A 72089-nucleotide genomic window follows, 5' to 3' on the forward strand; every position below is an offset into this window, starting at 1 on the left:
AATAGATGCAGAGAAAGCCTTTGACAAAATACAACACCCCTTTATGATCAAAACACTACAAAAAATGGGAATAGATGGAAAATTCCTGAAGATAGTGGAGTCTATATATAGCAAACCTACAGCCAACATCATACTCAATGATGAAAAACTGGAAGCATTTCCACTCAGATCAGACTGGGCAGGGCTGCCCACTATCACCATTACTATTCAACATAGTGTTGGAAGTTCTTGCCATAGCAATCAGGCAGGAGCAAGGAATTAAAGGGATACAGACTGGAAGAGAAGAAGTCAAACTCTCCTTATTTGCAAATGACATGATAGTATACATGGAAAAACCTAATGAATCCAGCAAGAAGCTTTTGGAAATCATCAGGCAATATAGTAAGATATCAGGCTATAAAATTAACATTCAAAAGTCAGTGGCATTCCTCTATGCAAACACTACGTTAGAAGAAATTGAAATACAGAAATCAATTCCTTTTACTATAGCAACAAAAACAATAAAATATCTAGGAGTAAATCTAACCAATGAAGTGAAAGACTTGTATACTGAAAATTATGAGTCACTACTCAAAGAAATTGAAAAAGACACAAAGAAGTGGAAAGATATTCCATGTTCATGGGTTGGAAGAATTAACATCATCAAAATGAATATACTACCCAGAGTCATTTACAGATTTTATGCTATCCCCATCAAGATCCCAAGCACATTTTTTAGGAGAATAGAAAAAAATGCTACAAATGTTTATCTGGAACAAGAAAAGACCTAGAATTGCCAAAACAATATTGAGAAGAAAGAACAGAACCGGAGGCATCACACTCCCAGATCTCAAACTGTATTATAGGGCCATTGTCATCAAAACTGCTTGGTACTGGAACATGAATAGACACACTGACCAGTGGAATAGAATTGAGAGCCCAGAAGTGATGCCCCACACCTATGGACATCTAATCTTTGACAAAGGTGCCCAGACTATTCAATGGGAAAAGCAGAGTCTCTTCAACAAATGGTGTTGGAAACAATAGGTTGAAACATGCAGAAGAATGAAACTGAACCACTGTATTTCACCAAATACAAAAGTAAATTGCAAGTGGATCAAGGACTTGGATGTTAGACCACAGAAAATCAGATACTTAGAGGAAAATATTGGCAGAATTCTTTTCTGCATAAATTTTAAAGACATCTTCAATGAAATGAATCCAATTACAAAGAAGACTAAGGCAAGTATAAACCTATGGGACTACATCAAATTAAAAAGCTTCTGTACAGCAAAAGAAACCACTACCCAAACCAAGAGACCCCTCACAGAATGGGAGAAGATCTTTACATGCCAAATATCAGATAAGAGTTTAATAACCAACATTAAGAGCTTGCCAGACTCAACAACAAGAGAACAAATAACCCCATCCAAAAATGGGGGGAGGACTTAGACAGAAATTCACCACAGAAGAAATCCAAGAGGCTGAGAAACACATGAAAAAATGCTCCAAGTCTCTGATTGTCAGAGAAATGCAAATAAAGACAACAATGAGATACCACTTCACTCCTGTGAGAATGTCATACATCAGAAAAGGTAACAGCAACAAATGCTGGAGAGGTTGTGAGGTCAAAGGAACCCTCCTGCACTGCTGGTGGGAATGTCAATTGGTCCAACCTCTGTGGAGAACAGTCTGGAGAACTCTCAGAAGGCTAGAAATGGACCTACCCTGTGGTCCTGCAATTCCTCTCCTGGGGATATATCCTAAGGAACCCAACACATCCATCAAAAAAGATCTGTGTACACATATGTTCTTGGCAGCACAATTTGTAATAGTCAAAACCTGGAAGCAACCCAGGTGTCCAACAACAGATGAGTGGCTGAGCAAGTTGTGGTCTATATACACAGTGGAATACTACTCAGCTGTAAAAAATGGTGACTTCACCGTTTTCAGCCGATCTTGGACGGACCTTGAAAAAATCATGTTGTGTGAAATAAGTCAGAAACAGAAGGATGAATATGGGATGATCTCACTCTCAGGCCGAAGTTGAAAAACAAGATCAGAAAAGAAAACAGAAGTAGAACCTGAAATGGATTTGACATATCGCACCAAAGTAAAAGACTCTGGGGTGGGTGGATGGGGAGAATACAGGTCCATGAAGGATGATAGAGGACCTAGTGGGGGTTGTATTGTTATATGAGAAACTGGAGAATGTTATGCATGTGCAAACTATTGTATTTACTGTTGAATGTAAAACATTAATTCCCCAATAAAGAAATAAAAAAAACCCAAATTCATAATTAGTCAAAAATCTGTTCTGCTTTCTATCTTAATGATTTTTCAGCCCCCAGGTTCCAGATGCTAGCAGGATGTTGACCAGACTTCCCTGGGCAGGCGACCCCACCAATATGTCCTGGAACCCCACCTCTCCAGAGACTTGCCCCACTAGGGAAAGAGAGAGGCAGGCTGGGAGTATGGATCGACCTGCCAATGCCCGTGTTCAATGGGGAAGCAATTATAGAAGCCAGACCTTTCACCTTCTGCATCCCATAATGACCCTAGTTCCATACTCCCAGAGGGGTAAAGAATAGGAAAGCTAATCAGGGGAGGGGATGGGATATGGAGTTCTGGTGGTGGGAATTGTGTGGCATTGTATCCCTCTTATCCTATGGTCTTATCAATATTTCCACTTTATAAAATAAAAATTAAAAAAAAATAATGGTCGAGCTGAGGATATTGTGAGGCACTGCTTGAATCCTTAATAATTTTAAGCTACTGAATTGTGTGGCCAGAAGCTGAAATACAAGTACAAATCTGAAAAGTCATTATAGAACTGACTCCTTCAGAACACAAGTTGAACTGTATGAACGAATAGATTTTTTTACTATACATATAAAATGTAGAGTTTTTTTTTAACATAAAGTTCATATGCACATTTTTTCACAGGTTTTTACTTCTGATCAGAAGGTTAAGACTGGCCAGGAAGTCCAGTCAAAATGAACAAGTGCACTGGTCGAGTGCAGAATGAGAACAAGTGCTTGCTGTTCAGAAACACCTGAATGTGTTCTCAAAGGCACTGATGCTAACTCTCAGATGCTGTTTCCCCCTCTTTCTGAATCGAGAATCCCTTTGACCTGGTTAAGCAAATACTCAGAGGAAGGACAGCTATATTTCACAGTGAAATATGGAGGGGGAATAATATGCACCTTGTCTCCCTATGACTAATGCGAAAGTTGAATCATTCACTCCATCCCATGACCCACACTGGGTTTAAACAGCTCAAGCCTGTCTGGCAGGTAAAGAGACTTAATGTCCCTCTTGAGGAGAAATTAACTGCTAAAACAGACCGAGGTGAAACAGAGTTCTGTCTTCTGTCCTCAATGCAGTCATTTTTCTCTTTTGCTCATGCTCTTCCGTTCAAGCAGGAAGAAAAGTTGGATCTTTGCCCTGAGCAAATTTCACTTCCAAGGCTGGAATTCTGAGAACCTGTTTAATTGTGGAGGCGAACTGCCCCTGAAGCAACTAACATGAGTCAAGAGCTGGGGAGGGCTAAGTGGTATTTGACTGCGAGTTGCACTTTGTTCCTGCGGGAACCCTCTGACTGTGTTCCTTATTGAATAATACAACCAGAGTGCTCGAAAGTGGCAAAATCAAAACACCCACAGTGTGACTCTGGCTTTCCCAGACATCGCAGATAGGGCGTCTTATTCTGGGGTACCGTGAAGAGAAAGTTGTTTTGTTGTAGGCCTCGGTCAAGCAAACAGAAAGAACGTTCTTCTGTTGAGATAATTGGGTTCTACTGACGTTTACAAAAGAGGAAAGCAATAGCCTATATGTTATTTCCCACATGCAACTGTTTTTAGTATTATGATTCACAAATGCCAATGTCAATAAACAATACAGATTATATAACACTATGGGAAATATATATGATGACTTAAAACATTGAAAGTCTGAGTAAATCTTTGAGAGCTTACTTACCAACCTGTCTAAAAGTCAGCAGGTGAGAGAGACTCTACTCTGTCTTACTTTTGCTTGGCCTCTAGAGAAAACATTCAGATTCTTTTCCACCTACTGGATAATCCCTCTATCAAAGTCCCTTTTGGAAAGTCTGAATTCAATCCCTTTTGTGGCTGTTTAATTCCATTTCTTTCATTATTTTTGTTACTGGCCGTTTCCAGGCTAGCAATCACATGTGCGTAGCCGGGAATTGCGTTAGGTAGACGTTCTCTCTGGGTTAAGTGGGCCTGGTCCCTTTAATCTGTATGATTCAAAGCCAGTCCTTTTGCCTTCTGTAGATACTCGTTATCTGCATACTCTTCTAATTTTGCTCCGGCCTTGCTTTTACTTCCACACACCAAAGAATGAAACTCAAGACAAAATACCTGGAAGCCCCCATGTGATCGTGGAAGAAAAGCAACTGTAAAAAGAAAAGGTTACCTAGTTTCATCACCCAGAGTAATTTGTGTCAAAAGCCTTTCCAATTAGAACTTCAATCTTCCTTTTGTGCATTTAAAGAAAAATTTTATTTATTCCCTTTTGTTGCCCTTGTTGTTTTATTGTTGTAGTTATTACTGATGCCATCGTTGCTGGATAGGACGGACAGAAATGGAGAGAGGAGGGGAAGACAGAGACAGGGAGAGAAAGACAGACACCTGCAGACCTGCTTCACCGCCTGTGAAGTGCCTCCCCTGCAGGTGGGCAGTCCGGGGCTGGAACTGGGATCCTTACGCAGGTCCTGCTTGCCATCCCTGGCAGCTCTTACATCAGGCAGCAAGGTTTCCTGAACTGTGAAAAGGCTTTCCTACTGCTCGTGGTTTCTGCAGACACACTGCTTTTGGAGTAAATTGTACAACTTGTCAAACAGGCTAGAGAGACACACCACCTTCTCTGGGCTCTGCAGGAGACCCTCTCCCATATGAAGGTCATTTGGGCCAAGATCAATAAAACTCACTGATTTTCTAAATGCAGTGTCTACTTGTGTGAGCATAAAAGAAAATGCATATGCAGCAATTAGCCCAGATCCTGAATCGCCTAAGGACTCATTTAAAAAAAAAGAAGAAGAAAAGAGAAGAAAAAAGAAAAGAAAAAGAAGAAGGAGGAGGAGGAAGAGGAGGAAGAGGAGGAGGAAGGAGAAGGAGGAGGAGGAGGAGGAGGAGGAGAAGGAGGAGAAGGAGAAGGAGAAGGAGAAGGAGAAGGAGAAGGAGGAGAAGGAGAAGGAGAAGGAGGAGAAGGAGAAGGAGAAGGAGAAGGAGAAGGAGAAGGAGAAGGAGAAGGAGAAGGAGAAGAAGAATTTGCAGACTACCAACTTGCATAAAAACCTGGTCAATATTTGTTTCCATTTGTAAATGAAAATTTCTTTTCTGATCATCACTGTTTTCTTAGTTGTATGGGACTTGGTTCAGTGCCTTTAGGGCTCATATTCTCCAAGGTTTACCAGGGGACAACTCTGTCAGCTTCAATCTCAGCTCCAAGCAGCTACTGTACCAGTCAGGATGCAGGGCATTTTGACCATAATATTAAGTGTTCACTGACTGATCTCTACCTCTTATATTAAGCCTCAATTCTTGGTTATACCTCCTCTGAGCTCCTTGCCAAAGGCCACAGCCTTTTTCTTCCCACTCGGACTCTAGTCCCTCCTCTTTGTTCATAAGTCATAGAACGAAGTCTCTCCTTGGATCACATACAAACACACAAAATGAGGATGTTGAGCTTCTTCCTTGTGGGTGCCGTTAAAATGCCTTTGAAAAATGATCCACACCTTCTGAGAATTCTGAATCCTCATTTAATATGTTGCTGCCTCATCTCCAAAGAGGAGAAACAGGGAGGGAGGAAGGGAGGGAAAGAGAAAGAGGAGTCAGAAGAAGAGAGACAGAGAGAGGGCAGGAAAGAGGGAGGGAGGAAATAAAGAGGAGTCATACAGAAGTAGGCAGGGAATATCAGTTTTGAAGAATAAAAAATCCACCTTGACTGAAGCATGACCCATGTTCAAATCCTGTCACCCAGCATATGGTAGGGAGTGTCATGACACCAAAGGCAGCTCCTATGGTATACTAAATCCCGATCTCTATCTGTCTCTATCTTAATTAAAAGGCAGCCCAAACATGGCAAAATCACACATGAACAAGACCCTAGTTACAAGAAAGAAAGAAAGAAAGAAAGAAAGAAAGAAAGAAAGAAAGAAAGAAAGAAAGAAAGAAAGAAAGGAAAAAAGAAAGAAAGAAAGAAAGAAAGAAATAGAGGGAGGGAGAGAGAGAGAGAGGGAGGGAGAGAGAGAGAGAGGGAGGGAGGAAGGAAGGAAGGAAAGGGGGGGAACAATACATCAAGGAACCAGGAGCCAGGAACCAGGGACTTGAACTTCAGCTCCCCAACTGCAGGGGGGGATCTCCAGGAGCAGTGAAGCAGGTCTGCAGGTGTTTATCTTTCTCTCTCCCTCTCTATCTCTCCCCTTACCTCTCAATTTCTTTCTGCCCTGTCGAATTTTTAAAAAGTACAGATGTCATGTCTTGCCTCTCAATATTTAAGTTAATGATTCCAGCCCTGCAAGTTAGACCTTCTGGATAACTTTTCTGAGTAGCAGAGGTAAAATTGACGTGTGACAAATAAAAATTTTAGTTAAGGACTCACCGAAGAATTTCCTTTTCAAGAATGCACTGCTTTTCTGTTTAATCTTCCCCAACTCCTGTCTCCGGTCTCGGCGTGTCCAGTGCTAGAGGTACAAGTCCACACCTGTTGCCAAGGAACAATTTTGTTTTGAGAACACTTTTTAAAACTAATATATTCATACTTTTTTTTTGCCTCCAGGGTTATTGCTGGGGCTCTGTGCCTGTACTACGAATCCACTGCTCCTGGAGGCTATTTTTCCCATTTTGTTGCCCTTGTTGTTGTACTTCTTGTAGTTGCTATTGTTGTCATAGCTGTTGTTGTTGCTGGATAGGACAGAGAGAAATGGAGAGAGGAAGGGAAGACAGAGAGGAGAAGAGAAAGACAGACACCTGCAGACCTGCTTCACTGCTTGCGAAGCAATTCCTCTGCAGGTGGGGAGCCGGGGGCTCGAACTGGGATCCTTACGCCGGGCCTTGCACTTTGTGCCACGTGTGCTTAACCCGCTATTTATACTTTTAATAACTATATGCTCATAGTTTATTTTTTGGTATCCAGTAGATGTGAATCTTCTTGATGGAAGGGACATATCACATGGCATGACTTATTTTTGATATTCTGAGTAAGACAACCCAGTATTCAGGAGGGTGTGTGTGTGTGTGTGTGTGTGTACCCTGCTACAACAGCTTTAACCTCAAAAGTCCAAATATCTACCTCAGGCTGAGGCTGTACCCTTGCTCCTGTACTTTGAAAAGTGTCTTTGGCGGAATGGAAGCCAGTGTGACAAATGAGTCACATCCAGTCTATTGGAAGCCATTCTCATAGCTGTGGTGAGCGTGGCATGAATCCTGCCCTCAGACTGACACCTGAAACATACAAGCACACACACAGTGGTCCACACAGAGCAGAAGCAGCCCCAGTCTAGCTTACATCCTTCCACAGAGAAACTGACCCTTTTAAACAGTTCCAGAGGACACCCACGCCACTGGCCCCTTCCTCCAAGCTTCCTGTTTCAGAGGGTCATTTGTTTCAAGAAGGGAAACACACCCATTTTATGAGGACACAGGGCATCACACATATAGTCTGCCTACAGGACAACATTAATGAGATAAATATAACGTCCACAGTTTGGTGAAGTGTCAGCAAATATGTGTGTTCCTCACTGTCAATCTGAGTCCATCAGACAGTGTTCCAGAGTTCAGGGCCTATATTTTCAGGAAAGGAATGGGATGAGTTTCCCCTACTCTTTATAAAAGAAAGTCTGAAAATGACCTGGAGGGAAGCCTCCTTATTTGTGTGCTACGTTAGTTACAGGCTCCACTGTCACCCTCTAGTCAACAACTGCTGTCTCCGGAAATACTTCTCTATGCCCAAAATACAGCGGTAATGTCTGGAGCTGGGGTGCCTGCGTTCAAATCTTGGATACTCCAATGACTCTAGGAGCAAATCACTTAACTTCCCTGTACATCATAAATTAAATAACAACGACAACAACAATAATAACAGACAAGATATTCATAATGACTGCAGGGATTTGGGAATAGAGATAAAGGAATTTGCTGTTTATATTTGTTAAATATTTTATGTATTTATGTATTTATGAGAATGATAGGAGTATAGAGAGAAAGAGCCAGACTTCACTCTGGTACATGTGCTGCTAGGGATCAAACTCAGGATCTCACCTTTGAGAGTCCAAGGCTTTATCCACTTTGTCGCTCTGGGACCACAGGAATTTGATTTTTTATTTGTTTTAATTGGATAGAGACAGAGAAATCAAGAGGGGGAGGAGAGAGAGTCACCTGCAGTACTGACTCCTGTAGCTTTCTCCCTGCAAGTGGGGCCAGGGGACAGGAATTCCCAAAGCCTCCAGGACAGACGGACCATTTACGCTACTACTTACCTTCTCGCCTCAGGTCAGCATGAGGCTCTGTGCTGAAGGCATATTTGAACTCATCCACCACAGTGCCTGAGCCAGTTTCCTCTCTCTCATTCTCTATGAAACCAAGGGGTCTTGTCCTCTGCAAAGAAGCCTCCCTAATAAATCCCACAAGTCTCTGCAAACATTTCCATTTGGAACAATACTCTTCCAACCAATCACTGATGACTCCTCCCTACAGCAAAATTGACTAATATCTGATTTTTTAAAAAAATAATAATTTGGGGAATTAAAGGTTTACAGTAGACACAGTTGTTGACTCATATGTAAAATTTCTCAGTTTTCTGCAAAACACTCTCATCCCCAGCCTAGGTCCTCCTCCGCCATCACACACCAGGATCTGAAAGTTCCCCACCCCAGATTCCTATTTTTTGGTCAAATACACCAAACCCAGTCCAAATTCTGCTTTCTGTTTCCCCTCCTGTTCTTATTTCTCCACTTCTGTCCATGAGTGATTTCATCCCATCTTCATCCTTCTCTTTCTGGCTGATCTCACTTCACAGAATTCCTTCAAGCTCCATCCAAGAGGAGGTGAAGAAGGTGCAACAGTCAATCCCCAGTGCTGAGGAGACAGCCTCATCAACCATGGCAAATATTCAGTGAATGCATGGGCAGGCAGGGTTGCACCTGGTTAAATGCACCCATTACAGTGCACAAGGACCCAAGTTCAAGCCCTTGGCCCCCACCTGCAGGGGAAAAGCTACATGAGTGGTGAAGCAGGGCTGCAGGTGTTTCTCTGTTTCCCTCTCTACTTCCTCCTCCCTTCGCAATTTCTCTCTGTCTCTATCCAATAATAACTAAATACATAATATAAATTTTTAAAAAAGAGAATGATTGGGGGGGGGAAGAAAAACACAGCTCTTTCCAAAACTGTGCTGGTGAAATATGTGGTTTAGAATAAATGCAGTAATCTTTCCATAAATGTATAATATTTTTTATTTGAGGACAGAGTGGTTTCTTGACTAGTAGATTCAACATGCATGTCTTGTAATAGTCTCTAATGATCAGTGTTATTGCTTGCTGAATTAAGTCAGGACAGCAGGACTGGGTGTTCTCACTCCTAGGTGTCTGAACATGTGCATTCCCTGATAGCTAAGGGAACTTTGGGAACAGGAGAGACTTCTGCTATCAGGATTCTCTGAGGATCTTTTCCCGGGGGTATTAAAACTGTAAGGAAAAGTCCCACACAACTCAGGAAATAGAATACTTCTCACTGGTCCTATAAATAATTCTCTCTTTGGGGGGATATGGTTTTATTTTTAGTTTAGAGTGAATTGAGCAGCATTGTAGAGACCAGTCTGCTCTTAAAGGAGTCAGAGTAGGTTACACTTGTCAATTAGACTAGATTTTTAAAATTATGTTCATCTTAGTCTTCAGCATGACAAGGTGAGTGTGACAATCCCCACCAATTGATTCTAAAAGTCAGTGAAGGCCTTTGACCACTGTGGGTTTTGACTGGGTTGACGTTTAAGGTGGTAATGGCGGGAAATGGCAGAACCTCTGGCTCTCCCAGGTGTCCTCTGTTCTTTTCTGCAGACTTGTGCTACATCTGCTTTTAAAATTCACTTGATCGAACTCTGGTGGTTATATTTGGGAGGCTTCTGGGCGGGAATATAGAATGTTGGTCGTGGTTGTGGAGTGAACTACACATTGTAATCTTTTAAAAAAATATTTATTTATTCCCTTTTGTTGCCCTTGTTTGTTGTAGTAATTATTGTTGTCGTTGTTGTTGGATAGGACAGAGAGAAATTGGGAGAGGAGGGGAAGACAGAGAGGGGGAGAGAAAGACAGACACCTGCAGACCTGCTTCACCGCCTGTGAAGTGATTCCCCTGCAGGTGGGGAGCCGGGGGTTCGAACTGGGATTCTTATGCCAGTCCTTGTGCTTTGCACCACATGCGCTTAACCCACTGCGCTACCACCTGACTCCCTATACATTGTAATTTTATAGTCTTGTAACAAACTATTAGTAACACATCAAAAATTATTTAAAATAAAATAAAAAGGAAGAAAAATTCCATGATCAACAATATTTTCTTTTAATATTTTATTGTCTTTATTTATTGAACAGAGACTGTTAGAAATTGAGAGGGAAGGGAGTGATTAGAAGAGAGACAAAGTAACACCTGCAGTACTGCTTCACCACTGGGCAGACGACTCCACCAATGTGTCCTAGAGCCCCACCTCTCCAGAGCCCTGCCCCACTAGGGAAAGAAGGAGACAGGCTGGGAGGATGGATCGACCTGCCAACACCCATGTTCAGCAGGGAAGCAACTACAGAAGCCAGACCGTCCACCTTCTGCACCTCATAATGATCCATACTCCCAGAGAGAGAAAGAATAGGAAAGCTAGAAGGGAGGGGATGGGATGCAGAACTCTAATGGAGGGAATTGTGTGGAATTATATCCCTCTTATCCTATGGTCTTGTCAATATTCCCATTTTTATAAATAAATTTAAAAAGTGCTAGGTGGGTTTACCCAGCATAATATATAAGAAAAATGGATGTTATATAATAAACAATTACAGATTGTTTATGGTAAATAATATAAGAGAAAATGTATGTTTTCTTCTTAAAAATTCTTAGACTTAAAATGTGTCAGAGTTAACTGCTTATTATGTGCTGTCATCTTAAGCAAATCCTATGTGAAATAAGGAAAACTATATCCATAAATATAAAATGAACACATAAATATCTGGCTGAAATATCTGTAAAGATGTCAGAGGTATGACTTAAGTCTTATATGCCACTGTTTTCCTGTTCCTCTGGAAAAAAAATTAAGTTTGACCCTTTAGGCAACTGATATTATTAACTTTGAACAGGAGTAACAGTGATGATTACTGAAAATAAACACCCTTCTTCCTTGTCCTACAAAATCATTGCCCCCAACACCGAGACTCTTTTGTGAATTGTTTGACTTTGAAAATAATTTCAGTTTGAAGCTGATGGAAACAAGGAAAATCATTAATTCAAACCCAGTAAGTAATAATTAATTTTCATCCTTCCTATGCCTCGTGAAATATTTCTACAACAGCTAATATGCTATCTGGACTAATATTTGCTTGGTAGTCGGTGGATGCTAACACAACTAAGAATCAGAGCCTCTTAATGAGCAAAACTCATCTTGTCGAGGGCCAGTTAGGCTTTTATCAATTTTTTTTAAAACAAATCCTTCTTTTTGAATAATAGTAAGAATTTAGTCTTGTGATTAAATGTCCCCAAAGAGGTGACAGTGGGGGGTGGGTGATACCACTAAATCTAGAAGAGAAGAAATAGAGACCATTGTTTATGTCCCTTCAAAAATTTCAACTAGTTAGTCTTCCACAAAGAATTCTGATGGATTCCTCAGGGTGGGAATTGGGGCAGGGGGGCGATGAAATTTTTAAAACTAAGGACAGACAAAAGTATGGGAGCTTAAATTAGCCTAAAATTCGAAGGCATTTGTGACAAATTAAATGAGCATATTAAAATTTATTTTTGTCTTATTTAAAAGGTAAACATGTCACATGTTCTAGGATCAATGTAAAGAGCCATTACTTCAGGCCATTCCCATATTTCCCCTAATAAAACTCAAGAAATTAAGAAAAGGGTGAATTTTTCAGTTCTAAATGTGCTTTATGTCTGCCAATATATGTCACACTGAAAGTATCCAACTGAAATAATTTAAGGGCCAAGAATGACACACTGAACAAGAACAGGCATCTTGCCTGGCCTCCCAGCTCATATAGGAAATAAATGTCGGGGGTCGGGTGGTAGCACAGCGGGTTAAGCGCACGTGGTGCAAAGCACAAGGACCGGCGTAAGAATCCAGGTTCGAGCCCCCCCCCCCCCCCCCCCCGGCTCCTCACCTACAAGGGAGTCGCTTCACAGGCGGTGAAGCAGGTCTGTGGGTGTCTCTCTTTCTCTTCCCCTCTCTGTTTTCCCCTCCTCTCTCCATTTCTCTCTGTCTTATCCAATAGCAAATGACATCAACAACAATAATAATAACCACAACAAGGATACAACAACAAGGGCAACAAAAGGGGGGATAATGGCCTCCAGGAGTGGTGGATTCATGGTGCAGGCACTGAGTCCCAGCAATAACCCTGGAGGCAAAAAAAAAAAAAAGAAAGAAAGAAATATCAGTTCTTGTAGAGAATATCAAGACTGAGGTCAGAAGGCCAGGGGGGGGGGGGAAGAAAGTGTGCAGTAAGAAATTTTGACTTAGAAATAAATAAAATAGAGAAATCACAGTTTTTCAATGCCAAATGTACTAAATACTTAATGTTCTCCCTATTACAAATAACAAAAGTAATGAATTTTTAAAGTGACGGCCAGTCCTTCAAGTTTCTTTCTTTTCCTCCTTCTTACTGTTCCTAAGCATGTTGGCCCTATCAGATGCTTCAAAGAGTCTGTTAGGACAAAGAGGGTCCTATTAGTTGAATGCTCACACACTGGAATCAACAGTCCCTACCACTCTGGAGACTCACATTAGGCCAGGGTTTAATAGAAACCTTTTATGGGCCAGGTGATGGGACATCTGGTTGAGTGCACACATTACAGTGCACAGGGTCCCAGGTTCAAACCCTTGTGTTGGGTAGTATGCCACCTCCCCCTGGCTTCTGCTTAACCATATGCCTATATAGGGATTTACTGATCCAAAGCTTTGGTCTATTTACATAAATCACTTTTACATAAAGCACTCCAGGGCATTGGTGGTTCAGTGATAGGATTCTCGCCTGTTCCACCCCCTCCTTGTCACACTCTGATTTTCACCAGTCACTTTTCTCTCCACCCTCTCTATATGACATCCTGTTTCCACCCTACTTGGAGAGTATAAAAACAGCTGCTCTTCTGATTAAAGACACCTGGAAATTGCTTTCCGGCTCCGAGAGTTCCAGAGTGTATCTCCTGTGGAAGTTAGTGCGGCAGGAGTTCCTGATCCCTCTCCCACGCAGCAGCCTAGATCGGCTCCAGTTGAGTTCTCTCCAAGCCAGAGAGCACTAGCTCGGGAAGAAGTACCCTCAGGCTATCCCGGCATCTGGCGCCCGGAACAGGGACCCGTAAGCAGCAGATTTACAAGAAGACATCTTAGATAAGTACACACCTTTTGGGTATCTGCAATATTGTGTTAAGGCACTGTGATTTTTTTTCTTTTTTTTTTTCTTACTGTTTTCCTGAGATCTCTCCACCATGGAAAATCTTTTCTAAATTCTGCATTCTTTTTCCAGTATACAATTTTTGTATATCTGGGACATTTTTCTCGGGGCTTCACCTTATATCCTATTGATCATCATAGCAGCTTTTAAGGGATATATAGGGCAACCTCTCAAAAGGCTTAAGGACCTAGAGGCTGAGGTCCAAGAGATAAAGGAAGTAATCATAGAACTTAACCAGCACCTTAAAAACAAGAAGAAGCAAAGGCCTGTCGTGATCTTGACCCACCCTAATTCCTCTGCATCTTGCCCTGAGGCCCCTATTTTGGCATCTTGCCCTGAGGCCCCTATTTTGGCAGACACGTGTCCGAATTCTCCTTTGGACTCCACAGCCACTTCTTCAGCCACCCCCATTTTGGCAGACACATGTCCGGAACCTCCTGCTGCCTCCACGGCTGCTTCTTCGCCCACCCCTGTTTTGATAGACACATGTCCGAATTCTCCTGTAGCCTCCAAAACCACTTCTTTGGCCACTTGTCCAGAAGCTTCCACTTCGGTGACTCCTCCTACCGCTACACACTTATTAGAGCAAGTCCACACATTTCCGGTCAATGTTGCCCCCAATAGACAAAAACCTCAGGCCTGGTATCCATATTCCGCCACAGACCTGAAGGAACTACGCCAGGCTATCAAAGATGACGGTGTTCATGCCCCATGGACCAGGTCCATTTTACAAGGCCTGCTTCAGAACCTTAATACCCCCCAAGATTGGAGAGATGTGACTCGTGCTACACTCCCAGGCCCCCTCTTCCTGCAATGGGAGGCATTCTTTCGCGATGAATGTTTACAACAATCGCGGAAAAATATTTAAAATCAGCCAGAGGGTAACTTTGATGCATTGTTTGGAACAGGCCAATTAGAAACAGGGATTCAACAGGCGGAAGCCAAGTTTCCACCGGGGTATTTTGATCAAGTACGCCTGTGTGCATTAAAAGCATGGGAGCGATTAACACCACCCATGGGAGCAGCCTCAGCCCCCATTCTCTCCCTGCAACAAGAACCTGATGAATCCCTCGCTAAATTCATTGCCAGGGTCCAGTCGAGTTTGGAAAGGAAGATTTATAATCCTGACGCTCGTTTTCTCCTCCTGCGATCCATAGTCTGGGATGGAATGCTTCTGCATTTTCGACAGGCCTGTATCACTCTTAAAAACGAACACCCAGATACTTGGATTCTAGCTACACAGGATCTCAGATCAAGCTCTTTTTAAGGACCTATGTTACAGGCCTATGCAGCTACCTTACATAAGCAAAAAGGGGCTTGCTTTCAGTTCGGTCGCCAAGAGCATTGGCGTAAACAATGTCCAGAAAATAGACCGCGACCCCACCTCCAGTCAGGGCAACCCCGCCTCCAGACAGGGAATCAGAGACCACGAATGCCTTGTCCCAGATGCCAAAAAGGATTTCACTGGAGGAGAGATTGTTGGTCAAGGTTCCATAGTAATGGCACGCCTCTGCCAAATGTAAACAGGGATTTAAACTAGGTATGGGGCTTCCCTTAGCCCCGCCCCCAAGAGGGAAGGAAGCAGGTCGCCCGCTTGGTGCTGTGCCCTTCTTCCACAAACAGAAGCCCAGCTTGGGACCCAATCCGTCGCTATACCCACCACGCCAAGTAACAATAACAGAGGGTGAGCAGAAGGAGGAACCCGCGGTATGTGGGAACTTCCAGCATAGAAATAACCGGCTGGAGCAAGAGAACAGCTCGAATTCGGAGCCTGAGATTTTATGGACCACCCCTGTTTTAGAAAGGGGTCACCCAACTATGACAGTAAAGATTGGTAATATTCCTTTTCAGTGTTTGATTGACACGGGAGCAGATAAGACAATATTAAGACAAGCAGAGGTTCCCCAGAGTTGGGAACTCCTCCCAGGACCACGCTTACATGGTGTTGGAGGATTGACTCAGGCATTCCGCACACGAGATTCCCTTGTGTGGGAAGATCCAGAAGGGACTACCAGACGCTTTCAGCCTTTAATAGCTGATATAAGCACCAATTTATTGGGAAGAGACTTGCTGGAATCTTTAGATATAGTGATATCCTCAGACACCTCTGCAGGACACCACACTCACTCCTGTGAGACTGCTAGACCCAACCAGCACCCCCAATACTAACTGCCACTGTTCGTAACAGAACTCCCCACTTAGATTGGCTTTCTAATGAGCCTGTCTGGGTGGAACAGTGGCCTTTGCCTAGGGAGAAGCTAGAAATTTTTAAAAAACTCGTCCAAGAGCAGTTATCTTTGGGACACATTCGTCATTCTCGGAGCCCATGGAATACTCCAGTCTTTGTGATTAAAAAGCGCTCAGGAAAATGGCGCCTCCTCCAAGATCTTCGTGCAGTTAATAAAACCATGCAGGTTTAGGGCTCCCCCCAAAGGGGTTTGCCTCTTGCTTCTGCAATTCCCACAGGAATTCCAATCATAGCTATTGATATACAGGATTGTTTTTTCTCTATTCCCTTACACCCACAAGATTGTAAACGTTTTGCTTTCTCTGTTCCTTCTATTAATAATGCCAGCCCTGCCGATAGATTTGAATGGGTGGTACTGCCCCAGGGCATGGCTAATAGTCCTACTATTTGTCAAGAGGTTGTTAAATCTGCCCTTTTTCCATATATTCATAAGGGCCTTAAGGTTTTTCATTATATGGATGACGTGTTAATATGGGGAGAATTAGATACAGATCTCTCCGCCCTACGTGATTTTCTAATCCCTGCCTTAAAGAGAAGTGGACTTAATGTAGCTCCTGAGAAGATACAGCTAATCCCTCCAATATCTTTCTTAGGCTCAGAGATTTCCCTAACGCAGATTCGTCCTTTAAAACCTTGTGTTACTTTTCCTTCTAATCTCACTCTTGCTTCTTTACAAAGTTTTCTTGGAAATTTGAATTGGCTTAGGCAGTATCTTTATCTGCCTACGAGCTGCCTGCAACCACTTTTCGATCTGTTAAAAGGAAACAAACAGCCCTCCTCAAAGCGTATGTTAACCCCCGAAGCATCCTTGGCTCTGGAAAAAGTTAACCAGGCTCTCCAGGACATGCACCTCGTTCGGTTCTCCCCCTCCTCTCCAGTAAATCTTCTAATTTTTAACTCCACCCCCACGGTAGTGGGGCCATTGTGGCAGAAACATAGCATTCTCGAATGGCTTCATACGCCAGTAGGTGGAGCTCCAAGACTCCTTACCGAGATTGATGCCTTAGCATTTATGGTTCGCCAAGGAAGAAACAGATCGGTTCAGGTCTTAGGAAGGGAACCAGATTCAATCATTCTTCCCTTTTCTCTCACTGATACAGAATGGCTCATACGCCACCATTCTCGTTTTGCCATAAGTTTAATGGGTTTTCCAGGACAATTAGATAATATTTTTCCCTCTAATAATTTGATAGCTTCTTTACCTCTGTTGCCTCTACTAGTACCTAAACTTTTCTCTTGAGATCCCATCCCCTCTGCTCCTACAGTGTTCACTGATGGTGGAAAAAAGGGAGCTGCTGCCCTTATATATTATCCAGACCAGCAATACCCCAAACCTCTCTTTACTGAACTTCCTGATAATTCCCCTCAGTACAAAGAACTTTATGCTGTTTTCCTTGCATTAAAAGCTGTACCAGAATCTTTCAACCTTTTTTCTGACAGTGTGTATACTGTTAACTTACTTCCGTGGCTTGCTCGATCTTATGTAAGAATTGATGACAACCCACTTTCTCCTCTTTTAATTCAAATTGCCTCTATGCTCTGTTCTTGAACCCATCCACTGTATGTTCAGCACCTACGTACCCACAGCCCTCTTCCTGGTCCCATGTCCGAAGGGAATGCTGCAGCTGACTGCCTTGCCTCCACAGGAATTCTCCTAGCCTCTGTCTCTAATCCTGCTGACTTTCATTCCCTAACCCATGTTAATCTTAAAGGTCTTCGAGCTCGATTTCCTGATATTCCTCTGCCACAGTTAAAACATATTCTTGCTACATGTTCCTCCTGTGCAGGTCTAATCAAAACACCTGCTATTCAGACTCTGGGGGTTAATCCTCGAGGTTTAAAAGCCAACGCTCTTTGGCAAATTGATGTTACCCACATACCTAACTTTGGCAAACAAAAATATGTGTTCGTCTCAATTGATACCTTCTCTAAGTTTATGTGGGCTACAGCTCAGACTGGAGAAAACTCAAAAAAGCTTATAAGCCATATGCTCTCCTGTTTTGTTGTAATGGGCTTACCTCTTCAACTTAAAACGGATAATGGACCTGCTTTTACCAGCAAACAATTTAAAGATTTTTGTTCCCTCTGGAACATTACTCATACTACAGGCATTCCGTATAATCCACAGGGACAAGGTATTGTTGAGAGGGCCCATCAAACTCTTAAGGCTCAATTAAATAAAGAAAAAGGGGAAATGTACCCCCCTAATATCCAGCTGGCAAAAGCCTTAACTACATTAAATCTCTTTAATATTTACAAAAACTCAGACCAACCTCCTATAATTCTTCATTGGCAAACACCACCCACCCTCCCAGCTGTTAAAGTCAAATGGAAAGACCCACTTGATAAAATTTGGAAAGGACCTGACCCCCTGTTGACTATGGGGAGGGGTTTTGCATGTATTTTTCCACAAAATTACTCCAAGCCTGTTTGGGTTCCTGCCCGCCATGTTCGGCAATACCCACATGATGGCGCTGATATCCCTGAAGAACAAGAAACACTGCAAGAAGACTGGCTGCAAGAGGACTGGCTACAGGATGCACCCCAGGATCCATAATACAGCATGGCAGAATAAAAAAAAAAAATCTGATTCACAGAACTCTTCCCCCCCCCCGAATGTCTTATGCTATGACTAGCCAGTTGTGTTTTGTGAGTGAGTGAAAAAAAAAAATTGAGTGAGTTGAGTGACCAAAATTTTTGTATGACCCATTGTGCTCAGAGTACTCTGAAAGTTAACTGACTTTATATAAAACGGCTGGACGCAGCCATGGTTTCTGGAGACGTCCAAAAACAGTCCAAAAATTGTTCATTCCCCCTTTTGATTTCTTTTTTAAGTCTTGATATCAATATGAAATGTTTAGTCTTAAACTGTGAGTAAAGATGGTTCAACTATGACAGTAGATCTAAATTCACATTTGAAATGATATATCTTATTTACAAGTTTTTCTCCTCCTGTGTGTTATAAACTATATGTTTAATATGCGTGTTTCAAGTTTGGTAAACATTAACTTAACAGTTAAATTATATCTTCGAAGCTACATTTTTACGAGAAGAGGTAAAATCAATTCATTTAAGTAACTGAGTGTTTAAGGTAAAACTCTAAATATTCAATGTGACAATTCATCATCGCCTAAGTTAAAATACAAATTCTCTATACAGGACATTTTTGGAGGGCTCCAAAAAATGTCCTGTAAGCTATCTTGTGGAAATTAATCCACAACAAATTTGGCATCAATCCGATATTGTAAATGTACCAAAAAAAAAAATTGTCACTAAAATGTGTTAACTCTAGTAACCTGAGTTTGCTTAAAAACCCAATGTAAAAATAGTTAAGAATCAATATATGTGACTTAAATTCGGTATGAAAACTTTGCTATATAAAGACTGCTACATGAGGTCACGTAAGATGACCTTTACACGAAATTATAAAGATACCTAAACCAATTATAATCATTGAGTTATCAATTGTAGTAAACTTCTAATTTGTTACAAAGTTTTTTCATAAGTAATTGACTACAGCTATGACAAGCCTTCGCATAAAGAAGCATCTGCTTATATAGAATCCCCAGAAATCCATCTTGGACCCCTGACCTCTGACATCACCCACAATTACAGCCATCCCCCAAAACCCATGATGTGACCTGACACAATCTGGAGAACCTGATTCACAGACTCCAAAGGACAAGACTTTCCTACTGCCTTTCTCTCAACCATCGGTGTCTGCTCTTCCTGCTTCTGTTTCGCCCACCATGTTTTGGCGGTTCCAGGTCACTCTCTACAGAGAAGAAAAGTTCCAGTGGCCGTCCTCCTCCATCAAGATAGACGTGTGGCATTTATTTCCTGGCCTTTGACATTGGACTGATGCTTCTATAGAACTTGCTGGACACTCCTTTTATACTGCTGGACTTCTTGAAGAATGACTGTAGCAGTTCATAGAACTTACCGCCAGCTGACTCGGGATTTTGCAATGCCAGATCACCCCTCTAGCCCCTCGGCTTATCAGGCCCCCACTCCTCCACCCATCAGGCTCACTCTGTCTCTTGCTACTCTTACTTATCCCTCCCTGTCTTGTGCTAGTTCTTTTTGAAGACACTTACACACTATCATTCTGCTTTCTTCCCAACAGGTTTCCGTTCACCCCTACACTGCTATTCCCCTGACAGAGATGAAGCCTTTTACAGACATTGACCCAGTTATATATGGCCATTAAGTAAGAGGAAGATGTTGGGGAATTGTGAGGATATGGTTGAGCTTGGAAGGGCTTGAGCCTGAGGGGTGTGTCAATCCTGTTAGTCTCTCTCTCCACGGAGAGGTTGAGCAAGGAGGGACAGTAGAACCCCAAAAAAAGGTGTGCCTCTTATCAGTCTCCCTGCCTCACAAAGTGCCCCGCACTCCTGATACTATGGCAAATAGTTAAAAAGAAAGGGGGAGATGTTGGGTAGTATGCCACCTCCCCCTGGCTTCTGCTTAACCATATGCCTATATAGGGATTTACTGATCCAAAGCTTTGGTCTATTTACATAAATCACTTTTACATAAAGCACTCCAGGGCATTGGTGGTTCAGTGATAGGATTCTCGCCTGTTCCACCCCCTCCTTGTCACACTCTGATTTTCACCAGTCACTTTTCTCTCCACCCTCTCTATATGACATCCTGTTTCCACCCTACTTGGAGAGTATAAAAACAGCTGCTCTTCTGATTAAAGACACCTGGAAATTGCTTTCCGGCTCCGAGAGTTCCAGAGTGTATCTCCTGTGGAAGTTAGTGCGGCAGGAGTTCCTGATCCCTCTCCCACGCAGCAGCCTAGATCGGCTCCAGTTGAGTTCTCTCCAAGCCAGAGAGCACTAGCTCGGGAAGAAGTACCCTCAGGCTATCCCGGCACCCTTGGTCCCCATCTACAGGGGGATGCTTCATGAGTGGCGAAACAGGACTGCAGGTACCTCTCTGTCTCTATTTCCTCCTGCCCTCTCAATTTCTCTTAATATCTTTATCTAAGAATAAAAAAATAAATAAATACAATTTAGGAAAAGAAAAAAGAAACTTTAAAAGTATAATCAAGGGCCAGGAAAATAGCTTACCTGGATAATGTTTCTACTTTGTCACATGTGCAACCCCATTTTTAAGTCCAGCCCCGACCTCACTGGAGGAAACTTAGATGTTGTGGTGTCTTTCCCCCGCTGTCTCTCACTCCCTCATTCTAGCTGAAAAAGTCAGCCTTGAGCAGTGATGGAAAGAAAAAGGTCCTGGAAGCTGACATTACAGTTTGAGCTGGCTCTAGTTGGAAGTCACTGTGGGGGCCAAGGCTCTAAGGAAAGGAGCCGTGCTCTCAGCTGTGTTATCTCTCACACACTGCGAAGAGTGCCAGAAAGGAAGCTATGAGCACCGACTCCGTGTGTGTGTGTGTGTGTGTGTGTGTGTGTGTGTGTGTGTATGTGTGTATATGTGTGTGTATGTGTGTATGTGTGTGTGTGTGTGAGTGTGTGAGTGTGGGTGTATATGTGTGTGTATGTGTGTGTGTATGTGAGTATGTGTGTGTGAGTGTGTATGTGTGTATGTGTGTGAGTGTGTGTATATATATGTGTGTGTATATATGTGTGTGTACATATGTGTGTGAGTGTTTGTGTGAGTGTGTGTGTACATATGTGTGTGAGTGTGTGTGTGTATATATGTGTGTGTATATGTATGTGTGTATATATGTGTGTGTGTATATATGTGTGTATATATATGTGTGTGTATGTATGTGTGTATATATGTGTGTGAGTGTGTATATATATGTGTGTGTGTATATGTATGTGTGTGTATGTGTGTGTATATATGTGTGTGAGTGTGTGTGTATATGTGTGTATATGCATGTGTGTATATATGTGTGTGTGAGTGTGTGTATATATGTGTGTGTGAGTGTGTGTGTATATATGTGTGTATATGTGTGTGTATATATATGTGTGTATATGTATGCGTGTATATATGTGTGTATGTGTGTATATGTATGTGTGTATATATGTGTGTATATGTATGCGTGTATATGTATGTGTCTGTGTGTGGGTGTGTGTATATGTGTGTGTATGTATGTGTGTATATATGTATGTGTGTATATATGTGTGTGTGAGTGTATGTATATATGTGTGTGTGTATGTATGTGTGTGTATATGTGTGTGTGTGTGTATGTATGTGTGTGTGTTTTGTTTTACTTGTAGTTTTGCCACCAGGGCTTCACTGGGGACTCCTGTCTGCACATTTCCACTGCTCCTAACAGTTTCTCTTCTTCTTCCCCTCAGGTAGCAGGTAGCAAATAAGAGAGAGAGAAAGAGAGAGAGAGAGAGAGCGTGAGAGAGGGAGACCACAGCATCACTCCACTACTTAAGTCCCCCCTTTGCACAGTTCTCCCCAGTGGTCCTCAGGCATTACAAGTGCGCCGTCTGCAGGGATCACCCCTTCAGTCCAGATTCCTAATCCAATTCTAGACACTGGGATGCTCAGAGATGAGAAACCAGGCTCAGTTTCCCAGTTACAGCATTTCTGAGTCTATTCTCCTCACCAATTAGCTACGGTCCTTCATGGTCTCAGCTGTTAAGATTATTCTGCAATGAGTCCTCACAACTTGCATCACAAGGCCAAATACCGACAATTCAATGTCTTAAGATGGGGCAACCAGGAAACAAACTATTATTTGCACATACCCTTTTAATAAAACTATGTGCACTGTCCGTGGAATGTAAACAAGTCCATTCTCTATGGAAATCAGCATGCCAGTTTCATCAAAATATTAAGAATTGGTAAGTCATAGATAATATAGTCTAATAGTTCTAGTCCTTGGTATCTTGTTGGTATGCATGAGACCCCTTCTGTTTCATTTGGTTTAAATCCCCCCTGCTTAACACTATTCTATTTACATAACCACTGCATTCTATTTACATAACCGCTGTTAACAAGCACCACCCTCCCTCCAGGGCATTGGTTCAATCCCCACTGTTTCATGATATGTTTTTGCTCCACTCCCTCTCCTTGTCACACCCTGATTCTCTCCTTGTCACACTCTGATTGTCACCAGTCACTTTTCTCTCCACCCTCTCTATGTCACATCCTGTTTCCACCCTACTTGGCAAGTATATATAAAGACAGCATTGTGAGTTTTACAGTACCTTGAGTTTAGCTTAGCTCAGCTTAGATTGTGCTGCGTCCTGCATGAATAAAAAGATACTGCCTACAGCTCAACCATGAGTCCCTGGTCGTCTGTTACCCGCCCGTGAAGCTAGCCCGGCGAAAACAACAGTATCTAGTCAAAGAGTATAAGAACACTGATTTGAAAAGGTGTACATGTGCCTATAGTCATTACAACACATGTAGAATATAAAATAAATAAATAAAAGGGGCCGGGTGGTGGTGTACCTGGTTAAGTGCACATGTCACAATGCACAAGGACCCAGGTTCAATTCCCCGGTCCCCACCTGCAGGGGGAAAGCTTTGCGTGTGGTGAAGCAGTACTGCAGGTGTCTCTCTGTCTCTCTTCCTCTCTATCTCCCCCTTCCCTCTCAATTTCTGGCTGTCTCTATGCAATTAATAAATAATGAAATTAAAAACTAAATAACAAAACCAAAGAGAAGTAAGACTTCAACAATCTAGCTGCAGAACAGAGAGAGGATGGATTCGGAGTTTCAGTGGTGCAAAGGACTGTGGTGGAGGGTTAGTGACATTTTCCCAGTGGGTGTGATGTGAGCCTGAAGAGCTAAAACATAGGAATTGCTGTGGACCAAGATGACCTCAATTAGTAAGTTAACCACTTTGGCAGTGTTCTCAAGTTTGACACATCCTGGGGCTCAGAGAATATTCATTCTATTGCAGTGTGGACATCACATTTACAAAGTACCCATGAAATAGGGGCTGAGGATCAGTCCTATAAAACAAGGCAGCAGATGCTATGAGAGACATGTGTCTCTCAACATCTCCTCCAAGCAAGGATAGGGATCTGAGACAAGCACCCCTCAATAGGTCAGATATGCTCTTACTTTCTTTTTTTATTTTATTTAATTAATTTATTTTTTTCCTCCAGGGTTATTGCTGGGCTCGGTGCCTGCACCGTGAATCCACCGCTCCTGGAAGCCATTTTTTACCCCTTTTGTTGCCCTTGTTGTTGTAGCCTCGTTGTGGTTATTATTATTACCATTATTGATGTTGTTCGTTGTTGGATAGGACAGAGAGAAATGGAGAGAGGAGGGGACGACAGAGAGGGGTAGAGAAAGACAGACACCTGCAGACCTGCTTCACCGCCTGTGAAGCGACTCCCCTGCAGGTGGGGAGCTGGGGACGCGAACCGGGATCCTTATGCCGGTCCTTGCGCTTTTGCACCACATGCGCTTAACCAACTGTGCCACTGCCTGACCCCCACGCTCTTACTTTCTACTGGCTCCCATTTTTGTAGTGTTCTGATCATGTTGGATCTTGGCAAAGGACTTCTCTAATTTACTGAAATAATCATGTGGCTTTTGGTTTCCCTTTAGTTGATATGGTGAATCACGTTTGCTGATTTAGGTATACTGAGCCAGTCTTGCATCCCTGGGATAAGTCCCACCTGGGCATGCTATGCGATCTTTACAGTGTGCGGCTACATTCAGTTGAGTAGGATTCTGTTCAATATCTTAGCGTTTATGTTCACCAGAGACACTGGGCTGTAGTTTTCTTATTTTGTTGTGTCTCTGTCTGCTTTGGGCATTATGGTGATGTCAGCTCTGTAGAAGGTGGTGAGGAGTACTCCTGTGTCCTCAGTAGTTTGAAACAGCTTGAGAAGTATAGGGATTAGCTCTTCCTTGAAGGTTTTGTAGAGTTCTTTGGTGAATCGTCTATCTGGACCTGGACTTTCATTGTTGTGATGGCTCTTGATGACTGCTTCAATAACTGTATTTGGTCTATTCATGTTTGTTGGTTTAGTTTTTGTTTGTTTTTTTTACTGGAGTACTGCTCAGCTGTGGCTTATGGTGGTACAGGGGATTGAACCTAGGACTTGGGAGCACCAGGCATGAAAGTCTTTTGCACAGTCATTATGCTATCTCCCTCCATCCTGATCTATTCATGTTTTCTAGTTCCTCCTAGTTCAGTTTTGGAAGGTTACCTAGGTGCCCAGCAACAGATGAGTGGCTGAGAAAGTTGTAGTGTATGTACACAATGGAATTCAGCTGTTAAGAATGATGAAGTCACCTTCTTCATCTCAACTTGGATGGAGTTTGAAGAAATTATGTCAAGTGCAAGAAGCCAGAAAGAGGAGGATGAATACAGGATTATCTCATTCATAGGCAGAACTTAAGCAACAAAAATAGAAAGGGGGAATAAAAAGTAAAACTTGGAATGGTGCAGTACTACACCAAAGCAAAAGGAATCTGGTAAAAAAAAAAAAAAAGGAGAGAATGGGGGGTTGGGAAGAGTGGGGCCTTCCAGGTGCTAACATGACGGGCCTAACATGGGCCAAGAGTGTTTTGCAGACACCTGTCTTGGTGAGGTGAGAAATAGTAGCCCTGTGTCAACAACTGAACTGTAAACTATTAACTTCTCAATTTAAAAAAAAAGAAAAAGAAAAAAATGTTCTTACACAATTAAGAGACAAAACAAAAGAGGAAATGTCCAACCATTTGCAAAACACATCAACAGCTGGCAGGAATGAGGCCATAGTCTCTCTGTGAAGTTGCCACAATTAGACATGAAAACTACACAAGAAACAGTGACCTTGGCCTGCAAATTGAGTTTCCAGGCCTGTCTGAGAGGGTTCTCATTTCTAGCCAGCTGCGGATCCCGTCTGCACTCTTCCTGATGGGAATGCTAAAGCTGTCTGTGCCTCTGAGCATTTTCTAGGTGGATGGATCTCAGTGGTTAGTGCCTGAGCAGGACTTATGGGTACTGGCCTGAATTACAAAACTTTTTTTTTGCATTAAAATCAACGGAAAGGTTATTGGGGAGACAACTTGAAACTGAAAACTCACAGTTGTGCGTACAAAAGGGAAGCTTTATGAAACCAGGTCATAGATTTAGGACAAGACATTATCCACAGCAACCGAGTCAAAAGGCTTCCCTCTGGTCACTGAGGTCTGCTTCCACAGAGATGCCCTGCTTCCTGACAGACTCTGCACCAATTAAAGTCACTTTCTGAGCCCTTTGGAATATAACTAAAATAGGCCTACTAAGTATCTACAAAACGGAGACAACCCCCCCCCCCTTTATCTGAACTATTCCAGCCTTTAGGTTCATGATTACTCAATTTGTTCTGCTTTATATGTTAACTCTTTTCTTTCAGCCACCAGGTTCCAGATGCTAACATGATGCCAACCAGATTTCCCTGGTCAGAGGACCACACCAATGTGTCCTGGAGTCCTGCTTACCCAGTGCCCTGCCCCACTAGGTAAAGAGAGAGGCAGGCTGGGAGTATGGATCCACCTGTCAACGCCCATGTTTATTGGGGAAGCAATTACAGAAGCCAGACCTTCCACCTTCTGCATCTCACAATGACCTGGGTCCATACTCCCAGAGGGATAAAGAATAGGAAACCTATCAGGGGAGAGGATGGGATACGAATTTCTGGTGGTAGGAATTGTGTGGAGTTGTATCCCTCTTATCCTATGTTTTATTTTTTTATCAGTGTTTCCTTTTTATAAGTAAAAAATTAAAAAACAAATCACTTCTTGAATGAGTCACCTGGTCTCCTCAACCTACAGGAGCAGGTAAGCTCTGTAGGGATCTGTGTAAATGGAGGAAGAGTATTTCTTTACTACTGTTCTAGTTTGGGCTGTGTCTGGCCAGACTTTCCTCTTTAAACCCTCCGTTGACTTCAAGTGTCCAGACAGGAGGACCCTGGGATGTTGAGATGGAGAAAGCAAGGGGGCAGGTGGGAGCTTGAGATTTAAACTTGTAGACACTGGACAACCCCTGAGCTGTGTCCAGAAGGAGGAGGAGGAGGAATGTGCTGGGGACTGACACCATGTGTTTCCACATCGTTGCTCAGAATTTAGAATGAAGGTCACAGCAAGGCAGGGTACAGCGGGCCCAGCAGTTGGAGCAAGATGGGATATTGTCAGGAACTTGACCGATGACAATGAACACAAGGACACATTTCAGAGTCAACAGAACCTGCATGAGAGCCTGAGTGTTTACCAGTAACTCCATGCAGCTCCTGACAGATATCTAGAAGGTCTGGGCTTTTTTGAAGTGTCCCCTCTCTGTGAAAGGAGGCTGCCGCTCTAAAGGGATCAATCTCATTTCTGCATCTCCTGGTGCCCAGAAATAACAATTATATCTTAAGCACCTAAATCCAAACTGAATACAAGATTAAGGTTTTCTTTTATTTAAATAACAGTAATAATAAACCCACTTAAAATTCATGACAATAAGCCTTTTGTCTTCCTCTACTGCCATCCTGTCTGTTTCTCAGTAGGACTGGAAACTAAAATGCCAAAATATCCTGAGAAATAAGATGCCTCTTGTGTTTCTGACCACATGGAAGCAAAAATAATAAGACTGGCTGAGAGAGAGTCATCATGTTTACAGACTGATTCTTAAAATAAGAAAGAAAGAAAGAAAAATCAGATTAAACATTTGATGTTCTGAATCCCCTTTCTAACTGAGCCACATTACTTCCATTTTCAAAATCATAAACTTGTGAGGATTTCCCAGTTATTGTTGGCATTATTCAAATGTGCATTTTGCAATCAGCTCTCTTTGAGGGCTCTATGCCTGTCTGTTTACATGGTGCTTGGCTACAATTCAAATAGGTTGGATTTTTAGAACACACAACAGTTCAGCTTATTGGATTTAAGAAAGAGTGCATTGTTATCATTGGTTTATGCAGATTAATCTTCTTCCACCAACTTTTACATCTAAAAATAGGGACTTCCAGCAAGAATATAGACAATGTTAATGACTCTGAGTTTTTTGTGGATGAGTTCTGGGAGATAGCTAAATCTTCTCAGCATAGGTCCCCTGAAACTAATAAGGCACAATCAATGTAAATTCTGAAATACAAAAGAATTATCCACCTAATATAATGTCAAGTGGAAACTGCAAAAATGGTTACTAAGTCCAATTTTCCTAGTAGAAATCAAAGGAGATCATTTCTCACAGACTGTTTTTATGAAAAAGATTTAAAATAATTTCAGAGAGAGAAGAAAAATACAAGACAAGATTATACTGAAGTCACCTGTTTCACCTCATAGTAGATGGAACTTGAAGGAATCATGTTAAGTGAGATAAGCCAGAACGAGAAAGATAAATAGAGATCTCACTCATGGGCAGAACTTAAGAAAAAGGAGCTGAACGAGGAAACATCAAGTCAAACCTGGACTGGCTTGGTGTACCAGTAACCTCCCAATATATATATAAAACAAAAGGTACAGCAGGGGCCGGTTGGTGGCACACCTGGTTGAGCATACGTATTACAATGCACAAGGACCCAGGTTCAAACCCCGGGTCTCCTCCTGCAAGGGGAAAGCTTTACGAGTGGTGAAGCAGTGCTTCAGGTATCTCTCTGCCTCTCTATCTCTCACTTCCTCCTTGATTTCTGACTGCCTCTATCCAATGAATAAATAAAGAGTGATAAGACATTTTAAAAAATGAAAAAAAAAAAGTAAGATTAGGAAGATTATCAGTAAATCCCAGAAGGAGCCCCAGGAAGCAGCTGCAGAAGACCCCATCTGCAAGCCTGTCCCTTGGGGCAGGGGAAGGTGCTCATCTGAGCTCCCTGTGCAGCGGGAGCTAAGGAAATGAGGGGACAGTGACAATTGTCTCTTCCTGCACGTGGCTGTCCCTGTCCACTCTTCCTTGCTACTGCACCTCCCAGAAAGAAGGGGTGGAGGCCACCTCCTCTTGACCTGCTGACAGAATGTCTGAATGCAGCCATGCCCCTGCCAAACTTCTCAGGGCGTTCCTTTATTCAGCTAAGTCATGAAAAACTCACTGTTATTACGATTATTACTGACCATATGGCCAAGCCTGTCCTGGAGAGGACTGTTAGTAGTCAATGTTGAAAAAATAAACACACAGATAAAAAACACCTGTGTTCTCCAGAATGCACGGAAGGAGACAGCAGTGATGATATGGAGCCTAGATTAAGTAAGCATCGGCTAAATGTTAGTGAGATTCTGTCATGGGCTTTCGAGTCGTTGTTCCTATTAATGGTCTCTAACACAGTATCTCATTCAATCCAGGTAGGGTGCCAAGAGATTAAAGAATCTACATGATTTCTGAGAAAATGGAACAGGACTTGGGCTGAGTGGGTCTGGCTCTGGAACTGCTCTTGGGAGAGTGGTCCCAAAGGAGGCAGCTTGCACAAGGTGACACCTGGCAAGATCGCCACGACTGGAACTTGGCACATAACCTTGCAGGAAGCAACAGGCCATTGGCCTGGTGAAAAGATCATGTGCTGTGGAGCTGGGCAGACCTGGGCTGGACTTGTGAGTGACTTCTCTGACTAAGGGGACTCTCTGGGGGAGAGGAAATGTTCCCATGATCCAGGTAGAAAGGCTGCAACACTCATGCTCAGAACTAAAGAAACAACAACACACAGAGAAAACATAAAGTCAAGCTTGGACTGATTCAGTGCAGTACATGCTCTAAATTTCTTTTATTTTCTTTTTTAATTTTTGCTTATAGAAAGGAGACACTGACAAAACAACAACAACAACAACATAGGATAAGAGGGGTACAACTCCACACAATTCCCACCACCAGAACTCCATATCCCATCCCCTCCCCTCATAGCTTTCCTATGCTTTATCCCTCTGGGAGTATGGACCCAGGGTCATTATGGGGTACAAAAAGGTGATGGTCTGTCTTCTATAATTGCTTCCCCGCTGAACATGGGTGTTGACAGGTGGGTCTATACTTCCAGCCTGCCTCTCTCTTTCCCTAGTGGGGTGGTAATAGGGATTTATGAAGGTGAGTTTGCACATGGGCCATCTCAGAAAACTTTTTTTTTTCCCTTCTGCAGGGTTTCAGGTTTTGTTTTGTTGTGGTTTTGTGTTGTCAGGTATTTTATGTATGTCAAAGGAAGAGTAAGAGTTTTAAAATATCAATAGTTGAGGAACCAATAACATTAAGAATTGGTCAGATTTATCTTAAAGATCAAACAGAGGCAGTATAGGTCATTCATTTCTGGTCACGGTCTCCCGTAAGCACAGCTCTAATTTAAAAAAAAACCCATCAGGCCGGGTCGTGGCACTCCTGGTTGAGTGCATATGTTACAACGTACAAGGAACCTGGTTTAAGCCCCCAGTCCCCACCCTCAGGCGGAAAGCTGAGTGGTGAAGCACTGTTTCGGGTCTCTCTCTCTCTCCCCCTTTATCACTCCCTTCCCTCTCGATTTCTGGCTGTCTATATTTGATAAATGAACAAAGATAATACAAATTTAAATAAATAAATAAATAAATAAATAGATAAATAAAAAGACTGCATCAAATGAGAATAATTTGTATATTGGAGTCCATGAATACAATTCTCATCAAAGATGTATGAGTAACTCATGGCAACGATGGTCTACACGCTGAGGGAGAAGTTCCACGGTGCTTATTAAACTTGTAAAATAACCACAGCTGAGTTGGAAAGGACTTCACTGATGTGGTATGGGTGTTCACAGAGCTCCTGGCCACCCTGCCACTGCTCTAGCTGGTCTATTTTTGTTTTACTGACAGCGGATCGCTCATAACTGCCAGGTTCTTTATCTCTCCCTGATTCTCGGGGGTTTGTGTTCTTCACTTTCAAGTGGTCTTTGCCTGATGACAAAATTCTGAAAGCTAATCCCTCCTCCAGAATCTTCTATGCTCTTTTGGGTCTGGCCACATTTATATCAGAAGGGAAATTCCACTCTGCCACAACAAGATCCTTGTTTTATGAGTTGTTAAAAATGGTTGTGATTTGTTTTCGAATTTCTAAACACACACATACATTAAAGATAAAATCAATATACATAGTGAGGCAGGGCTCTGGAGAGGTGAGGTTCCAGGACACATTGGTGAGGTCTCCTTCCCAAGGAAGTCAGAATGGAATCACAGGAGCATCTGAAACTTGGTGGCTGAAAGGTGGTGAGATATAAAGCAGGAGAACGTATTTAATAAACAGGAACCAAAATGTAGGAATAGAGCAGATAAGATTAAGGAGCTTGGGGTGGAAAGAAGCTAGGACGTTCATTTCAGGTACCTTAAAGTGGCCCATGTCTTTAGTATTTTTTGCCTAAGCTTGATAGCTGATATGAAGGTGGACTAAAAATATTGTCTTGGAGGATGGTGTCAGAGTTGAAAATAGAACTAGAAAGCTGGGTTAGGGCAAAGAGTAGTTCACAAACTTCAAGTAACTTCAAGAACTTGCCCACCGACCTGCACTGTTCAGAGAGGGCGGTGATAACTAGACAGCCAATGAGCTTTGATTCTTTTTTTTTTCTCCCCCCTCCAGGGTTATTGCTGGGGCTTAGTGCCTGCACTACGAATCCACTGCTCCTGGAGGCTATTTTTTCCCAAATAAATACAACTAACTATCTACCCCATCAAAAGATAGAAACAGACTGGGGCAATGGATTGAACTTTCAATGCCCATGTCCAGAAGAGAAGCAATTACAGAAACCAGAACTCTCACCTCCTGCACCCCATAAAGAATTTTGAACCATAGTCCCAGAGGGGAAATATTTTAGGGGAAGATGACCAGAGGGCTCTTAACTCCAATTCCATCAAGACCCAGAGAGAAAAGAGGAAAGAAGGAAGGACGTTTGGAAGTAGCAGTGGATATAGGTTTAACTTGGAGGGGAGGAGAGGGAAGACTGTGGAAGAAATAGTCAAGTATATATAAATCTAGACAGAAAGTTATAGAAACAATAGTCAACCCACTTCTGTGACCTTGGGAAAACTACTGCAGCTTCCAATGGAGGGAATGGGGACACAGAACTCTGGTGGTGGAACAGTGTGGAATTATGTCCCTGTTGTCTCATAATCTTGTAAATCAATATCAAATTACTAATTATATATATATATTTCAAAAAGAAATTTACACTAAAACTAAAAAACAAATAGCCAACATACATTCTGTTGTTTAGCTGGGTTATTTTAAAGTGAGTGAGCTATTTCATTGTTTCCATAATTGAGTAGTCATACATATACCCATTCCTCAAGTAACAAAGACATTGTCTTTTTTAAAATAATATGATCTGCACAGCAAAGGGCAGTGAAAATTACTTGGTTCTTCTTAATTCCTCTGCAATGACTAATGTTTAAGTTAAAAGCCAAGCTACGGAGAAGTGAGAATTCAAAAATTCAACCAGGAGAAATGATGATATTTTTTTCCACAGAAGAGCAGGAGTCAAGTAATGTAATTAAACCATTTTATTAAGGAAAAGGCACTTATAGCTGCAGGCCTGGGCCCAGTAACATTTGACTGGCTCAGTAATGGTGTTTGCTGGGGGCACAATACAAAATTCTTAATTTAACTTTTTCACTCTTTCCAGGGTCAGATATCCCCAGCAGGCATAAGAGAACTTGCCCACAGACCTGCACTGTTCAGAGAGGGCGGGGATAACTAGACATCCACTGAGCTTTGATTCTTTTTTTTCTCCCCCCTTCAGGGTTATTGCTGGGGCTCAGTGCCTGCACTATGAATCCACTGCTCCTGGAGGCTATTTTTTCCCATTTTCTTGCCCCTGTTATTGTTCTTATTGTAGTTGTTATTGTTGTCATAGCTGTTGGATAGGACAGAGAAATGGAGAGAGGAGGGGAAGACAGAGAGGAGGAGAGAAAGATAGACACCTGCATACCTGCTTCACCACTTGTGAAGCAACCTCCTGCAGGTGGGGAGCCTGGGGCTTGAACCGGGATCCTTATGCCGGATCTTGCACCTTCCGCTATGCGCGCTTAACCCGCTGTGCTACCGCCTGACTCCCTGAGCTTTGATTCTGAAATCAAAAATCCCTGTTCCCCCTGGCAGTGCGTTTGAGTCCCAGCCAGAAGAAAACTAAACCTCTGCTAGTGGACTGACATCATGAGACTTAGTCCAGCGTGGAGAAAACCCTTCATCAATCCCAGTGCAGGATGGAAGACAGAGCTAGAACTTCCCGCATGATTCTCTCAGCACAGGGATGGCGTGTGCCCATAATTTGGGCTTATCAAGTGGTTTTCCATCGACGGTTTCCTCTGAGACTCCCAGACACTGTGACATCAACAGTCACATTTTTGTTTTGTACGCATGTAACTGGGAGGATAATCGCTTCCAGTTCAGTTGTTGACATTTGGCATCTCCTCATCTCCTCATGACAGCTCTCTCTCTCCCACAACTGGGGTCCTTTTGTGCCACCACTCACCAGGATACTTTGTAGCCTTTCTGACAGTTGGCGCAATTATTTTGTTTCCTTTAATTTAATCAGTAATAGCAGAAGGAACAGCAAGGCTTGTGCGATTATATTTTATCCCTATAGAGCACTGGGTCAAAGTCCCTAAACAATAGCTCTCATGACATTTCTACATCTGCCAGAAACTGCTAGCGTGGGCAGCTGAGCTATGCTATGGAGGTACCTTCTGATGGCTGTGAGCAGGCAGATGGTAAAGGTCCCCTCTGCCCTCCTCACCTCTGCTTCTTTCTAGAGCTTCCCCTCTGGAGAGGAACCTGTTTTCTATTTCACTGCACACTTCACCGCTATCATTCCATGTCTGTTCTCGCAGTTGCTCCCGAGGCAAAGGAAAAGAGAACAAGGGCAATCGCAGAGCCTGTTCATGTTTACTTTGCTGGGGGTCTGGTTTCCCGGCATTTACAATGACGGACTAGGGTAAAATCAAGCTCCGAGACCCGTGCCAATTCAAACATAAACGCCTCCCAGTTTGGTAGAAAATATTTGTAAGTCAATCATTCTTACGAAACTGACTTCCAAGACCACTGTCCGTCGAGTCTTCAGAGTTTCTGTTGATTTGTATTTTCACTGAACTTTCGATGAGCATTCTGATGCAACCCACCTCTGAGCGATCCCATAGGTGTTCTCACAGCATTCTAAAAGGCACCTGAAACACTCACAGAGACAACCTCTACCTATAAATGACTCAGGGGTTGAACGGTGTGGGCAAATGCCCTGCCTTCAGTCTCCTCTCCTCCAGGACCCCTGGTGTTACTGCCCAAAAAAGCCATTCTGAGCAGGTAGAAAGCTTTAGAGGAACTGGACATTCAGAAGTGAAGAAAAGAGAGGCACTGTCCAAAGGCAGGTGCAGCGTGGAGCTTGACCAGGGACAGGTGCGCAGAAGGAGCTGACCTTCACTGACCCAAAAATATCTTTCTCCCACTGTGCCTGGAGTTCTGACTTCACTCTGGCGAGCGGGCTGAAACTGAATCAGTAACATACATTGTGTGGGTAATAGGTGGTTTAGAAAAAACGAAAGAAGGAAATAAGGAAGAAACATAGAGGGGAGGGGGAGGGGGAGGGGAGGGGGAGGGGGAGGGGGGAGGGGGGAGGGGGAGGGGGAGGGGGAGGGTGAGGGGGAGAGGGAGAGGGAGAGGGAGAGGGAGAGGGAGAGGGAGAGGGAGAGGGAGAGGGAGAGGGAGAGGGAAGGATGCACCCAACTCCGAAAGACGTGTTCCAAGACCATCAAGCCCTCCTTGCATTTTGTGGATTGGTTCAATCCCATTGCCTTCCCCAGCTGAGATCAACAACCCCGAGTTAATCAGTCTTGAATCATTGCAAAACGAAGCGTGAACAATTTTTGGTAAGACCATTTTAGATTAAGACCATTTTAGGTAGTGGGTCAATTTTGACCAATGTAGATGGGAAGAAATGAAGGGATCTGTAGATACAGAAGCTAGAAGATGTCGTTTTTTTGTTTTTTTTTCTTTTCCCCTGCTCAAGAAAAGAGGTTCTGAATGCTTTGCCAGATAATACATGCTTCCAGGGTAATATTACCTCTTTTACGGAGAGGGAAACTAAGCATAGCAATAAAGGAACTTACCCAAAGTGGGAATCAACCATGTACCCTGGCCACCACTTCCTATTACCTCCACTCTACTTGGTCTGATGATTATCTTTCTTGACTTCTTCCCATCCTCCTCTTCATCACCTCCAGGATGTGAATGTAGAGTCCAGAGCAGAAGGATGTGTCACCCAGCTGTCATTTCTGTGATCAACCCCGGGGAAGAATAGGTCTTAGGTTTCTTTTTTTTTTTTGCCTCCAGGGTTATTGCTGGGGCTCAGTGCCTGCACCACAAATCCACTGCTCCTGGAGGCCACTTTTCCCATTTTGTTGCCCTTGTTGTTGTGCTTGTTGTAGTTGTTATTGTTGTCATAGCTGTTATTGTTGTTGGATAGGACAGAGAGAAATGGAGAGAGGAGGGGAAAACAGAGAGGAGGAGAGAAAGACAGACACCTGCAGACCTGCTTCACAGCTTGTGAAGCGACCTCCTGCAAGTGGGGAGCCAGGGGCTCGAACCGGGATCCTTATACCAGCTGGCCCTTGTGCCTTGCGCCATGCACGCTCAACCCGCTGTACTACTGCCCGACTCCCCAAGTCTTAGGTTTCTTGTAGATGAACTATTGGGATTGAAATTTTTTTTTTTTTTTTTTTTTTTTTTTTAGTTCAGTAGCCCATGTGCTTTGATGGTCTGTCCCAGCTACAATAAATAAATTGGTAAAAATCAGCGGCATGATTCCCTATTATATTGTCTCCTGTGGGTATTAAGAGGCTACTGCTAGATTTCAGACTCTTCTCACAGGGATGCTCCCGCAGTCATACCAAGAATTCAGAAGGACTGAGTGAGCAGCTGAATAGACCAGATGTCCGTCCAGGAAACCTTGTGCTAGTTCTTGTCACCAGCTGCCAGGTGAAGGTCAGTAGAACGCAGCTGTAGGTGCAGGCAGGATTTGCAAGGCTTAGGCTGAACTGAACGGTGAGCAGTGAGACCTTCAGTACCTTCTCTCTGCTTCTCATTTATCTCGAAGAGTTTCTCTTGACCATCAAGTTGAAAAGAATGTACTGGGACTAGATGTGGGGTGGAATGTAACTTTCAGAGCAGAAGTCCTGGGACAGGCCTGCAACCTGAAACAGGTGAGTTGCTGATTTGTTTATTTATTTTTGAATTTTTTTTTTAATGCAGCACGGAAGAATGGTGTGGCCCTCATGTAGCCTCCCAGCCTGCATGACCTTTCGTTCTTTACTTTCTTGAGAAGGAAAAAAGAGAGGGAAAGGGAAGCAGAGACAAAGAGAGAGGGGAGGGCTACTCACTGCCCCAGCATCAATGCAACTCAGGCGCTGTTACCTAGTACCCCAGCTGGAATCCAGGGTCTCCTCCTGGTGAAGACAGGCACTCCACTGAGTGTGAGCTATCTCCTAGTCCCAGGAGAGGAAGTTACTTAACTTTATTTCATTTCAAAGTGGGGGCTGAAAATAGTATGCACGGTGCAGAGGAACCCTGAGACTTAAATTGGGGAATAGGATCTGAAAGTACTAGAAAGGCCCTCAACCAACCCCAACTTCACACTCCTGCCTCAGTCTGCATGAGGCCTTAGCGAAATCCCCACCTGACTGTATTTCATTCCTCCCAGCAAGAGGATGAGTGAGTCCCCAGACAGAATCAGTGACCCCTGGGGCCATCTTTATACACCTCACAACCAAAGGATGGGATAAAAACCAGGAAGAATATGAAAGGTCACTGAAAGCATTTCTTTCTTTCTTTCTTTCTTTCTCTTTCTTTCTTCTCCTTCTTTGCCTTCTTCTTCTTCTTCTTTTTCCTTTCCTTTTTTTCCCTTTTTAGCATTTCTTTCTTTCCTTCTCCTTATTCTCCTTCTCCTTCTCCTTCTTCTTCTTCTAATTCTTCTTCTTTTTCCTTTCCTTTCCTTTTTTCCCTCTTTTTAGCATTTCTTTCTTTCTTTCTCCTTCTTCTTCCATTTTTCTCTTTTTAGCATTTCTTTCCTTTCTTCTCCTTCTCCTTCTCCTTCTCCTTTCCTTTCTTCTCTTTTTTGCCTCTAGGGTTATCGCTGGAGCTTGGTACCTGTACTATGGAGTCCACACTCCTGGAAACCATTTTTTCCCCACTTTATTAGATAAGACAGAGAGAAGTTGAGAGGGGAGGGGAAGATAGAGGGAAAGAGAAAGACAGACACCTGCAGGCCTGCTTACCACTTGTGAAGCAACCCCCCTGCAGGTGGAAACCAGTGGTTCGAACCAGTTTGCATTTCATACTATGTGTGCTTAGCCTGGTTAAGCCACCGCCCAGCCCTCAGCATTTTTTTTTATTATTATTAAAGAGGGAGATGTCTGATCTTCGGCCTCGGTTTAATTACAAGAGCTCTACTACTAACTAGTGGTTAGGCTGCTCCATCGGTTTAGAACTGTGAAATTCTAAAGCCAAGATTGCCCGCAGAATTGGAAGTGTGAGCGTTTGCTCCTAAAAAGTCTCTAAATGCTACCATTCAAATCAGCATCAGAGCCAGTCCACTGGGGTGACTGACGTGCCATTCTATTTTTTTAATTCATTGATTCAATGTACCCGCTACAAATTATTCTAATCCTGAGATGGTCTGTGCCCTGAAAATTCCAAATTTAGCTCTCCCTTTTTGGCTCAGTAAGCCCTCTGCTGAAATAATGCCTTTACATACCTATGGATCTCACCTCCAGTCACAATCTGTTGCCCTTACAGTCACTCTTGAGGCTGATTCTGTCATAACCTTTCTCCGTATAACTCTCCCATCATCATTACAACCCAGAAAATTCCAGTCACAATTGCCTTCTGGGGATCTACATCAGGTTATGGTAATGTGACAGCTCATTCAACATTCTGTAACTCCCCGGCCTCTTGCCATCAACTCCCATTCACAAATTCATATTTTACAGAAAAACTTCAAGTGAAAGCTTTGCATTAGTTTGGTCCAGATAGCTTCTGGGATCTGCATTTGCCGTGGAGGAACCCAAGTTAACTCTAAACTACAATTAGATGTGCTCAATATTGCTCTGTAGTTTGGGCTTCTGAGGGAAGGCTGCCGGACTGAACTCAAGGAGAATGTCTGGGATTTGAGAGAGGCAGCCAGAGACTTCTAGGTCTGAGCTTCTAACGGACACTCCTTTGGTCTAGCCATGTTTACAGGGAGACATGCTCAAGGGGATTACACTGTTGAGAATATTGGACTGTCTGACCAGAGCAGAGAGCACAGTACTTGGGCACGCAGTGGAGAAGACAATCAAGGGGCTGGTACGGGTGTACATGTTACAGTGTGCAAGCACTCAGGTTCAAGCCCCCAGTCCCACCTGCAGGAGGGAAGCTTTGCAAAGGGCTAAAGCAGTGCTGCAGATGTCTACCTTCCTCCCCGCTCCTCTCTTGGTTTCTATCTCTGTCTAATAAATTTGTAAAAAATAAATATTTAAAAAAGGATAGTAAAAGCTTTGCTACCAACACTTTCAAATGTCTGTGTGATTTGGGCCAGGTGACAACTATTGTAGCATTCCGTGTTCTCACTGATGACGTGAAGCTCAGGGGAAGAACCCTGCTAAGTCTCATCCCATGATCCCAAATTCACAGGCTCTTTCGTATACATTTCATAACCCAGCCCAACTGGCCAGTCCCAATGGGCCAGAAAATAAAGTGAATTGAAACTAGTTCACTCTGGGGGTTCTATATTTCTCTATTCTTTTGGAAATGCATTTACAAGATGCTATTATTATCTCCTTTAAAACCAAATTGGGCCAGACGGATGCAGGTTTGAGCCTTCACTCCCCACCTGTAGTGGGGCACTTCACAAGCTGCGAGGCAGGTCTGCAGGAAGAATGGTTGTGTTTAGCTGATGTGTAACAGGAATGTCTGTGTGACCTTGGGTAAGTTGCTTAGCTTCTTAGTTATAAAATTGTTTCCTACTGAAATAGGAAACACAGCTCGGTTGCCTAGTTCAAAAATCATAAACCTAACTCAGGTATCCTTTCCAGTCCTGCAATTCTGCACTTTTGAATCTAAGAATGAATGCTTCTTTGGTAATGATGTTTCATGCACATATAGGCCAGCCAGTTATTATGATACAAGACAGTTTAACTATAGCCCAAGTGAAATCTCTCTCCCCTCCACCACGCACACACGCACACACACACGCACGCACACACACCAATGCAAAAGCAATGTCAAGTGCAAAGGCAGTTCTCATGGGAATGAGATGAAGCCTCAGATGTCAGCACTACTATGGGTTCCCACCATCATGCCTGGGTTACCCTCCGCCCTGCTCAACTGTGCAGTACATCTGCAAGATGTGAGGTCAGTGCTTGCTGGGATAAATAAATGAATCAACATGAAGCAAATGCAGTAAATCATCAGCTTCCCTCTCCTTGGTCTCCCACTCCTGCCAAATTCTTATGGAAACGAACAAACAAAAAGTCTGCAGAGAAAGGAAAGCAAAAAATAAAAACTACTGTCAGCCCAGCCCACTCCATAATTCGTTTGGCCAAGAGCGCCCTACGTTTGATCAGCACGGCCTCTACCTGCCCTCCCACCTCACAGAACTATTTTCAGCATACAGGCCAATGCTTATTTTTGTAGATGTATTTAGGCATATCCTAGTAGGTGGTTTCTTTCTTTCTTTCTTTCTTTCTTTCTTCCTTCCTTCCTTCCTTCCTTCCTTTCTGTCCTTTCTTTCTTTCATTAGGGAAGTTACTCCTTAAGTCCACCCAGCTGTTTTCTCAAATATACCTTTAGGAATAAGAGGGTCAGGAAGCCTGAGAAGACAGAGCTAGTCAGCACTACTCATATCATAACCCGGGTAAAAGACCCCCAAGGAATGTAGCTTGCTAACGGCAGGGCAGCAGCACCTCTTGTACAGAGGACAGTCACTGCATTTCTTTTCTTGACCCTTGCAAGTCCTGGATAATTACATTTCTCATTCTAATTTAATTTGCATTAAGCCTAGTATGTTTAGTTTTTGAGACCTAACACTCGAATCTGGCAGACACTGGCCTGTGGTCAGGAATGCAAGACTCCTGGGAAAACATCTGGTCTCATTCTGAATTCTTGCCAGAATTCACTTTCTTCCCATCTAAAAACCTCTCTGAATCTTTCCTAATGAAGTATATATGCAGCACTTACATTGGCTCAACGTAAAAATAGATTGAAATGACCATTAAGAGATCCATGAGTAGGAAAATGATTTTTGCTACCTTACCATGAATTAATTCATCATTAGTTAATGAACCTTGCGATTTTCTTTTGTGTTTGAGAAGAACCACACACGAGCCAACTCAAAGCATTCCTACTTTACAGATTAATTCTGTGATACTGCAGCCATTTGCATCTATCCCTCAGTCTTACCTTGCCATCCTTTAATTATTTTTAAAATATATTTGTGTGAGTGTATGGTGTGTGTGTGTATGTGTGTGTGTGTGTGTGTGTGTGTAAGGGAGAGAGGGAGAGAGAGAGAGAGAGAGACAGAAGAGAAGAGAGGAGAGGAGAGGAGAGGAGAGGAGAGGAGAGGAGAGGAGAAGAAAAAGGAGAGGAGAAGAAAAAGGAGAGGAGAGGAGAGGAGAGGAGAGGAGAGGAGAGGAGAGGAGAGGAGAGGAGAGGAGAGGAGAAAAGGGGAGGGGAAAAGAAGGGAAGGGAAGGGAAGGGAAGGGGAGAGGAAGGGAAGAGGAGGGGAGGAGAGAGGAGAGGAGAGGAGAGAAAGAGAGAGAGAGAAAGAAGAGAGGAGAGGAGAGGAGAGGAGAGGAGAGGAGAGGAGAGGAGAAAAGAGGGGAGGGGAAAAGAAGGGAAGGGAAGGGGAGGAAGAGGAGGGGAAAGGAAGGGGAGGGAAGGGAAAAGGGGAGGGGAGGGAAGAGAAAGAGAAAGAGAAAGAGAAAGAGAAAGAGAAAGAGAAAGAGAAAGAGAAAGAGAAAGAGAAAGAGGAGTTATTGAGAACCAAGGTGTCATTCTGTTATATGCAGTGCTGGGGACTGGACTTGGATCTCATGCTGGCAACGCCAACACCTCAGGCACAACAGCACCTGCAGACCGTGCTGCACGTCATTTAGTCATATTATTGTAAGTACAGACTGTTCAGCCATCAGGTACATAGTACCTCTCTGTGCTTCCTAAGGGATACAAAAATGGCAAAAAAAAAAAAAAAAAAAGGATTATGGGAACATTTTAACTATAATTTAACAAGCAGTTACCTAAAAGTTAATATGTATAGTTGGCCTATCCCCATCACACAAGTATGCACATACCGGTACATGTGAATGTCACACATGATCATGTGTCCCAATATATGTAAATGGGGAGTATTGATTTCCATCTTAACGCACAGACCCTATGTTTGAGAGCTGAGTCCTCCAAAGAGGTATCAGGGCGCCTCTATCTTTCGCTGTAAGAATAGCATGGATTCAGACAGCAGAGTCGCAGGGCAGAAGTATCAGGGCACCTCTATCTTTCGCTGTAAGAATAGCATGGATTCAGATAGCAGAGCTGCACGGCAGAAGTGTGCTGGGCCCATAAGAATAGCATAGATTTGACTTCTTTCGTTTTCAATCAAAGGTTCTCTGAAGACACTGATCTAGTTCTTTGTATTTATCTGTCACTACTTCTAGGAAGCTGAGGGACAGTGCTCATCAAATGTTGACGCATCCAATGTAAGTAAACATGGAGTTCTCTTGAATTTAACGAGGGAAGGAATATGATCCCAGTAATCCCTAATTAGTTCCTTCAGAAGACCTGTCCCCTACATGGCACTGAGTTGGTGCTGTGAGAAAAATGAAGTGGCTAGGGACAGGCGGTGTCACACCTGGCTAAGCACACGTAGTACTAAGTGCAAGGACCCATGCAAGGATCCGGGTTCCAATGGCCCCTCCCCACCTGTAGGGAGGATGCTTCACAAGCAGTGAAGCAGGTTTGCAGGCGTCTGTCTTTCTCTCTCTCTCTCTCCTCTTCCCCTCTCAATTTCTCTCTGTCTGATAAAGTAAAATGAAAAGTAGTAAGGGAGCGGAGGAGGGAGAAAACAAGGAAAGAAAGAGAAAAAGAGAAAATGCAAGAGGCTCAAAGAAATGTGTGGGTCAAACGAAGGATCTTAGACCTCTGGAAGGATTCAGCAATAGTCAAGACATGCATCAGCTATTTCCTTATTTAACACAGACAACTGCCTGGTATTTCATCTTTTTTTTTTGCATTGAATAAATATAGTAATATCGTTGCACTGCATTCTGCTTTCTAGTCATTCTTCACAGTAAGTTCCATGACATAACCTCAAGTGTATAGTATATCCTCCTCCCCTGCCTTCCAAAGATGATTGAAAATTTATTTTTAAATGCTTAATAAAACGTCTTGATAAGGGAGTCAGGTGGTAGTGCAGCAGGTTAAGCGCAGGTGGCACAAACCACAAGGTCCGGAGTAAGGATCCAGGTTCGAGCCCCCGGCTCTCCCCTGCAGGGGAGTCACTTCACAAGCAGAGAAGCAGGTCTGCAGGTGTCTGTCTTTCTCTCCCCCCCTGTCTTCCCCTCCTCTCTCCATTTCTCTCTGTCCTATCCAACAACAACAACCGTAATAATAACTACAACAATAAAACAACAAGGGCAACAAAAGGGAATAAATAAAAATTAAAAAATAAAAAGTCATGATAAGATCCAAGTCTTGTAATATGTAATGCAGATCCCTCTGCCGGGCTAGCTTCTTGAGCAGAAGACAGATGACCAGGGACTCATGGCTGAGCTGGGAACGCAGTTCAATCTTTATTGAGTGTGAATGCAGTGCAATCTATCTAATCTCTCTTCATTAGAAAATCCTGTCCTTTATATCTCCTGAGACAGAAGTGTCAGGTCGGAAGAGGAAGTACGTAGGATAGAGGGTGGGGAGAAGGAAAAAAGTGCGTGCGCTCGGAAGTATCAAGCTTGCATCTAACCAGTGGGGATTAAACCAGTGCCCTGTAGGCAGGGCGGGTCTCAGGTAAAGCGGTGATTATGTAAATAGACCACAGTGTTAAGCAATGAAAGCGAACCTAACGTGATGATCAAAACAGAAGGGGTCTTAGAAGCAGACCAACACCCCTCCAACCAAAAAAAAAAAATATATATTCCTGAGAATTTTCAGATAACATCAATGAACATAACAAAAGTCATCCCACCTCAGCACCTGTGAGTTCTGAGTTTTATGATGCCAGTTCCCCAGGTTTCAGTCTCTTGGTTTTCCCAGATGCCCCTGAACTCCCTGAAAGGGATCCTCTTCACGAGATGCACGGAACGTTGTGTTAGCACACAGCCCTCAGTCTTTCCCTTCTGTCATCCAAGCTACCGAAACCCAGGGGCTTCCAGAAATAGCTGCTGTACTGTTTCTGACCTTCTGGTTCCACTGCAGTCACTCAAGTACCAAGGGCAGGGGGGCCACTTGGTTGAGTGCACATGTCACAATGCACAAGGATCGGGGGTTGAAGCCCCCAGTCCCCACCTGTAGGGGGAAAGCTTTGCTAGTGGAGAAGCATGGCTGCAGATGTCTCTCTGTCTCTCTCCCACTCTACCTCCTGCCCCTCCTCTCAATTCCTGGCTGTCCCAATCCAATAAATAAATACAGATAATAATAAAATTAAAACAGTTTTGGTAGTTATCTGCTTTTCCCACATTTGGGAGCTCTTCTCTGCCATGACCCAGCTCTCTAGTCCTAGTCTCAACTTTGACACCATCTTCCCAGACAAGACTCCTAGCCCACCTGCATGTTATCTGTGGGGCTTGTCATGGGCCCTTTAGAATATACCTAAAATAGACTTCCTAGCATCTTCGATCATATCTCATCTGATATATTCTTACCTTTAGCTTCCTGATTACTAAACAATTTGTTCTGCTTTATATCTTAATGCTTTCTCAGCCAATAAATTGAAGACTCTACCATGTTGCCAACCTGAGTTCCCTGGGCAGACGACCTCACCCATGTGTCCCAGAACCTCCCCTCCCCAGACCCCTGCCCCACCAGGAAAAGACAGAAACAGGCTGGGGGTGTGGATCCACCTGGCAACACCCATGTCCAGTGGAGAAGCAATGACAGAAGCCAGAACTCCCACCTTCTGCTCCCCATAAAGGGGCATACTCCTGTCCATACTCCCAGAGGAAAAGGGACCCTTCCAATGGAGGGGAGGGGATATGGCACTCTGGTTGTGGGAATTGTATAGAATTGTACCCTTCTTGGGGGAGTCAGGCGGTAGCGCAGCGGGTTAAGCGCACGTGACACAAAGCGCAAGGACTGGCTTAAGAATCCCAGTTCAAGGCCCCGGCTCCCCACCTGCAGGGGAGTTGCTTCACAAGCGGTAAAGCAGGTCTGCAAGTATCTGTCTTTCTCTCCCCATCTCTGTCTTCCCCTTCTCTCTCCATTTCTCTCTGTCCTATCCAACAACGATGATATCAAGAACAACAATAATAACTACAACAATAAAACAATAAGGGCAACAAAAAGGAAAATAAATATTTTTAAAAACTTTAAAAAAAAGAATTGTACCCCTCTTATTCCACAATCTTGTTGATTATTATTAAATCACTAATAAAAATAAAATAAATGCCAAGGGCACCGTGACACTGTTGGGGGGCTACTTTGATCCTCAATGTTTTGACACGTCCAAAAAAGGTAAAATAGAGCATGATAGGGCACGCTTAACTATTCTACATGTGGACAGCATGCTATCCTTGAGCCTGGCCCTTTGCAGGGCTCCTCCTGGGGCCAAGGCATCAGCAAAAACAATCTGGGTCAAGGTTACTGAGTAAGAGATGGTCCAGAGGTTGGCAGTTAAAGCAAAGGTCTTACAAGCCTTGTTCAATCACACCTCCTCAGCCTCCCAAAAGACTCCCAGATGTGCTGGCAACAGAGTGCACCTGGTTGTCTGCCCGATCTGCTGTGTGCATGCTGCAGGCTGAAGTCCACCCCCCACTGCTATATACCTAGCTACCTACCAGAAGTCAGATCAGAGCAGTGACGTGCTTGTGAAGATTTAAAGAAAAATGCAAGATGGAGATAAACAAAAATGCAAAATGTAGGAGAACCCGGGGGCTGCAACTGAAGGAGTGTTGAGGAGGAACTCCACCACAGTCCAAAGCTTCTGTTTTTAAATATGATTCAGAATCTACAGCCGGGCATCGTACTGTAAGACACCAGAAAAGGAACCAGTGAACCTCAGGCAAGCATACGGGTGGAACCAGTAAAGACTCAGAGCGGAAGTTCATCAAACAGAGAACAAAAAGACGATAGAAAACAGTAGTGAGTTGAAAATCTGATTCTCTGAGATGACTAATGCTGACAAGGCTTTAGCTACATTAGTGAGGGGGTAGAAAGTGAGAATAGTCCAATTTATGAAATAAAAATAAAGAAGAAATGTTACTGCTACCATTAAGAAATAAAAATATTATAAATATAGTTTAATGATAGTAGATTGGTATGTGTACCACAAACAGTACAATGAAGATACAATGAAAAAAATTCCTGTCAAGACAAAAGCTGACTCGGTCAGAATATACCAATAACAAGAGATTAAATCAACAAGTTTAAAAAGAAATTTAAAAAAAGCACAAAGAAATGTCTATATCCACAGACTTTTTTTGGTGAATTCTAGCCAACATTTAAAAACGGATTAGAAATAATTCTTCACAAATACTTCCAAAAAACAGAAGAGGTGGAGACACCCCTCAGATTAATTCTAGGAGACCAATATGACCTTGATAACAAAATTAAATAAAGACGCTGCAAACAGGCAAGCCAAAGATGAAAATCTTTCATAAGTACAGAAGCAAAATACCCAGGATGAAATACTGTGATGAATTTGGTTCACAGTATTTTATCATGGGTATTTTGCTTCTGTACTTATAAAAGATTTCTTTTATAAGTAAACAGATAAAGGGAATTATACACAAGTAGCATTTATTCCAGGCATTCACCAGTGGTTGAACATCTGAAAATTAGCTAATGGGTACCCCGTATCAATGGACTCAGGAACCAAAAGGACTTAAAATATCAGGAAGTGCGAGAAATACCTGACAAGGTACAACATGCTTTCCTGATAACACCATTAGACAAACTAGAAATGCAAATGTGACTCCTGTGATAAGGGGCACCTATGAAAAGCCAACTGAATTAATAATCAAAGGCTTCTTCACCCTTAGGGTCAAGAGTAAGACAAGGCGGCGAGTCTGCTCTCACCACTGCTATTCTACATTATCCTGGGAGTTCTTGGCTGAGCAGTTAGAAATGGAAAATAAGGGGGTCGGCAGTGCAGCAGGTTAAGCGCATGTGGCGCAAAGCGCAGGGACCGGCGTAAGGATCCCGGTTCGAGCCCCCGGCTCCCCATCTGCAGGGGAGTCGCTTTACTGGTGGTAGAAGCAGGTCTGCAGGTGTCTGTCTTTCTCTCCCCCCTCTCTGTCTTCCCCTCCTCTCTCCATTTCTCTGTCCTATCAAACAACGAATGACACCAACAACAATAACCACAACAAGGCTACAACAACAAGGGCAACAAAAGGGGTAAAAAAAAAAATGGCCTCCAGGAGCAGTGGATTCATGGTGCAGGCACCGAGCCCCGGCAATAACCCTGGAGGCAAAAAAAAAAAAAAAAAAAAAAGAAATTAAAAATAAATAAAACATGGCCACATTGGAAAAAATATTTCTTTCTTGTTTTTTTTGTTTTGTTTTTTGCCTCCAGGGTTATCACTGGGGCTCGGTGCCTGCACCAGGAATCCACTGCTCCTGGAGGCCACTTTTTTTTTCCATTTTATTGTTGTTGCTATTGCTGCTGTTATTGCTACTGTTGTTATTGCTATTGCTATTGTTTGATAGGACAGGGAGAAATCGAGAGAGGAGAGGAAGATAGAGAGGGGGGAGAGACAGAAAGACACTTGTAGACCTGCTTCACACTTGTGAAGTGACCCCCCCCACCCCCGCAGGTAGGGATCCTTAAGCCAGTCCTTGCACTCCATGCCACATGTGCTTGACCCATTGCACTACTGCCTCAGCCCCAGAAAAATGATTTCTATTTGCACATGGCATAATCTTATACAGAGATAAGTCTTAAAGAACCTACCAAAAGTTACTTTAACTAAAGATTTCAGCAAGGTTTCAGAATACAAGGTAAATATAAAAAATAAAAAAGTTGTATTTCTTTCTATTTTTTTGCCTCCAGGGTTATTGCTGGGCTCGGTGCCTGCATCATGAATCCACTGCTCCTGGAGGCCATTTTTCCCCCTTTTGTTGCCCTTGTTGTGGCCTTGTTGTGGTCATTATTGTTGTTGTTGTCATTCATTGTTGGATAGGACAGAGAGAAATGGAGAGAGGAGGGGAAGACAGAGAGGGTAAGAGAAAGACAGACACCTGAAGACCTGCTTCACGGCTTGGGAAGTGACTTCTCTGCAGGTGGGGAGCCGGGATCCTTATGCCAGTCCTTGCGCTTCGCGCCACATGCACTTAACCTGCTGTGCTACCGCCGAACCCCCCAAAAGTTGTATTTCTGTATACGCTTGCAGTAACAATGAGAAAATGAAACTGAGAGCAAGCTGACTTAAAGGACATGCAATAATCCCACAGAGGCCAAGGGCCACCTCTCAGGGCAGGATGCAAACCTTGCATAGATGGGTGGGGCTCAAGCCCCCACTCGCCATGGCAGTGCAGCGACTCTGGGGAAAGTGAAGGTGCTGGGCTGTTCTCCCTCTTTTTCTCTGTCTCAGCTACCCTAAATGAAAGAATGAAACACCTATACCCAGAAACAGTGAAGTCGTCTGTAAATAATATTAAAATAAACTTAATTTTTCTTTTTTCCCCTGAGCCTAAAAGCTGATATGCCAGTGGATCCAAGTCATTGTCTGGGGAGATGATGTCATGGCTGGAAAAAGGAAAAAGTTGGATCAGGGAAGAGAGTCGCTCCCTAATATGGGAAGGGTGTTTTCTCTTGTTGACTGTAAACTCAATCCATGTATGTTAACTCTCTTGTCAACCATCAGGTTCCAGATGCTAGCATGATGCCAACTAGACCTCCCTGGACAGACAACCCCACCAATGTGTCCTAGAGCTCCATTTCCCCAGAGCCCCACCCCACTAGGGAAAGAGAGACACAGACTGGGAGTATGGATCCACTTGTCAACACCCATGTTCAGCGGGGAAGCAATGACAGAAGCCAGACCTTCCACCTTCTGCATCCCACAATGACCCTGGGTCCATACTCCCAGAGGGATAAAGAATAGGAAAGCTATCAGGGGAGGGGATGGGATACGGAGTTCTGGTGGTGGGAACTGTGAGGAATTGTACCCCTTTTATCCTAAGTTCAAAAGGCAGCCTATGACTAGAGACAGCTGAATTAGAGAAGGGCACAAGATGAGTCAATGAAGAAAGAACAGAAATGGCACAGCAATGGTAGAATGGATATGGAGGAGTGAAGTTAGATGCTTTCTCTCATGACATATAAAAATTCATTGAAAATGGACTGAAGACTTAAATGGAAGAGTTAGGACTGTAAAACTCTTGAGAGAAAAACACAGATGTGTAGCTTTATGACCTCATTTTGGCAAAAGATTCTCTACTATGACACAAACACACTAAAAAAAGAAACTAACACCAAAAGAAAAATTAGAATGGCAAGATTTCATAGAAATTTTAATTTTGTGCTTCAAAAGACACTATCCAATAACACTGTGTGAGATTTGCAAAAACACAGATCTAAATTTGTTTCTAGCATATATAAAGAACTCTCAAAACTCAGTAATAAAAAGAGCTAATAAGCCAAATAAAAAACAAAATATCTAAGCAGACATTCCTCCAAAGAAAATATAGCAATGAGCAATAAACTAGGAAACAGTGTATCACATCAGGAGTCAGCAAGGAAATAAAAATCAAATCAACAATGATGTACTCAGCTGCACCATGGCGGTTCTAATCAGAACATGCAGTAGTAACTGCTGAAGACAGTGCAGAAATGGTGCAGACACTGCTGGTGGGCATATAAAATATGAAACTATTAAATATAATATAAAATACTATAAATAGTGAAACTACTTTGGAAAACAGTCTGGAAGTTCCTCAGATGGTTAGACATAGAGTTACTATAGGACATAGAAATCCATCTCTGGAGAAAACACATTCTCACAGAAACTTGGGTGCATTTACACAAATGACAGAAGTATACATAGCTGTCAGAAAGTAGACAGGATCCAGATAGCAATCAATTGATAAGGAATGAGTAAGCAAAATGTGGGATGTCCACATAGTGGCTTATTATTCGACTATGAAGAGCATGAGTGGCTAGAATCTACTGCATCGAAGTTAAAGAAGCCAGGGCAATGTATCACATAGTACACAATTGCACTAATATGAAATAACCAGGACGGGCACATCTAGCGAGAGAAGAGGCAAGATTTGCTGTTGCCTAGCACTTGGGCTGAGGGGTGAGAGAAAGATGGATAAAGGACTAAGGACTTTATCTGGAAGTAATCAGTAATTTTTCCTAAAATTAACTACAGTAGCAGTTGCACATATCTGAATCAGAATCACTGAATTATATACTTAAAAGGTTGAATTTTTGTATTATAGAGCCATTGGAATCAAAACTGCTTGGTACTAGAACATAAATAGACATACTGACCAGTGGAATAGAATTGAGAGCCCAGAAGTGAGCCCCCACACCTATGGACAAAGTTACCCAGACTATTAATGGGGAAAAGAGAGTCAACTAACTTCAACTAATGGTGTTGGAAAATTTGGGTTAAAACATGCATAAGAATGAAGCTGAACCACTATATTTCACCAAATATAAAAGTAAAATCTAAATGGATTAAGGACTTGAATGTTAGACCAGAAACTATTAGATATTTAGAGGAAAATATTGGCAGAACTTTTTTCCATCTAAATTTTAAAGACATCTTCAGTGATATGAACCCAATACAAAGAAGACTAAAACAAAAATAAATCAATGGGACCCTATCAAATTAAAAAACTTCTGCACAGCAAAAGAAATCACCACCCTAATAAAGAGACCTCCCACAGAATGGGAGATTTTTTATATGCCATACATCAGACAAGAGTTTAATAACCAAAATATATAAAGAGCTCAGCAAACTCAGCAACAAGAAAACAAATGACTCCACCCAAAAAAACGGGGAGAGGATATGGACAAAATATTCACAAAAGTAGAAATCCAAAAGGCCAGCAAACATGAGAAAATGCTCCATGTAATTGGTTGTCAGAGAAATGCAAATAAAGACAACAATACTACTTCACTCCTGTGAAAATGTTACACATCAGAAAAGGTAGCAGCAACAAATGCTGGAGAGGTTGTGGGGACAAAGGAACCCTCCTGCACTGCTGGTGGGAATGTCAATTGGTCCAATCTCTGTGGAGAACAGTCTGGAGAACTCTCAGAAGGCTAGAAGTGGACCTACCCTATGATCCTGCAATTCCTTTCTGGGGATATAGCTTAAGGAACCAAACACACCCATTCAAAAAGATTTCTGTATACCTATGTTCATAGCAGCACAATTTGTAATAGCCAAAACCTGGAAGCAACCCAGGTGTCCAACAACAGATGAGTGGCTGAGCAAGTTGTGGTCTATATACACAATGGAATACTACTCAGCTATTAAAAATGGTGAATTCACCTTCTTCATCTCACTTTTAATGTAGCCTAAGGAATCATGTGAAGTGAGATAAGTCAGAAAGAGAAGGATGAATATGAGACGATCTCACTTACAGACAAGAGTTTAAAAGATCAGAAGAGAAAACACTAAGCAGAATTTGGACTGGAGTTGATGTATTGCATCAAAGTAAAAGACTGTGGGGTGTTGGGGGGAGAGGGTTCAGGTCTTAGAACATGATGGTAGAAGAGGACCTAGTGGGGGTTGACTTGTTATGTGGAAAAGTGGGAAATGTTACACATGTACAAACTATTGTAAGCCATTAATCCCTCCAATAATTTTAAAAATACATAAATAAATATAAATAAAACATTAAATTTTATATTCCATTCCAATAAAACATAAAATCTACAAATTCCAACACAGCTTTATATCTTTTGCAAGGATCAAAGTTGTACAAGTCACTTGTGGTAACAATAAAAATGGCTTTAAATATTCCCCCCAAATAAACAAGATGTCAAAAATGAAAGAAACTCAACCAATATCTATATATAAAATATCAACAGTACACAAGTCAATTTAAAAAATAAAACTTAATCTTGGTGGGTTATGGGGAGAGTAAGGGCCAGTATACAACTTTAAAACATGACACTCCGGTAACGCAGCGGGTTAAGCGCAGGTGGCGCAAAGCGCAGGGATGGGCGTTAAGGATCCTGGTTCAAGTGCTCTGGCTCCCCACCTGCAGGGGAGTCGCTTCACAGGTGGTGAAGCAGGTCTGCCGGTGTCTGTCTTTTTCTCTCCCCTCTGTCTTCCTCTCCTCTCTCCATTTCTCTTTCCAACAACGATGACATCAGTAACAACAACAACAATAACTACAACAATAAAACAACAAGAGCAACAAAAGGGAATAAATAAGTATTTTTTTTAAAATGACACTCCTCTTTCATAGGGTCATTTTCGGGCAGTTGTGTCAAAAATGATCGCTGAAAACGACCTTGTCAAAATGCCCCCATCTTGTTCCTTTGCTGCAGTCAATTCATCTCCCCAATATTTGATCTACTAACAGCTATTATTGTCACCTCTCAAGAACCCACTGTCCATTTTTCCCTTTCAGGTCATTAGACCTGCTTTTATTCAATCCATGGCTCAGTGCCATTAAACTCGCACTGATGTTACTGAGAAGAGAGTTAATTGTCTTACTCTAATGCCTCTCTCCCTCTCGCCTCTGTTCCTTTGCTGGTCAGAGGCTCACATCCTTCTGCTTTGAGGTTTATTTTTTTTTCCTTGCTCAGTCAGTCTTTTAGGGCACTCTGCCCATATTTTTCCTGTGCTTTTTCTTTCTGTACCATGCAATGTTTTTACATATTTTTATATAAGGTATTAAAATGGTAACATCTGTATAAAATAATTTACATACACATTTAAGTCCAATTGCTCCTTCATTCTGTCGAGCAATAACAATGTGGTTTTTAATGTTGTATTAAAACAGAACCCTAGGCTAAAGGGGGGGGGAATAAGTACATAAATCCAAAAGGTCACATGGTTTGTCTTTTTATAAACCGGGAAAATAGCTCATTTTGATTCAGCCTGTGAGACTCTACGTGAAGCACAGTTGTTTGCTAGGTAGACCTCTCTTTGGACATTTACAAAGACTTCCCACCAACAAACCACTGCTAAGCATGTTCTCAGCTACTGAGAAGGTTGCCTTGGGATTATTCTTGGCTTTATTTGGTTTGAGTTTTCTTCCAATTATAAAAAAGTACATCCATTGCTCAACTCTGATACTAAGCTTGCGTCTGCTCTAATGGCATTATTTAACAGGATTCTAAGAATGACATGATTAAGCCACTGCTCTGACTAGAACTGCAACAGTAAATCCAATTGCATCTTATTTCAGAGCCAACACTACTGAAAGAATAAAAGTGTAGGAAAGGCTAGGGGAACAGAAAGAAATGCAATGCAGATGACTGTCTAGAATAAACGTGCTTTAATAAGGAAGCTGCAGAGAGCTAGGGGAAGTGTTAAGTTGGTGAGCAAGGAATATGGAGACACCCGGACTTGAACATGGGAAGCTGTTAAACCCAACACTGGTGGGACAGAAAGATGGGTGAAAGGAAGGACACTCGAAAGTAGTAATAGGTATGGGTGTGACTTACAAAGGAAGTGAGGGCAGGACCCCAAGGGGGTGGGGGGAGTGGACAAAACATATATAGACGGAGATCTAGATAGATGATGATAAAGATAGTCAACCCATATCAGTGGCCTTGGAAGAACCACTGCAGTTTCTCATGGAGAGGATGAGAACCCTGGTGGTGGGCACAGTGTGGAATGATGATCTTGTAAATCAATATTAAATCACCAATTAAAAAAAATGAGGACTCAGGACACGGAGACACGTAATGTATATGATCACTGACAGAAGCAAACTTAGACAAAGGAGAGAGTGGGGAGGAAATTACTCCAGGTATCTCTCTCTCTCACTAACTCCTTCTGTCCCGGACTTTGATTTCCAACCATTTCTCACTGAGGAAATCTGATAGCAATGGCTCACCAGAGTGCCATGGGAAGGCAGGAAGGCTTTAGGAGCAGCTTCCTTACATTTAAGGAGAATTCACCTGTGGAGGCAAATGTAGACAAGAGCACAGGTCCTAGACAAAAGGAATCCATCTCAGTGAAACTAGCCTATGAACTAGGGGGAACAAAAGGAATTCAGCAATCTCACAAGATATATATATATATATATACATTTTATTTATTTACTGGATAAAGAGAGAAAAATCAAGAGGGAATTGCAGAGATAACGCGGGAGAAAGACAGAGACACCTGATGCCCTGCTTCACCACTTGTGAAACTTGCCCACCAGCCGGCCCCTCTCACAAGGTATCTTTACACCAAATATTTAAGACTCAGATAAAGCTGTTGACTCTTAAGTCTGGTGCAAACGCAGCATAGCTTCCCAAGATGTGCTTTCACTAATGGCGGAAAGTCTCCATTCCCCTGCCTCAGCTCTTCCTAACTTCTTCTCTGGAGAAGCCCATCTTTCACAGTCACCCTGACCTAACTTGAGCCATGGGTTAGAATTTCCCCAGGGTGGAGATGCAAAAGTTAAAGTGGACAGACTGGCCTTCCATCTATGTGGTGAAGATTGGATACTGGGATGCTCAGTCAGAACAGGAACAAGTCAAGCTACTGCCCAGGTCACAGCTTCCCTTTTGTTGCTCCTGGATCAAGATGCAGGAGTACCTGGCTACCACCTGATACTTAATCATAATAACGAAAAGGCTCTGATCTCAAGTAACGCAGAAATCCTTATGGAACAGATTCCAATCTCTCCAGCACCTGCAGTCTTGATGGGATGGTAAGAACTTGGAGTTGATGATGCTGTTTGATCTGTCAGACACTATCAGCGTCACTGTGCCTGTGTCACCAGGGTCACAGCAGGACAAGAATTCCACTGTGATGACTCAACTGAAGAGATTTTAATGAGACCATCTTAGAGGTGTGTACAGGGTTAAGGGTGTCCACAAAGGACACTGAGGCACTCAGAAATTTTCAACTGGGGGAAGTTATTACCACCCTGAGCACAGAAAGGACAAAGGCAGGTGGGGGGGAGGGTAAGAGGGGGAAGCCTCCGTGAGGCTGGGAACTCAAGTGGAGAAGCAGGAGAAAGTGTAGTTATGAAGAGACGCAGTCAGAATAGAAGGTGGGCCCCTTCCCTCTGCTTCTCTCTCCTGCCTCTGCTCTCTGGCTGACCTTCCCTCTGGCCACACCTCACAACGTGCAGTTTGCCAAGGTACCTTTCACATGGTCTGCCCCGTTAGAGGTCAGCACACTGGTACACGGTAAAACACAGAGTGGGTCTGGGTCAGGCATGGTGTCAAATGCAAAGCAATCAACTCAATATCCCTTACTAGCATCCCACAAAACTACTAGAGAAAGATAGAACCAGGGGGCGGGTGGTAGTGCAGCAGGTTAAGTGCACATAGTACAAGGATCCTGGTTCAAGCCCCCAGCTCCCTACCTGCAGGAGCGCTTGCTTTGCAAGCAGTGAAGCAGGCCTGCAGGTGTCTCTCTTTCTCTCCCTCTCTCTGTCTTCCCCTCCTCTCTCCATTTCTCTCTGTCTTATCCAATAAAATGGGAAAAAAATGGCTACCAGGAGGAGTGGATTCATACTACAGGCACCAAGCCCCAGTGATAACCCTGGAGGGAAGGAGAGAGGCAGGGAGGGAAGGAGGGAGGGAGAAGGAGAGGGAGAGGGAGAGGGAGAGGGAGAGAGAGAGATGTCAGGCTAGCGTCACGAGAGGGAGAGATGACCCAGGAACTAAGCTCGTGGCGGCAAAGCAATACAAATCTTTATTCATTCGAATGCCCCTGAGTCGGGCGCTAGCACACCTGGTTAAGCCACGTGGCACAAACTACAATGACCAGCGTCAGCCTCCTGGTCTGCACGCCCACCCTCCCCCAGGTCGGGACACGGAAAAAGACAAAACAGAAATGAAAGTGGCTTGACAATACCATACATGGTTAGGAAAGGGGTGGAGAAAGGCAAAAGGGGCCAGGAATGGTATGGACCTCCCCAGCAACTGTTGGCAGGATTAGCAATACCCTGTGGGGAATTAGGAAGGAGACCTTTAGTCATTTTTAAGACAAAGCAGAAGATTGATATGTAGATAATAAAGGGATGGGCCTACAGGAATGTAGGGTGGAGCAGGCTTAATGCCATTTAAGGAATGCCAGGCTCCTGTAGGAAGATGCAGGATGTTTTTGTGGGGGAGGGAAAACTTGCATGGCCTCCAACCTTTTGAGGTTTATGTGTCTCCCTTTTTGCTCAACCCCTCCGTAGAGAGAGACTTACCAGGATGAACTCACCTCTCAGGTTAAGCCCTGCTCCACCACATCCCCACAACCTCCCTGCAGACAGAGAGAGAGAGAGAGAGAGAGAGAGAGGGAGGGAGAGAGAGGGAGAGAGAGGGAGGAAGCGAGTATGGATCAACCTGCCAATGCCCATGTTGCACTGAAAAGCAATTACAGAAGCCAGACCTCCCACCTTCTGCACTTCATAAAGATCCTGGGTCCATCCTCCCAGAGGGATAAAGAACAGGGATGCTTCCAATGGAGGGGAGGGTATGCGGAACTCTGGTGGTGGGAATGATGTGGAGCTGTAACCCTCTTATCTTATGGTCTTGTTGATGCTTCCAATGGAGGGGAGGGTATGCGGAACTCTGGTGGTGGGAATGATGTGGAGCTATAACCCTCTTATCTTATGGTCTTGTTGATCATCATTAAATCAATAATAAAGATAAAACACTAAGAGTAGCCTAGATTTGAACCCTTCTCTGGGTTACTGCAATCCCCAAAGACCTGGCTAATTAAACAGCAAATGACCAGTCATAGCTGAAAACTATACTGTAAGGGTTAACCGTGTGATTTGAACACAGACATACTAAGAATGTAATTTGTGGGATGGGATGGGGGGAGCGGTAGCACAGCCCCGTTAAGCGCACACAGCACTACGCTCAAAGACTCATGCGAGGATCTGGGTTAGAGCCCTAGCTCCCCACTTGTAGGGGGGAAAGCTTCACAAGTGATGAAGCAGGTCTACAGGTGTCCCTTTATATCTCTCCATCTCTATCTCTCCCTCCTCTCTCAATTTCTCTCTGTTCTATCCAATAAAATGGGGGGGGGATGGCCACCAGGAGCATCAGATCAGTCATACTGGCCAGACCCTTGAAGCAATAACCACAAAGTGACTTAGCAGTAAAGCAATAGGACCTGGGTTCAATTCCAAGCATGATAACAGGATAAAAAAGATCTCAGTGGATGATGCAATGGTGCTTTTATCTCTCTCCCTCTCCCTCTGCCTCTCCCTTTCTTTCTCCCTTTCCTTCTCTCAGAAGAATACCATAAAAATTGGACCTACAAGTGGGTCCATTCCTAGGCATTGCATTAAAAAGAAAAAAATAAATACAATTTATTTTGTGGAATTCTCTAGAAGAAAATATACATATGTCCAGTGTTTTCATTTTTTATTGGAATTCCCTGGGACTAACTTATCTTTATTTCCCAAACCAACTGAAGTTTGGCACGTTATTTTGAAAGAGCAGATTGCTAATTTTGGAATTTGCTTCAAATATAAAATGAGTGGTATGACTTGGCATCAAAGCAAAGTATCATGGCGTTTTTCTGTCACCTTATTTTTCCTGTTTACTATGCAAAAATAAAAATCACATATCTCTTTTGCACCATAGCTTGACTATTTCTGTCACATCACAAATAATATAATCAATCACAGGCTGTTCCTATGGCTAGTGCAGTTTTACTAAATTTGCTATTTTAATAGCTTTTTCACTTTATACTGTGAACAGCAAAATTGTCTACAGTTCCAAAGAATGAGCTATATTAGTCACTGTTGTAAGGGGAAAAACCCATGATGTTGAAATGGAAATTTCACCAAATCAAGTTTATTGAACTGCAGCCTTTGTAAAGACGGCATCTCTCCATTTTAATCCTTAGACCCAATTGTTGCCATACCTTGTGCTCTCCTGCTGTTAAAGCTACATCTAATAAGGTTAACTCTTCCTTTGATAAGTATTGAAGCAAAGCTGTTTACACAGTTGTAGCTATAATGACTCCCAAGAATATAAGCTTCTTGATATTTCTGTTAACATGGTAATATCTAGGACTAAATGTAAAGTCTAGCTTACATTTTAAGTATTTACTTGGATCTTTCATGGCTGGACTCTTTATCAACTTGTGGGCTTTCAGAGAGAGAGAGAGAAAAAAAAAACAATTTAACCACATCCTTCCCTGAAACACAATGGGATGTTTTAAATGGCTTTAACTTTAAAACAAGTCCTTATTAATCTTTTCACTTTTCCTGAGCCTCACTAAGTGGTACCTCTCAGTGAACTCACAGACACACACACACACACACACACACACACACACACACACACCGGTCCATTATTCTACTATAAACAGAGGTAGTAAAATCAGATCTTTCATTTCGATGATCCATTAAGTGAGTCATTTCTCTTTATGTGATGGAAGTATTGCATTTGTCTCACAACTCTCTCCTCACTAGAATATAATCCCTCTGGGGCCAGATAGCGCTGTCTTTATTTTAATCATGATTTCTGAATTGCATAGAACAGTGTTTGTAGCAGATCACGGATCCTCTAAGTACTTATTGAATGAATGATAGCAGTCTCCAAAATTAGCCTCTCTCCTCAAAGGGAAAGTTAATAGTGAGCTGCAAAACTATGACAACTTTTAATAATGATGGACACAATCAGTGACAACCGAGACACACTTGTTCATTTGTGGAAAACTAGCGACCTGAAAGAAGGCTACCTAATTCAATAATAAAAATGTTTCCCTAAAATTAAGTAAAAACAGATACTGTAAAAAAAAAAACAAAACTGGACGTAACTTTTTTTTTATATATAACAGAGCCCTGAGCCTTGCATTCAAAGACTATTCATGAGAGAGAAGTAGGACAGTATGCCAAACCACTGGTGAAGGGGCCGGGAGGTGGTGCACCTGGTTTAGCACACATGTTACAGTGCACAATGATCCAGGTTTGAGCCCCTGGTCCCCACCTGCAGGGGGAAAGCTTCACAAGTGGTAAAGCAGGGCTGTGGGTGTCTCTCTCTCTCTCTCCCTCTATCTATCCCTTCCCTCTTGATTTCTGAAGGTCTCTATCCAGTAAATAAAGATAATAAAAAAATTTTTTTAAAAACATTGGTGAGTCTTAAAGTCCTCATGGGATCTGAAAATCCACTTGCTCAGATTTAAAAATCAACAAATGCATGTAGTTGTGTGACTGGTGTTCCAGAAAACTTAGCTGGCATTTTGAAGTCTATCTCATGCGATTCTTTTGTAATTTACAGCGAGTATGAATAGAAAACAGAAAGCTTAGGAAACCAGAAATGCAGATACAGAAGCTCAACACTGACCTCTCAGAAGGCCCAGGAGAAGAAAATAGAGAAAATTCTAAGGCAGAAATAATTAAAATTTTCCTGAGGGACGAAAAAAAAAAAAAAAAAAAAAGGACTTAAATTTCATTAGAACAAAGAAGGAGAAAAAAAAAGCTTGGGGAGTCAGGCAGTGGTGCACCGGGTTAAGTGCACACAGTACAAAGCACAAGGACCCCAGTGTGAGCCCCTGGCTCCCCACTTGCAGTGGTGGGGGGGGTTTACTTCACAAGCGGTGAAGCAGGCCTGCAGGTGTCTATCTTTCTCTCCCTCTCTCTGTCTTCCCCTTCTCTTTCAATTTCTCTCTGTCCTATCCAACAACACAATAACAACAACAACAACAAGAAAAAAAATGTCTGCCAGAAGCAGTGGATTCTTAGTACAAGTACCAAGTGAAAACCCTGGAGGAGAAGAAAGAAAGAAAGAAAAAAAAGAACACCTCTTAAATTAAAGGTGGACTTTATAAAAAAAGACAAAACAACTATATACCAGCTTGATGATATTAAACAAAATATACATATAGATTTTTTTTCAAAGTTCAAGAGAAGAATATAACATTTTAGAAAAAGAAAGTCATTACCTAGATGAGAAAGATACTCAAACTAATATTGTATTTCCCAATCGTAAGTGTTAAGTACTAGGAAAAAAAACTGAAGCTGTTTGACAAAGTTGTAGAGAACAGTGTGTCTCAAATGTATTTGTTTAATGTAAGGTTCCACAAAAAACATAAAAGCAGTTAGTCAAGAGACCCCCAAATCTTCCTCTGCACCATTCCAGTCTTTAGGTCCATGACTGGTCAACAATTTGTTCTGCTTTCTTTTCTTAACTCTTTTTCAGCCACCAGGTTCCAGATGCTACCATGATGCCAACGGGACTTCCCAGGACAGACAACCCTACCAATGTGTGCTGGAGCCCACCTTCCCAGAGCCCCATCCCACTAGAAAAAGAAAGAGACAGGCTGGGAGTATGGATTTACCTGCCCACATCCATGTTCAGCTGGGAAACAATTACAGAAGCCAGACCTTCCACCTTCTGCATCCCACAATGACCCTGGGTCCATACTCCCAGAGGGATAGAGAATAGGAAAGCTGTCAGGGGAGGGGATGGGATATGGAGCTCTGGGGATGGGAACTGTGTGAAATTGCACCCCTTTTATCCTATGGTCTTATTGGTGTTTCCATTTTATAAATAAAAAGATAAGCAAATAAAAAAGCAATAACGTAACTAATATTTATGTATAGTTTTCAATTTCATTTTCTCCCATAAATTACATGCCTCTAAAGAACACCTTCCTTCTTCAGAAACGGATTATTCTGATTTTTCTTCTCTCGGATAATAATTCTTAATTACTTCTGACTTTCTATGAAAATAGGAAAGAACCTCAAAAATACGTTGAAATATTCAACTAGATCTTAAACAGTAGAAAGCATATTGGATTGTGTGCATAAACTCATATAAGAATGGCCCACAACTGCTATCAACTTTCACATATGGATTTAAAGCATCTTCCTTTCTATGTAATAAATAAATTGTATATATATTAACCATCGTGTGGGAAGTTAAGAAATAAATGTAAATGAGAGACTACAATCCATTCATGTAAACTTTAATGGTTTCTAGGAACATTTTCCTTATTTTTTCATTCTTCTAATTATCCCAGAGATTCATTTCCACTGTTCGGGGAGCCTCTTATCTTATTCACAGTAAACAAAGCAAAAGGAACTGGTAATAAGTAATTATGTTTCCTGGGATTCTTGTCTTTACAGCTGATGCAGTTCTCCCCCATTTTATCTTCCCCATATCAGAAAAGGTTCTAAGACCTATTACTCATCAATTAGGTCCACCAGTATGAGGTTTGGTGAAATAACGATTATATGGTTATAATGTATAACTATACAATATTGATTTTCTATCACATCATGTTGATAGTTTGGGAAAAATACAAATAGGAAAATAACCACTATGAATATCAGTATAAAGCAGAATAAGAAAAATACTCATATCACAAAAATTTTAAATATTCAAATCAAATGATATATATATTATCCTATTTCCTATTAAAGCATTCACACTGAATAAAAACTCACTTCATATAGCATTTTCAATAACTCACGTAGCTTCATAACAACAAACACTCATGAGAGGACACCCCTCCTGGCTTATAGTATTAACATGACTAAAGTAACAAAAACGTTTTTTAAATGTTAGCACATATTCATATGTACAAAGCAAATAATCAGACATGAGCTAGAGTCATAACTACTCCTGGTACCCAGATAGCAGGTGAGTGGCCGAAAGGACCCATCATTTTACAGATGCCATCTAGACATCTAGGTGAAAGAGACACTATGAAACCAATACTTCTTGCTAGGGAGAAAAAAAAAAATCCTGCGCAGAATAGTTTTCCATCTATGCCTTCCCTGTGATCATTTCCAGGAGATGACCTCAACATCAGTCCCAGCCTCCTTTCTCTCTCTCTATTGTTAAGTGTTACCTGGCGCTAGAGCGCTTCTTTGAAGCCAAGCTCAGGTAAGACCCCCGTGCTTCTCTCCAGTTTTGTCTGATCTGTGAATACCCACTGGGCATGGCCTTTGTTGTCTTTCCATTAGAAAGCAAGTCTAACATCCATACTCAGTGACAGTTGTCATCCTATCAGATCCCTTTCGCTATCTTTCCAGGTAGGGGAGAGGTCACTGGGTACACATTTCCTCTACTATATTGTTTTAAAGCTCTCCTGTCCTGCAACAAATACCATCATATCTTTTAGCTTCTTCTTTCTCACCAAATCTCTTGAGATTCCTCGGAAAAGAAAAGGGATTCTGGGATTAAAATCAGTTCTTTCAGAGTCTTCACTGAAAGAAGTGAAAGGAATTAGATGGTGAATATCATATCGCTTGACTGACTGACGTATGAAGTCGGAGCTCTGAGCCCGCACACACCGCGGGATTCCTCAGAGACCAGCAGCTCAATTCAGAGGAGCCCATAATCTGAGTCTCAGAAGCAGCTTCTTGCAGTTACAATGAATTATAAATTATGTGCAAATTACAAACATCAGAACATTTCACCCTCCCTCTGTTATCTTCCTTCAAATAAACATTCAGAGATCAATGTTTTATTTGGAAACAAACTCACACGTTCCAAGTGCTACTTGAGAACCGTCAGAGACATTGCTGTCTGCTCCTACTGAAAGGTGTGCCGGGATCCTGGGAAGTGAATACACAGGACATTTTAGCTGTTTCAACACATGTGGTGTGTCAAGGGTGTCGAATTCTCCTGCTACCAGGTACCCCCCAGAGAAGGCGACAGAGGAAAGCTATGGCATGGCAGAGGAGTGGCTTTGTGTAGGGCTCTAAGAACAATTCCCTGTCTTTTTTTTCAATATTTTAAGGTTTCCCCAAACATGCAATGCTCTCATTCAACAAAAGCCATTGGAGTAGCCACCGCATGCCAGGCGTTGCCCATTCTGAAGGTACACAGTGACCAACAAATGATTCATTTCACAAGAAGGCCATTAAGACCAGGGCACTTCTCAGGACTGAGTTGGGGCCAGACATGCCCACCAGCGTGGCACACACCCATCCATCTAAATGAATCTGGTCAGCAGCTGGGAAAACTGGTAGCAAGAAGAAGCTTCATCCAGGAGATGAAGCTATAAATGTTTGGAACGTCTATCCCCCCAGCAAAAGCTGCTCGCCAGACGAGTTCTATAAAGTTTGAGTGAATCCCAGAAACCAGAGATAAACAACTTTCCCATGAGATGCACAAATTATGAGAAACACTGAACTCAAGAAAACTGCCAAGTTCCCAAAAGCTACATGTTTTCCTAAGCTTTATCTTAAATTCTGGTCATACCATAAGGCCAGTTAGAAAATAAAAAATAACCTATCCATGAACCTATCCATGTCACAGGAGCCTCCTAGTTCCAGTCGGATTCTCAGACGCAACCATGGTTTATGTTGAAGATGCAGTCAAACCACTGTATTTTAGCTCTAATCTGCTCCCAAGATAAGCCCGTGACCTGAGGGTCAAACTCAAGCCTCCTCTCTCCCTCCCACAGAAGTCTGAGGTTCCCCTTCCTCCCCAGCTTCACCCCCACAGCATCATCCACTGATGTCAAGGACCTTTTCTGCCTGGGTTGCCAAGGCGTCGCTCAGTGTCTGGCAAGTGTGAAGTGCCCACGGATAATTCTCAATATCTTAGTAAATAATAAATGCCTGTGTGTTTTGAGGACAAGGATGTAGTGTATAAGATGATACCTGTGCAAAGCAAGTGGATTCTATTTCATGTATTTTTCAATGGACTACTGACTGTCCTGGGCTGAAAGATAACTCACTAGGCAGAGTCTGTGCTATGTGTGGGGACCCAAGTTCAGACCCCCAGCACCACCCTGGAACATCATGAATGGCATTGAGAGACTCTCCGTGGAAAATGGAGCCGTTTTTTTTTTTTTTCTTTCTTTCTTTAACGTGGGAGTGGTGGTGGTCTGCCACTGGAGTGAGATCACATAGGTGTGAGGCCGCAGGAAACAAAAATAAGTGATTTCTTTTCCTGCGCATTAGACAGGAAAGTCAAGATATTTGTTGTCGAATCTTCTCTCTTGAATCCACTGGTGACTTCAAGGTGCTTCTTAAAAGTTAAAATGAGCACAGACTTAAAATAAGAGAACTGCTGAAAAGGATTCAGCCCGGTGCCAGGCTAGCTACTTTGCATTGCCAGTGCTATTTTCATTAGTGACACTGATCACAAAGCGAGCGGTCGGTCTCCCATCACACGGAGAACCAGACACTGGGGCATTGAGCCGCCGTCTGAAGGCTTTGTGTCTTCAGGGGCCTCTCTTCACAGCTAAGAATGAGTGTGTGTCCAAGTTAAACACCGCTTTTTCTTTTCGTTATTTTTTGGTTGTTGATAGCACTTCATTGCTCTGGGCCAACTTGTTCAGATCAAGAGAAACAGACAGAAGCAGGGGAGTACCACAGCTTCTCCTAGTGCCACCGTTCCCCCATGTGTCCACTATGGCAAAGCAGGCACCCTCCCAGGCGGGCTATCTTGCCTGCCCATTTTCATTCCATTACTGAGTCAAACCTATGCGTATTCGTAGAAAGCCAAGCCAAGCCAAGCCAAATGATAGCAGTCAACTTTACTTGAACTGCAAAACACGGTGCTGTGTATTCACACCTTTTCCTTCCTGCCTCAGTGAGGTCGCCAGAGGCAGCCTCTTCTGCACAGAAAAGACTTCACCCCTGCACTTGTAGGAGGTGAAGTGCAAAGCTGCTAAATGTGCTTTTGTCCAAAACAAAAAAAAAAAAAAAAGAAGAAGAAGAATCAAAATCTATCATCTGGTCGAATGAAGAATTCATGTTGTTGTATTCAAGGCTTCAGAGGTGTATTCAAGGCTTCAGAGTTCTTCATTGTGGTTTCTTTTGTTTGTTTGTTTGACCTTTATTAAGAGAAAATTTCTGAGCTCCTATCAGAAATATATTGTGGCATTAAACAATAGGAGCAGTGAAGTGGCTTAGTGGCCAAGTCCATACCTTCTGCATACAGGGCCCCAGGATTGATCCTGGGCCCCACACAACATGGCAAGGGAGTGCTCAGATCTCTTGCTCAATTAAAAAAAAAAAATCAATCCCTTGCCACTAAAAATCATGTCAGCTTAAAAGCAAACAGTGAAAGCAAGCAGAGCAGCAAGGCTCCTGGAAAGACGATCGCCAGAATGTTAAATGCGGTTGTTAAAATGATTGTTGACTGTGTGTATTTCCTTTCGAGTGCAGGTTTGGAAGTCACTGATATGTCCGTCTCTATAGGACTTCACTATAGAGCAGTAAGAGCCATTCCTTCAACAATCAAACATACAAATGGATGTGAGCAGCTGAATAAACTGCCAGACGACATCATATGAATCTACAGGTAACTAACTAACGGGACAAGTTTCCCGTTTACTCAGAAGGGAAACGGCCGTGCTGAGCTAGTTCCAGAACACGATGGAGCTGTATTTCCCATGTGCCCCTCTGGCCCCTCTCCATTTCACATTCAGACACTCCAGATGCTCTTGCTCTCTCTCCCACTTTGCACAAAACCTGCTTTCAGGAAAGGATGAGGTAGCTGTCACGGACACACTGGAAGGATCCCATTCACTGTTCCCCGACCCGGGTGCCTTGGTGAGGGGTAGTGTGGATAATCTCTCCTTGCCCTGTAGTCTGCTACCTTGGCCATCGGACTCCACAGCTAGGCCTACAGGCCAGGCCGAGGATGTGAAGCTGGTTGGTGTAACTTGCATTGAATGTGGCAGTTTGGTGCACTGATGCTGTCTGATGAGGATGTCAGTTGTTGGGTTTTTGTCATGCATTATTTTATTTCATTTTTTTAATGTTCTACTTATTTATTTGGATAGAGACAGAGAGAAAGTGAGAGGAGAGCAGGAGGATGGAGAAGAAGAAAGACTAATGAAGCCCTGCTTTGCCACTTGCAAAGCTTCTCCCTCCCCTGCAGGTGGGGACCAGGGACTTGAGCCTGGGTCCTTGCTCTGTAGCATGTGTGCTCAACTGTGTGTGCTATCCAGCTTTTGTCACGTGTTTGAAAAGACAGGCAGGTTGTGTCCCAATGAGCAGCCTTAACCTCGGTATCCAGACCCCACTGATGTGGAATAATGGCTCAGGAACTACCCACAAGTCCCTTCTAGGTGACACTGGATGGCTTGACACCAACACCCAGCTGCTCTCACCAGAAGTTAGCCAGTAGCGGATCTGAAAGAGTGCTGGGTGAGAACTGCCCGTGTGGCAGGATTCCTACTCGGTATTGGTCCTATTCTGTCAGGGAAATTTACAAAGCAGCTTCCTTATACTTTGGAACTTCAACTGCTTTTTCCATTGAATAATAGGAGACCTAGAAATATAAACTGTAAGAGTGTGTTTGTGGGAAATGGTAGCGATCATCATATTCATTGTGAGTATGGCTTAGTTTACAGTTATCAGACCTTTGTTGATCTAGATACAAAACTTGTATTTCAATATCTTAATCCCAGAGCTCTGCTCACCATTCAAAGTGGAGACAGACATTCTTGGTAGAGAGTGAGACAGAGGGAGAGAGTGGAGAGAGAGCTTAGGAGAGACAGCTCCAGAACTGCTCCATTTTTGTGAAGTTTTCCCCCTGCATGTGGGGATTGAAGGCTTGAACCCTGGTCCTCATGCATAGTGCGGTGTGCAAGCTACTACATGATCTAGCACCCAAATACCCCCTCTCTCAAATGTGATCCATCCTCAGCCTTCTCCATCTTGGTTAATGACAATTCTTCTCTTCCAAGTGTTCAAGCCAAACCTCTATTAGCTTCTCATGACGTCAATGGATCTTACACATTCCTCATGCTGTCAGGAATTCTGCAAGCTCCATCCCCAAAGGCTCCCCAGACTGACCATTTCTCGCTATGTCCACGTCTTACTACTCACACCCAGGTCACAGCCCACTCTTGCTTGAATTACTGCAGGTGTCCCAAACGGTCTCCGGGCTTCTGCTCTGCATCCCATAAGCTGAATCCAGAACACATTCAGTGGCCAAGGTCCTTGGACTTTTTGGCTCCTGCCAATGTCATTCATCAACGAGAATGTCCCGAGGGCTCACTCAGTGCAAGAGCCAATGTCTCCGTGGCCTCTGAGGCTCTGGGCATTCCCTGCGTGCCTTTCTCACTTCCTCTCTCAATGCTCTCTCACTAGCTATGCTCCCATCACAGTGGGCTCCTTGAGGGAGCTCTGAGATTCCATTAGCAGAGGCCAGCACTCTGCCTCATGGTCTTTGACCTTTCTGACCTGGCCGCCTGTGCTCAATTGCCTGCAAATCCCACCTTCTCAGCACCTTTGGCTCTCACTGCAGCCTCTCCTGGACAGATCTTACAAGCATATAAAACCACAACACCTCAGACACTGGGGTCTCTTACTTCCTGCTTTAATTTTCTTCATAGAAGTCAACAGTATGTGATCACCTCGACACTTTTTTTTCTTTATTTTTATTGATAAAAAGGGAACACTGACAAAAACCATAGGATAAGAGGGGTACAACTACACATAATGCCCACCACCAGAACTCCATATTCCATCCCCTCCCCTGATAGCTTTCCTATTCTTTATCCCTCTGGGAGTATGGACCCACGGACATTATGAGGTGCAGAAGGTGGAAGGCCTGGCTTCTGTAATTGCTACTCCATCTTGATTTTATCTTTGAGTCTGTATCGAAGTCTACAATCCATTAGGGAAGATTTGTTTTTGTTTTGTCAACTGCTGTCATTTCAGTGTGTGTCTACAATATATCTGACAGAAAGTAGGTAGGTACCTTACTTTCAATAAGCATCATTAAATGACCAATTATATATATTTTCATAACTGTAGTAGTCACTGGCATAGAATTTCATGACAGCGGAAGTTAAATCACTTTGGAGAGGCAAAGAAGGCTTCCTGAGGAATTGACAACTGAGGATAGATGATGACACAAATCAGCCAGACGGAGAGAAGGGGAAAACACACCTGACAGGATGTCAGCATGGCGATGACTGTGAGGCCCAAGACTTTCAGAAGATGGACGATGAGCTGGCAACATGGCTTCTCAGGAAGGATGCTTGCTTCTATATGCACACGGCCCAGGTTCAAGCCTGACCCCTCTCACACAGGGGGAAGATGTGTTGCCATATCTTTCCTTCTCCTCCTCTGTTGCTATCCTTCAATCTGAACATAGTGACCTGGGATGAAGACATCCTGGCAGTGGTGCTTCTGGAGTGGCCCAAGTCTGAATGAACACAGGAGCCGGAATCCACTCAGGAAAGGTATGTGAGCCGTGGAAGCAGTTTGGACTTTGTCTTACGAGGGCATAGGAGACCACAAGTCATTGTAAGCTGGAAGAGTGGTATGATGAGATTTGGGTTTGGGAAAGTTTACTTTGAGTCCAATGTGGAGAATGACTGAGAAGAGCATGGCTTAGTGGGGTGGGCCTACTCTCATGGCCGGTGCAACTCTCACAGAGACCAAAAGAGGACATGATCAAGGATTCTACTTCACCAAGTGAAAGGACTTGTCTTTGTGTCACATTTTAAAATCTGTGAAACAAAGAGTTATAAGCAATAGACTCTTCCAGTTGATGTGCTCCAGAAAAGAGAGAATCGTCAGCTGAGTGCCACGATGCAAGGGACCTAGGGCTTGACAAAGAGTGAGTGGAAGTGTGGGGAGTCTGCTTTCAGGCTGAACAGCCAGGAACGGCCCTGCAGAGTGGTGACATCAGAAACTGACATCTAAGTGGCCAAAGGAAATGCTCTCTAAAGGAATATTAGAAGACAGTAGACAGACAGAGTTCAGGAAATAATAAGACCAGACCCTAGATATGGGAATGAGTCGTCGCTCATCAGTTAAATTACCCCAGAGCACTGTGCCTTGGCAGATCACAACAGGTCAGGAGATGGAGCCAGGCTCAGCGGAAGCTCAGCTCACCCCATGACACCTGAGCTCACTCATGTGACTGGGCTCATTCTCTGTCTGGAGGCCAATTGGACATTTCCAGAGATCACGAAGGACACTGAGCCATGCATCAGTCATCAAATAACAGAAAAGTTCATGCTTCTTCCACAAGCAACCAAAGAGAAGGAGGAAGGGTATGTGGGAGAGGGAGAGGGGGAGGGGGAAAGGAAGGGGGAGGGAGAGAGAGAGAGAGGTCTTCAAGGTGCAGTGTTCACCAAGCCTCTTTTAATATCACAGTTGATCTGGTCTCAGAAGTCAAAATAAGCCACATGGGCAAGTCAGTGTTGGGGCTCTGTGTAAGCTTGATAGAGCTTAGGGAGAACTCCCCCCATCCTTGGATGGAGGTCTGAGAAGACACCCTCTTGTTAGTCTCTCTCAATCGAGGTGAGCAAAGGGGAGAAACCGTCTCTCAGACTAAGTTCTTCCCTTCTTGACTCTCAAGCCCACAGAAACTTCAATACTTCTCTCCATTAACTGCAGGCCACATGGCCGCCTACTTTAAGATTCACTTACTCAAAGTTCACCTCACCTTCTGATCACAGAGGAGAACACACCTTCTCACACACTCCTAGCAGTGCCCTTGGATGTCCTCAATTTGCATCAAACCTTGCTTATCTTCTATCTCGCCTTAACTGGTTCAACCCCTATTCTCCCCTCAAACTCCTTTGGCTAATTAAATGCCTGCATCAGGAGACTAATTATCTTGACCTTTATGTGTCTGCATCAATCCTTGTCATACCAGCCCCCTACCACAGGGGCAAGCTGACCTTTAAGAAACCTGTAATTTCTGACGTATTTGAATAATGTTGTTTGGTTTTCTATTTAAACTTTTGCCCACCTGCTAATAAACGAGATCTGAGCACATCATTTCTCCCCGGTGTCTTTGCTTCGTGTTGTTTCTTGAGTGAGAGAAAAAGAGCCGGCCAGGGGTCCTTCCTGCTGGAGATCACCCCGCCAGAAAGCCGACAAGTCAGTCCATGTGAGACGGTCGTACGAGGGCATGAAGACAATAGTGACTCATCATGGCCCCAACTGTAGCAGTAACCCACATTGCCTTTTAGAAAAGGAAAGGGTAGAGATGGCAATATAGTTCACTAGGACAGTGCACTGCTTTGTCCTGTGCATAACCCAGGTTCAGCCCAGCCCCCCCACTGCATTGAAGGAAGCTTTGGTGCTGACCTCTTTCTCCCCCCCCCCCTGTCTGCCTTCTCTGCCTTTAAAAAAAATTAAGATTGAGGGAGTCAGCAGTAGCGCAGCTGGTTAAGCGCACACGGCGCAAAGCACAAGGACTGGCATAAGGATCTGGGTTCGAGCCCCCGGCTCCCCACCTGCATGGGGAGTCGCTTCACTGGTGGTGAAGCAGGTCTGCAGGTGTCTGTCTTTCTCTCCCCCTCTCTGTCTTCCCCTCCTCTCTCCATTTCTCTCTGTCCTATCTAACAACAATAATAACTACAACAACAATAAAAAAACAACTAGGGCAACAAAAGGAAAAATAATATAAATAAATATTAAAAATTTTTAAAAATTTAAAAAATAAAGATTGAGAAAAGAAGAAAGGAAGGGAAGGAGGGGAGGAGGGAGGAACAAAAAGGAGGAGGAGAAGAAGGAGAAAACAGAAGGAAAAAGATAAAGTGACTAAAAGCCAAAGTGGTAGCAACAGGATTCAGATCATTCCAGGTCTCCTGGTGGAGAGAGGCCACGCTATTTTACGAAGGAGAATGTTTTCATTTGGTTTCCACAGTTCAGTCTGGAAACCTGTAGTTTATAATTATAAATGTGTGTCGTTTACTAAGAGGAGAATCTAAGCAAGAGTTCAGTGGTCCTCAGAAAGGACAATTAAAATCAGCCAAAATAGTGAGAATGAAAAGGGACCAGTGCATGAACAAGAGACCCCTAAGAGGACCCTGCAGAGGCCCTGGTGAAATGCTGGAAGTCAGTCACTGAGAGCTGTGGGTTCTATCCACAAACATATCCCACTTGAGCATCTCCCATGGTGCTCAGGCCATGCAGGGCCTTGTTCCCATTCAGCACATAGCACAGCTGTGAAATTAATAAATACATTAATGGACGAACCACTTTTCAGGTTTTTATGAGAAAGAAATCATACTAGCAACTATGCAACTCAATAACTCCCCAAGATGGCTTCAGGCATCACCTTGAATAACTTCAGCTCAAGAAAGAGGATGCCTGGGAAAGAAAGGGATGGTCAGCTCTGGGGGAAGGACCAGCAAAGGCACTGCCTTTGCAGTGAACAAAGTTGTGACTGGTCTGTAGATGCAGTTCTGCTTTCTCCATGACAAAAGTTAAAGAGGTTTGGTCTTCCACACACTGTGAGGGAGACACCATGAAAGAGATTTTTCTTTACACATGGAAATGACTCCTCTAAAAAGCAACTTCCACTGGGCGTTCAGAGCCCCTTCTATGAAATAATCTTTTGACCAAGGACACATTGGGGACTGGCAGGTTTCTTTCTTTCTTCCTTTCTTTCTTTCTTTCTTTCTTTCTTTCTTTCTTTCTTTTTTCGCCCACTAGCTTCTCCCCCAAGTCCAGTCTTAGAGAATTCCCAAGGAGTTTTATAGTTCAGAAGTCAAGTTGATCCATTACTTCATCTGTGGTAGAGACCTGCCTTCTAAATCAGTCCCTACCTGTGGCTGAGTGAGGACCCTCAGGGGTCCTGGGATTGCTCTCAAGTTTTCCCACTGGGAGTTTTCCAAGATTACTGCACTTGCATTTTTTCCCCTTGCCAAGTCACTATGTTCAGTGTTCTCTTTTGAGTTTTCTCCCTGTTGGGCATTACGCCAGCTCCCCTGCATTGCTTGAGGCTGTGGTCTATTTACATAATCAATGTTTTGCCTGAGACCCGCCCTGCCTGCAGGGTATTGGTTAATCCCACTGGTTAGAACCTTCACAACAGCTGCTATGGAAGCTTTCTACCTTCCCAGAATGCCTTGTTTTCTCCACCCCGTTTCCTAGCCAATCCTGTTCCTGACTTACCACTTCCACTTTTACCCTATAAAGCCCGCTGCTATTACTGGTTTCACTCTCTTTCTTTCTCTTCCGTGTCCCAACCTGGAGACGACCTGAAGAAGGGCTGGCGTGCATAGCGGGAGGCGTCCATTTTGCTAGCTCCACATGGCCTAAACCCGCTGTGCTCACACCTGACTCTGGGATGTCCACATCAATAAAGAATTGTATTACCATGCTGCCACAAGTTCCTTGTCTCTCTCCAGTGAAGCTAGCCCGGCATCTCCCAGTGTTTGTAGCATGTAATCTTGCTCACCTTAGCTTCTTCTTTAGTGTGCACTCTATGCCTCCTCTCTCCTTACACACACTGCACTCCTGGTCTAGATGCAGCATCTACTAGTTTTGAAAGGAAACTTGAATCTGGAAGATAAAGAGTCATAAAAGCTGGCACTTATAGAAAGAGCTCACTTCCTGTCAAATACTCTCCCAGGCCCTAGGCACACACTAGGTATACAAGCCCTCAGCCCTCAACACAACGCCAGAAGGAAGGCCACCTTAAGGCTGCCATATAACTAGGAAAACCAGACAGAGGGCTCAAATGATACAGCTTCTGCCACAGAGATGCCAAGAAGCAGAGCCATGGTGCAAGACTCCCTTCCTCACAGCTCTGCTTCAGCTGCTTTTCAAGCAACCTTGGCTGATACAAGAGGGATGCAATCCGAACATCCACCCGGGATGTTTGGCTTCCCATGGTTGGGGGGAGGGCAGTGGATGGGATGGGACACAGTCTTTTGGTGGTGGGAATGGTGTTTATGTACACTCCTATTAATTTGTAGTCATATAAATCACTACTTAATTAATATAAGAAAAATTTAAAAAGTAAAAAAAAAAAAAGAGGAATGCGATCTGAGTACAAAAACAAAACAAAATAAACAAAAAAACAGGGGCCAGGCGGTGGCACCTGGTTAAGTGCAAGGACCTGAGTTCAAGCCCCTGGTCCCCACCTGCACCTGCGGGGGAAAGCTTCACAAGTGGTGAAGCAGGTGTCTCTCTGTCTCTCTCCCTCTCCCTCCCCTCTTTATTTCTAGCTGTCTCTATCCAATAAGTAGAGATAACAACAATAATAATAATAATCAGGTGACTTGGATCTCCAGTGTACAAACTGCTTTCACTCCTTCAGTGCTCTGTTTCAGGAACTTGATGGTCCTTTACCATGTGGCTAGCAATCTCGTGGGTCTCAACAGAACATGGATGAACTTCAGT

At 43.2% G+C, this 72089-nt stretch overlaps 1 long non-coding RNA gene across 1 annotated transcript; it reads left to right on the plus strand.

Moving 5' to 3' along the window:
• Positions 1–34765: 34765 nt before the first annotated feature.
• Positions 34766–59475, plus strand: LOC132539037 (uncharacterized). The gene is made up of 3 exons (XR_009550345.1): positions 34766–35929; positions 41414–41455; positions 59209–59475. It is a non-coding gene; the product is annotated as an uncharacterized LOC132539037 (long non-coding RNA).
• Positions 59476–72089: the final 12614 nt, after the last annotated feature.

The sequence above is a fragment of the Erinaceus europaeus genome, chromosome 6, assembly GCF_950295315.1.
Source record: "Erinaceus europaeus chromosome 6, mEriEur2.1, whole genome shotgun sequence".
Lineage (NCBI taxonomy): Eukaryota > Metazoa > Chordata > Mammalia > Eulipotyphla > Erinaceidae > Erinaceus > Erinaceus europaeus.